The sequence below is a fragment of the Quercus robur genome, chromosome 2, assembly GCF_932294415.1.
Source record: "Quercus robur chromosome 2, dhQueRobu3.1, whole genome shotgun sequence".
NCBI classification, from domain to species: domain Eukaryota; kingdom Viridiplantae; phylum Streptophyta; class Magnoliopsida; order Fagales; family Fagaceae; genus Quercus; species Quercus robur.
Window position 1 is genome coordinate 71216302 of NC_065535.1, and position 71764 is coordinate 71288065.

At 40.0% G+C, this 71764-nt stretch overlaps 3 protein-coding genes, 1 long non-coding RNA gene and 1 pseudogene across 6 annotated transcripts; 4 read left to right on the forward strand and 1 right to left on the reverse strand.

The window, feature by feature from the left end:
- The first annotated feature begins 1522 nt into the window (after nt 1-1522).
- LOC126714839 (uncharacterized) lies at nt 1523-4966 on the forward strand. Its single transcript, XM_050415234.1, has 4 exons — nt 1523-1728; nt 3116-3608; nt 4180-4424; nt 4599-4966. The coding sequence occupies exons 2-4, from the start codon at nt 3160-3162 to the stop codon at nt 4838-4840; spliced, it is 936 nt and encodes a 311-aa protein (XP_050271191.1). The 5' UTR covers nt 1523-1728; nt 3116-3159; the 3' UTR covers nt 4841-4966.
- A 1423-nt stretch (nt 4967-6389) lies between these two features.
- Nucleotides 6390-12747, forward strand: LOC126714841 (phosphoenolpyruvate/phosphate translocator 2, chloroplastic-like). The gene is made up of 9 exons (XM_050415235.1): nt 6390-7378; nt 8144-8266; nt 8349-8501; nt 9708-9793; nt 9970-10054; nt 10265-10384; nt 10501-10578; nt 12319-12448; nt 12570-12747. The coding sequence occupies exons 1-9, from the start codon at nt 6998-7000 to the stop codon at nt 12644-12646; spliced, it is 1233 nt and encodes a 410-aa protein (XP_050271192.1). The 5' UTR covers nt 6390-6997; the 3' UTR covers nt 12647-12747.
- A 600-nt stretch (nt 12748-13347) lies between these two features.
- On the reverse strand, nt 13348-16141 carry LOC126714840 (G-type lectin S-receptor-like serine/threonine-protein kinase SD2-5; annotated as a pseudogene).
- An 18115-nt stretch (nt 16142-34256) lies between these two features.
- LOC126714842 (uncharacterized) lies at nt 34257-38254 on the forward strand. Of its 3 annotated transcripts, none has more exons than XR_007651686.1 (7): nt 34257-34546; nt 34667-34852; nt 35189-35261; nt 36166-36299; nt 36526-36619; nt 37651-37730; nt 37956-38254. It is a non-coding gene; the product is annotated as an uncharacterized LOC126714842 (long non-coding RNA). The 3 variants fall into 3 exon arrangements; XR_007651685.1 differs by having other exon boundaries at nt 35189-35256; nt 36526-36680; XR_007651684.1 differs by having other exon boundaries at nt 35189-35256.
- A 30304-nt stretch (nt 38255-68558) lies between these two features.
- On the forward strand, nt 68559-69500 carry LOC126702656 (uncharacterized). The gene has a single exon (XM_050401460.1). It carries the CDS (start codon nt 68559-68561, stop codon nt 69498-69500), a length of 942 nt encoding a protein of 313 aa, XP_050257417.1.
- The last annotated feature ends 2264 nt before the right edge of the window (nt 69501-71764 follow it).

Sequence of the window (71764 nt, forward strand, 5' to 3'; positions counted from 1 at the left end):
TATATAACACACAAATTAAGTCTCAAACCAAACTTGGACTTGCAACTTGACTTGTTTATTAAATGAATAATTTCATGAGAAAAGCACCTAAAACTATAAAAACTACCTGAACTATTTTACAATTCGATGATTTTTACAAAAGGGATTGTTGCCTCCCTTCTAAATGGAGGATGAGAAGAGAAAGATGACATAAAATTAGTTGGCTGACATTTCTAGCAACATGTTCATTTTCTCACCCAAATTTAGAGAAAAAATAATAATTTTTATATTTTATCTATTTACATTTTAATAACTTTTTATTATTTTTGAATCTCATTTAAATATTATTTTTTCATTCGTTAGTACTTGTTTGTTTAGCTAGAGATGGGTGTAAAGGGTAATGAAATATTTTATTGAGTGTTTTTTTTTTTTTTTTTTTTTTTTTAAGAACAAAATGTTTTATTGAGTTGACCCAATATTTTTATTGGGTTAATCTTTTGTTTTTTTTTTGTTTTTGTTTTGTTTTTTTTTTTTTTCCAAATAATTGAGTAAAGAATCTGTTGGAGTTGGATTTTACTATTTCAATTTCTAATTTTTTTTTTAGAAAATATAGTTTAAAGAATCCATTGGAATGCCCTAGCCAACTTTAATGAAGTAACTTTCGTTTTTATCATGAGTCCACTCTTTGTTTTTTCAAAAGTGTCCATTAAACTGCTTGCTTGCTTGCTTATCTCATATTCAACTAATAATCAACTAACTACACATTCAAATTCATCATAATCCTCTCTCTCTCTCTCTATATATATATATATATATATATTATAACAAGTTTCTCCAAAAAATAAACCACCCAAACAAAAGATTATAAATCCTTGTGTTAAGGTTTGTTTGAGAGGCATGATTCAACTTTTATATAGTGTCACCACTTTAAGAAATTCCTCCCAGAAGAACAATTTGCTACTCAGAAAGGTTTAGATAACCTAGGGCTTGTTTGGTTTAAGCAAAAGAAAGGTGTATTTTGTATTCATTTTCAATTTTTTGTTGGACCTACCACTAAAAAACTTGTTTGGCTTTGTATTTGTATTTAATTTTTATTTTTAATATAAAAAAATAGAATTTGAATATAAAAACAGAATATAATTTTTTGATATTTTCATTTTCTTGAAAATGAATACGGTGAAATTTTCATTAAAAATATCAAATTTGTGGGTTCCACTATTACTGACTTGTCATATCAAAAGACACTTTTTCTCTCTATTTGTTGGTGGTTGTCATAAAAAAAAAAAGTGAAGGGGAAGACAAAACAGAGAATGATGCCAAACAAAAAATATAGATGGAAACAAAAAATGAGTACAAGATTTGAATATGAAAAATGAGTACAAAATATGAAAATAGAAAATAAATACAACCTCAATACAAACCAAGCAGGCCCTTAGTTACTTATAAATAAATAATAATAAAAAAAAATCCCTCTTATACGGTGTCGTTTAGGCTTATTACTCATCTCACCTTAAAAAAAAAAAAAAAAAAAAAAAATCACAAAATCAGCTTATGTTTTTTTGCGAACTTTGGTCGATCCTCTCACACAAAACAGAGTGTCGGCGTCGACCTAAAGAAACCCAAGCCATCGCCGCCATTCGCGAGCAACCAGCGCCGCCGGAGCCCAAGGTCGGCGTAGTCATCAAAATAAATAACACTTTTGGCTTCTGTTCTGTCTCTTTCTTCGACCCAGAAACAACACTTTTACTCGTAAGTGTTTTTTTTTCTTGACTAGTAATGTTGGTTCCTTACATTATTTCCATCTTTGATTTTGTTTTGTTTTCTAATGTTTGTTAAAAAAAAAAAATTGTCTTGCTTTCATAATTTTGTGATGCTTGCACATATGGGTTAGTTTCTGTGCGTTTCATTGGTACTATATTATTGTTTCAGACTCGTTGAGTTTTCTATAAGCTTGAACTTGGAAGCGACTTCGCAGCTTTGTTTTTGGCAGCAGTTTTTTATTTGATTGCTTTTTTGCTAAAAATTTGGTTGAGGTGAAGTTTTAAAAAGCTGTATTTGTATCTGAATTATCTTTGGGTGATTGTGGTGGAAGCTTGCCAATGAAGTAGCTATGTGCTTATTGAGCATTTATAGTATAGAGTTGATAAGATTATGATTTGTATGAACTACATTATGGTAAAGAATATTTATTATTATTGTTTATATCTGAGAGTTTGATGTAATTCCCATCCAATCAATGATTCTATTGTGCTAGAAGTTAACCCTTCATCTATCAGAAAACAAGATACTTTGTAGCATGGCAAACCACTCATAAAACATTACAATGAGTGGAGTGGGAATGCTCCAAAAATCAACCAAAGACAATGTGGGAATGCTGCCCAAACCTGTATTTCAAAACGGGTTTTGCACACGCTAGTCAAAATTGACTACATTCTAGGTCAAATATGAGCGAATGATTGAGATTCATTTTTTTAATTGGCATTTGAATTTGAATATAATAAGTGATAACACGAAAGTTTCACAATAGAATCATTATGCTTATGGGTAGAATCTCGCCTTCGCCTTCCCCTTGGTTTCAATTTCACTTATAATGAAAAAGAAGATAAAGACATAACATTTGTCTCAAAATACATACAAAATTTGATTGAGATATGGGGAGTTGTGCCTGTGACTAGATGAAAGCATTCTCCACTTCGCCTTTTCCTATTGAATGCCATCTCATGACTTGGAGATTTATTGCTAGAAAGTGAGGACTTTATTATTTTTAGTAGAGATTTTTTAAATTCTTTTTAATCTTTTTATTTACTGAAGTTCATTCGATGCTCATTATAAATGTGATTTTGGGTGTCCCTGTTTACCAGCCTAGTTGCATGAATCTATTGTAGACTGGGATATAAGTTTCTTGGTTATATTACCTTTATGTTTACAAACCATGCTGTAGGGCAAAATTGACTATGGTTGTGTGAAACATGATAGCTTTTGTGTCTTTTTATTAATGGTCTCCTACAAACTTTGATGAGCAATATATAAATTATTACTCAGGATTTTTAAAGGTTGATAAGTTTCAATTTCTCTAGATTCTTATAAATGTCAATTTGTCTTCCTCTTACCCTTTTTTGAAATTTCATCATCACAGGTAGCTGTTATTGTAATTGATTTTACAAATTCAAGATTTTGAGGATGTTGCCAATTGATCCAACAAAAAAGATATCTTTTACTCGTCACATTTGTGATGGAGATTTGGTTATAGTCTATGAGAGGCATGATAACATGAAGGCTATTAAAGTATGTCAGGGCTCGGTACTCCAGAACCGATTTGGTGTATTTAAACATTCGGACTGGATTGGGAAGCCTTTTGGATCCAAGGTGTTTAGCAACAAGAATGGTTTTGTTTACTTGTTGGCTCCAACTCCTGAATTGTGGACTCTAGTTCTAAGTCACAGGACCCAAATTCTCTATATCGCTGATATCAGCTTTGTGATAATGTACTTGGAAATTGTCCCTGGTTGTATGGTTCTGGAATCTGGGACTGGAAGTGGATCTTTAACTACATCACTTGCAAGGGCTGTTGCTCCTACAGGACATGTCCACACGTTTGATTTTCATGAACAAAGGGCTGCCTCAGCCAGGTAAGAAAGGAATATTTCCACTTGATCCACTTTGACTGGTTAATGTTTGTTTTTCTTGAAAGTAGACACTATTTTGAACGAGAGTTGTAAAATAAGATATCAAATACTTAAGATCAAAGCTTAATTGGTAGTTGAATATCTGAACTGCATACGTGATCTATTTTGACACGATTTAAAATTAGGTTGTCTATTGTGTTGACTGTTGAGAAGGAATTTTAATTTCTTAGGTTCTCAAGAAACTCAGTTAACCAATCTCAATTTATTTATGGAAAGAAAATTTTTGGTTTCACTAATTATTTTTGGTATTATGCAAGGGTGTGCAATGGATTATGCCACTTGCATATGCCTTCATTTTGTTTTGTTTTTTTTTTTTTTTTAAATGAAGAATTTATGTTTTGAGAGATATGAAAATCTGCAGTAGCTGTAGCTTATAGTGATAGGGAGGCTTTATTTTTGTCTAGTAGTTGCCAGTGGCTTGAAGTGTAATTTCTCATTGAGCTCAAGTTTCATTTTGTTATGAAATATTTATAAGATATACTGAAATGTTGATTTGATCTTTTACTTTTTATAGAGAGGATTTTGAGAAGACAGGGCTAAGTAGTTTAGTCACTGTGGGAGTTAGAGACATTCAGGGTGAAGGATTTCCAGATGAATTTTCTGGGTTAGCAGATTCTGTCTTCCTGGACCTACCCCAACCTTGGTTGGCCATTCCTTCAGCTGGGAAAATGTTGAAGCCAGATGGGGTTTTGTGCTCCTTCTCCCCATGTATTGAGCAAGTACAACGAGCCTGCGATTCCCTTAGATCAAACTTTACAGGTATGCTTTTGTGTATCCATTTCCTCTATGTTTTCAGATTTAGGATTTTTTCCTGTTAAAAATATCTTTCTTATTTAAAGAATTTTCTCCTTTTGCTCTAGCTATATTTTTCTACTTGATTGTGATTCAGTCACTGATGGATGCTTGTATATGTATATTCTGCTTGTGTGCCAGATCTAAAGACATTTGAAATACTCCTTCGTACTTACGAAGTTCGAGAAGTGAAAATGGATTACAGCCAGGGTGATGAAACTAAGCCTGGGTCTATTCTTCCATGTAAGAGACCTCAGCGTGCTATTGAAGGAGGCAATGATCAAGACAAGTTGAGTTCTCAAACAGTCATGGCTAGGCCTTGCAGTGAGGCAAAAGGTCACACTGGCTATTTGACATTTGCGAGACTCAAATGCCTCTCATGATGTGGATAGTCTTCCATTTTGTAGGATAGTGAGGGTTCTTATTCTTGTATCTGGTTCAGGTTCAGTCCATTTCTCATGTAAGGAATTCTTTTGTCATTCAAAAGTTTTGAATATTTTGATGCGTGATTCATGGTTGCCTCCATTTTTTTGTTTTTGTTTTTTTTTTTTCAATTTCTTTCACATGGCATCTATTGGCCGCTAAGTACTTGTAGGAGCAAATGAATGTTTTATTTGCAGCGGTCAAGCCAATTCATGGCATTTGATATGCACTAATTATAGGGAAGACCTCTATTATTTATTTAAAAATCTCAACATTGTTGGGGTTTAAGATGACATTTAATGACCTCTCTTAGACCAAGGAGCTTTGTGCATTTGATACGACTTTTTTTTATCTCAACATTGTTCAATTCACCACTGGAACTTTCAACTCTAAAAGAAAATTCGACTTTCCCCTTATAACCCCACAAAATTGCTCTTGCCTTCCCAAACTGTTGGAACTTGGCAAGCTGTTCTTGATTAGATGCAACTGGTGGTACATGGTAAATAAATTTACTCACAGGCTTCCAGCTCTCATAATTCACTCAATGTTCTATACTTGCGAGAGAAAATCCTTCAATACTTTGAGAGTAATCTTTTTTTCTTTCACATAATAGTGGATCTCATTAAATAAGAGTGGGTTGCCTTTTCATCGTTATAGAATCTATAGATAGTAATTCCTTGTGAAATTCCTTATATTTGCATGATGCTGAATCTCTAAAATATTGGTCCCAAGTTGAAAGCCACATATGCCCCATTTTTGTCTCAGCAAATATCTTACACAAGAGACTAGATTCTGGCATGTCCTCCATTCATTCCATCACTAGCTAACAACCACCCAACACTAGCATCCAAGCCACTGACTATCAAGTCTCTGCTTGTGGGCACCAGATTTTCATGAGGACTTTACAATCATCCAAACATCGAAACATACCATTACATCTTCGCCAACACATCAACGTGACAGTAAAAGTACCCCACCGCGCATTGTTTGATCATTTATCCACAATTCGTTTCCTCAAATTACATCACATTGCAGTCTAGTTTTATATATGTCTACTTATAGGAAAAATCTTTGGTAGAACCTGTCTTTTAGTTCCAAAGTCGATGACTTCACGTGACAAGTCAGATAATCCATTTTCTAGTACTGTTTACTCTTTCTTATCCATAATGAGGTGATATAATCACTGTCATACTCATGTGTTTGTGCAATCCACATGTGATTTTTTTCTCAAACAAAATATTTATAGAAAAGAAAATCATATCATTTTCATATCCCTTATAAAGTAAAACAACATTTTAAGTGTATTAGTATATTTTTTTGAGAAACAAACACACACACACAAGGGAGAGGGAAAGGGGTTCTAACACAAAGGCACATCACAACTCCACTTAAAAGCCACGGTAACTTTTAAAGGAGGGTGGGGCAAGTTATACTACACACAACACACTCTCTTAAGCAATGTGGGACAATTACCCATTTTTTTTTTGAGAAACAAACACACACACACACAAAGGAGAGGGAAGTGTATTAGTATATTTTTAAATCTTCATTAAAAATTATGCTATTTAAAAATTATAATCCGATATAAATAAGGAGTAAGACAATCATCACTATATTTATATAAAAGGATATTTGAATCCGGTACATTTTTGTTTGAAATATTAAGAGATTTCTGAAAAACAAAAAAAAAAAAAAATCAAAGGAATATATCGAATTAGCCATTATCAATAATCAATAATTTCCATGCTTTCACTTCTATGAATCTTCTTTATTTTTGACTTAGTTTATTGGTGTATAATAAAAGTGATGTAAATAGTAAAATTATGTGAAAATAATATGGGTAAATTATAGAAACTATTCTTAAGGTTCGGAGAAATGACATTTTGTTCCAAACGTTAACCGAAAAACACTCTTATTCCTTGAGATTTTAGAAAATCAACACATTAGTACATTAATTATTCCGTTATAAAATAGGAAATTTTTTTTTTTTTTTTCCTTAGACCAAATCCTAATTAGTTTAAACTACCCTCCAAATCCAAACGCGGTCGTTTTTGTCCCCCCCCATGCAACGTTAAGACCTCTGTTTCTCTGTCCCATCTGTTCTTCAACTCCACAAGATGCAGAGCACTCTGTTTTCTCTGTCTCTCTCAACCCCATTTGTCAAACCTCCAAATCCAAATCCTAAAGGACCTAAAGCCAAGCTCTCACACCTCTCACACTCATCGTCTTCAACACAAATCAACCTTAATTCCACTCATGGACTCTCACAGCAAAGTCCTGTGTATGCATTTTCTTCATTATGCTTTAACATGCGAGTATGCGGTTCCTTTTTTGTTTCAAACCAAAGAAACAACAGTTTTAAGGTCAGAGCTGCTTCGGTGCCCGAGAACACAGGTGATACCGTGAAACCAAGTGGTGTGATTAAGACTTTGCAGCTAGGATTTATGTTTGGAATTTGGTACATTTTGAATATCTACTTCAACATCTACAACAAGCAGGTTCATCATCTCTATCTTTATCTCCAATTTGCTTTTTCAAGCAAGATAAAACTTAATGGAAGCAATAGTACCCATTGATTGAAGCGCTAAATTATTTTTCTGGTTGCCTCAGAAAACTTTAAAAAGAAAGAATTAAAATTTTGATTAGATACCTTCCTCTTTTATTATTATTATTTTTATAACAAAAAGTCTACTAATTATTTAGTATAGTTTGGAATCCAAACATGTGAGTAGAATTTTTTACTTATGTCTCTTTACATGTGTTTGGTTGCTGGGAATTTCAAATTTTGAGAGTTATAGATTTTTGAGAGTAAAATATTGGTCCGTTATATTTTTACAATATCTAATGGGGATATAATTTTGTAACATTGCTACAAGATTGTCATAGTTGGTAATGTTTTAGGGCCTGTTCGGTTGCTTAGAATTTCATATTTTGAGAGTTATAGATTCTTGAGAGTCAAAAATAGGTCACTTGTATTTTACGGTATCTAATGGAAATACAATTCTGTAACATTGCTCCTTATCAAAAAAAAAAAAAAAAAAAAAGTAACATTGCTGTAAAGATTGTCATATTTATTGACTTTTGAGGCTTGTTCAGTTGTTGAAAATTTCAATTTTTGAGTTATTCTTGAGAGTAAAAAATTGGTTAGTTATATTTTACAATATCTAATGTAGATACAATTGTGTAACATTACTAGAAGATTGTTATTTGTGGTTAATCTCAAGAATGCTAGAATTTGAATGCCACTGCTGATTTATATATAGGTTCTAAAAGTCTATCCATTTCCTGCAACGGTTACAGCATTTCAGTTTGGCTTTGGGAGTTTGATGGTTGCTTTGATGTGGGCATCTAACTCTTATATCAGACCAAAGATTACTCCTCAACAGGTACTTTGTTATTGTGATAAAATTGTTTTGTATATTTTTGCTTCTGTTTGATTATGGGTTTTATAAACATATTCACTTTCAGCTTGCAGCAATTTTTCCTTTGGCTGTGGCACACACGGTGGGGAACCTCTTGACCAACATTAGTCTTGGGAAAGTTGCTATTTCATTCACTCACACAATCAAAGCTATGGAGCCCTTTTTCACTGTTGTACTCTCTGCCTTGATTCTTGCTGAGGTGAGGGGTTCTGCCCCAAATTTTATTTTTTCTTGTTTTCATTTGGAGATATTATTGGCTGACTGTATGGCTCTATGATATAATTTTGAGAAGTGGAAAATGCGTTTTGACTCCTGTAATGGCTTACTACCAGTCCTAATGAGTTATTCAGGACTTAAACTGAGTAGATAATTAGTTGAGAGGCAATTCGCAGGGTTTGCATGGATTAATATATTCAAAACAGTAAATAACTGACACACACACACACACAAAAACAAGTATATGTTCATGGAGTGTAAAGAACTCTGGGCCCAAGCAGTCTTCAATCCTCATTACCACAATTCAGTAATTCACATTACAATTTTAAAACCCAAAAATACAAATAAATTTGTCATGGAATTAGCCAACACTAACAATCCTAACAAGAAACATATAGATATGGTTGTGTGCAATAATACTGGAGAGTATTTGATGTCATCTTCCCATTTCATGCCTAGTCTTGAGATGTTTGCTAACTCTCTTTTAAATTCTTCTACAGTGGACCATTCACTTTAGTCTATTCATTCTTGCTTTTGTGCAAATCGAAGTGCCAAAAGGTATAATCAATGAAAGACATTTCATATATATCAATAATTATCAGCTGCAAGAAAGGAAGAATTTGGACCTATCTCCAAGTCTTCTGCTTGAATCCTTTGGGAAATTCATTTATATACCAATGCAAGACCTTTGTAATTTCAAAAGTCAATTATCTGGGTGTTAAAAGTAAATTGTTCCTCTTAGTAATAACTTAAGTATAATGATAATGTTAAAAGTTATATGTTCCTCTTAGTATTAACTTTAGTAAAATTAGAAATGCTAATGGATACTTTCATCATTACAGGAAGAGTAATATGGGCATCTGGAGTCCTTAAATAGCAAGAAACTAATTTGAGCCACATTGGTGGTCCTTCATTTGTCCTTTTATAGTTCCTTTATATAAATTGATAATTTGAAATAAAAACATGTATTCTTGAGCAATTGTCACATAAGATGATTGATTGCAAGCCACCTTTTCCCCTAATTCTGTGATACATGTGCTTTCTGGAATTCATTATTCTTGTGACCGTGGAGATCTATTCTAGTGCAGGTAGTCTATGAAAGTGCTTGACTAAGGACTAACACATACCACTTTCCAGTTAATCTATATATAAGATAATTTGATTTTTTTTTACCATGCTGTGCACACAGAGGCCTACTCTTTGGGTAGTTTCTTCCCTTGTACCAATTGTAGGTGGAGTGGCATTGGCATCTTTCACTGAGGTCTCTTTTAATTGGTAAGAGAACACGCTGCAGTTGTCTCATTAAGGAGTATGCAAACACATTTTTCTTTTGCATAGAGGTTTCTTCTGATAGAACTCCATATAGATTCTGCTAATAGATAAAACAATTACATTTTTTGAAATATTTAGGCCTGGTACTGACGTGTCACTCACCCTCCCTTTTGAAACAGGACTGGCTTTTGTAGTGCAATGGCTTCCAATCTGACAAATCAATCCCGTAATGTATTCAGCAAAAAGTTAATGGTTAAAAAGGAGGTACAAAAGTAACAAAACCCAGATGCAAGTCATATGTATTTATGCCTTTGAGTTACTATAGGTTCACAAGTAACTGTATTAGTAGAAATGGAAGCATTAGTTCACTTATGCAGTTGTCGCACAATTATTTGGTTAAATCTGTAATGTCAAGGAGAGTTATTGTAGATCATATATTCTAATTTTTCTAACCACGTTTTATCCATAAAACAGGAGTCTTTGGACAATATCAATCTCTTCTCAGTATTAACCATTATTTCTTTCATCCTGTTGGCTCCTGTGGCTATTTTCTTGGAAGGTGCTAAGTTTACTCCTTCATACCTGCAATCTGCTGTAAGTAGTACATATAAATAGTGAGATTATACTAACTTAACTTTGCTATAATCAATCAATACAATAAAAGAAGAGAACATCCTGCGTCAAACAGTTTTCTTTTCTCCTTGTTCTAGGCAAATCAAGGTTTGAATGTTAGAGAACTATGTGTGAGATCGCTTTTGGCTGGGTTCTGCTTCCTTGGTTACCAGCAGGTGAGGTCTATGATTATTTGTGCCCAGTGTCTGTTTACCTAGCATACTGCATATGATAAATGTGCATAGTGCTCTCTCCTTTTTTTTTTTTTTCAATTGTGCTTTGCTTGATTGTTGATTTTCTGTTATGTTAATCATATTCTACTATGGTAGAATTCACTCGTGGTTCTGCTAGTGTGTGATTACAAATTCAAATGCCAAAGCTCAAGATTTTCTGAGCATGAATTCTACAAAACTATTCATTTTATAGAGATTTAGCATGATAGCAATTACTCAAAAAACTGTGAAAAACTCAAATCACACTTATTGAAAACTTGAGACTGCTCCAAAAGCCTGTCTCTGTATTCCAGTGAATTTTCAATAGAAACATCAGAAGTTAAGTATTTAGTAGTGGCAAAAAATTGATAAATACTGCTCATATCTAAAAAATTTTCTTTTATTGAACTAAATCCCTATCATTGGCGCCATGTTGCACATATAAATTGTCAAATGGTACTACAATTTTTTTCCCTCTCCCAATCATAATTCACTGTTCAATTGCTATAAGTTCTCCCTGAATACTATTTATCTTTCCGCATCATATAGTTATTTTTTCAATGAGCTCTCCAAATGGGGGCTTAAGCTTCCTTTGTTCTAAGAGCTTGTAAACCTTAATCTACTTTCGATGGTTGATCATTAAAAGAAATCATACGTATTCATTTGTGAAAGTGTATTTCTAGAAGTAACTCAACCATACATTTGTAATTTAGATTTTAGAATAATTTGCAATTTTTTTAGAATTACATTCTGAATCCAAATGATGCTACTTCCTTAGAGAACAAATTTGTGTCATGGCTACCATGCATGTATTTGGACCCTTTTCTCCAGACCTTTCCCATGAAATTTATGAGAATCTATTTAATTTATACTTAAAAAATTAACATCTTAGTTGTTTCTGCTCTTGATTAGAAAGCTCATATCAAGGTGAACATACACATTCCAACAATTTAGTTGTTGGAAGGGAAAGATAAATAGAGAGTCAAAGTTTCACACGTGTTAAAGTTATTCAAAGTTCAACAGAGATCTATTGCAAAGAGGACTTAGCCCTCAAGATTATTATTTCCTTATTTCATGGAGGTTGAGCATGTCACACTCTAGCATTAGATTTCATGCTGGCAAAAGACTGCTCAAAGTCTGCCATTCAAGTATCCAAGAGCCATCCTTGCTATGGTAACCACTGTTTTTCACATATTTGTTGATAGGAAAATTTCTTGGAAAAAGGATCTTCTCCATTTCAAATAGATCAATTTCATAGTTCATGTTAAATATTACAAAGTTAAAGGTTTATCTAGTGCCACTTTATTGAAAATTTTAAATGATGTGACACTGATCTAGCAAATAAAATCTTAGTCGTGAAATGAAGTCTTCAGCAATGGTCCATTAAGCATAATCATCTGAGCTAATCCTTATAATTTATAAATGGATCAGTTTAGCAGATAGACATTTGGAGCTCATTTTTTATTCTTAGGACCCAGCCTTCTCCTGCCAATGTTCTGTTATAGCATATGGAATATGTTCTGAATTAAATGAGTTCCAAGAACAAATTAAAAAAATAAAAAGAAAATAAATTTTGTTGAGAATTTTATCAGAATATATGTTCTTTAGCACCATATGAAAATATTGTTTCCACTTTATGAAGAACAATAGCCAACTTTGATACAATATTACTGTTTATCGATTCTACTAATTTTTGTCTGGCAGGTCTCCTTTATGATATTAGACATGGTATCACCGATCACCCATGCAGTGGGAAATTGTGTGAAGCGTGTGGTGGTCATAGTCTCCTCAATTATCTTCTTCCAAACCCCTGTCTCACCCATAAACTCCCTTGGTAAATTCTCATTACCAATTGGTAACAGATGAAAGTTGTTTTATAATGAGCTTATACATATATTTGAAGTTATGATCTATCCTACTTCTTTTACATGCAAGTTGACTTGCTTTTGCTGCAGGAACTGCCTTGGCTCTTGCTGGAGTCTTCTTGTATTCAAGAGCAAAACGGATAAAGCCAAAGCCAAAGGCTGCTTGAGTTTATACAGAAGATAGCAACTTTAACCATTTAAAAGAAAATTTCCATATGTTAATTATGAATATTATTTTTGGACCAATCATATTGCTTGCTTTCTAACACAGGGTCTTCCTTGAAAGAAAAGAGAAGAAGCTTCTCCACATCTCATGCATAAAGTGAATCAACATCATTCTCATTGTTAATTTTGAATGATGTTTGTCTGGAAAGCATACAACTCTATTTCAAGACTCTTGAACTCCAACTTAGAAGCTAGGATCAGCCCAGCACTCAGCAACGATGCTGGAAGAAGTCCCAATCGATCTAGAGAATCTGCAAATCCAGTTATCCAGAGAGTCTCTAAATATACCACCAGCTCCTGCTTTCTCAGGACTTCCCCAAAAAGCCCCATCAGTGTAAGCTTAACACAGCCCTTCACTAGGTCTCTGGCACCTACCTTCAAGGTTTGTTTAATTTTGAGCACAAATTCTGGGAACACCCATCCTATTCCAAAAGGATTTAGTAAATCTACAGTCCTTGAGAATGTGAATAATGGATTCATTACCTAGTTGAAAACAGAACAAGTACTTAATGCCACTCTTGGAAAGGACCTATCTGACTGGGACACTATCCAGCACACACCGCCACAGTAAAATCTAAGTTCTGCTACTTCAGTTCAAACTTACATAAACAATACTACTATATATTACGCATATGATCGACACATGACAATACAACAGCTGAACAAAGTCTACAACTCTTCCTCTCTTTTAAAAAGGTCTACAACTCAAACTTAAATTTTACAGTCAAATGACGGAATAAAAGTATGGAAATTACCTCATTTGTCAAGCAACAAAAGGTTGTATAGTGAAGTATCATCATGGTCTTGATAGAACTGAAGGCAATAATGGAGTGGCAGCAAAAATAGGCACTTCTTGGTTATCAACTCCAGCTCTTACGTTTAGTAAAGGTGGATTTGAGAAGAAATATTCTAGATCTGATTCAACATTCACAACACCCTCAAAGACCTTAACCACCATGGACATAGAAGGCCTCTTTGTGAAATCATTTTGCAAACACCATGCTGCAATCCTCATCATATTAACAACTTCTTCTCCATGCAATTGCATATCTTCACTGTACTTATAAACCAAATCCAATAATTGGTCCTCCTCAACATTTTTCTTGAATAGATCAAGAAAATGCATTGCTTCCTTTGGTTGAGAGTGATCAAGGTTTCTCCTTCCACACAATATCTCTAAAAGTACTATTCCAAAGCTATATACATCCACTTTTTCTGTGATTACTGAACTTAACCATTCTGGAGCCATATAGCTAGGAGTCCCTCTCATAGTTGTTACAACTTGGCTCTGGTCACAATCAACTAGTCTAGACAATCCAAAATCAGAGATTTTTGCATTAAAATTCTCATCTAAAAGGATGTTATGGGGTTTTATATCTAAGTGAGCTATCTTCTGCCTACATTCCTCATGTAAATAAGTTAGCCCCCGTGCTATGTCAATGATGATCTTCTTTCTATGTTTCCAATCAAGTAGCATCTCTAAATTCTTGTGAAATATTCATCTATCTAAAGACCCATTAGACATGTATTCATAAACAAGAAGCCTATGAAATTTCTCAGCACAAAATCCAATCAATCTTATCAAGTTGAAATGATAAGTGCTACCAATTGTCTCAACCTCAACTAAAAATGATTTTTTGATTTGACTGAAACCATCAATATGCTTCACTGCAACCTTAGTGCCCTCAATTAGAGTCCCTTCAAAAACTATGCTAAATCCTCCCCCACCGAGCTCCTTATTGAAATTTTCTGTTATGGTTTGCAAATCATCATAAGAATATCTTGTGGGCATTCATGGTACATGATCCAAATGATACTCCTCGTCTTCATCAGCATCTTCCTTGTTCCGAATTCGAAAAACAAAGATTCCAATTAGAAACAAAACAAGCAAAGATCCAAGGCTGGATCCCATTATTATTCCAAGAGGATGTTTATTCTTTTCATGGTTTGTCGGCTGTTGAGGAGGAACTGCACTTGGGACATTCTGCACCTTAATGTATACTTTATGGTTGGTATTTTCTATGGTAGTGGCATTAAGTGAAAAAATTTCAGCTTGTAAATAGCAATACCCACTGGAATAATATATAGCAGCTTTGCACGAACAATTTTCTAAGCATGCCTCTGTCCAAGTCCTTAAACTTATATTTTGGTAGTTAGGATTTATTTCTGGGATGGATGTATCTAAAAGGGGGAAGTATGTGATGTTCTGAATCTCTAAAAGAATTTGATTTTTGGAAGCTTCACAAGACAAGGGAATAACAAGGGAGCATCCAAGGTCAAGCTGCCTCTCTTCCATTGGTTGAAAGTAGCTTGTCCCATTTATGGGTCCAGGACAACTACATCCGCCATTTATACAAATACCATAACTGCCGCAAACCGTAGGGTAAGCACATAAATCAGTAAGTTGGAAAAGATCACCCACTTCTTGCCAATCCTGATCATGAACTCTCGTGTGTCCGTCAGGCTCTAATCTCATGTACTGCATTGATAAGAATGTTGAAGGAATGGATAATTTATCAAATGGGGAATTTGGCCCAGACTGAACACTAAAGAAACTTAAGCTTTGATTAACAAATTGAACATAACTGATAATGTTAAGATAATCTGACCGATTATACCAATAGCATAGGGGAGGATTAGAATTGACATAAGCAAACAACCCTCTAGTGGTAATAGAGAGCGAAAACAATCCTCCTTGACTTTTGAGTTGCTGTCCTGGCACCAACTTTTGCCCATAAAACAACGTGTCAGTTGGCCAAGATTGGTGATCAAAAGACTGCCAAATTGTAGCATTATTTTCATCCAATAGCATGAGGTTGCATTTGTCGGTTAAGCTTATGGCAGCCACAGATTTGTTGCTGATGTTTGTGGACCAAGCAACCGTTCCATCAGCATCTTGTAACACCAAACCTCTTTCTGAATTGAGCTTCAAAGTCGCATTAATGCTAACAGGATTCTTTGAGTTGGCCGACCATAGTACTTGTGGATCATCATTAAGAAGGAAAGTGGCAAAGCGAGAACTGTTGCACGTTTGATTACAGAAGAAGCCACAAAAACAAGCATGTCCATAGTCTGGATCACCGGAGGATCTACTGGCAAGTATATTTACTGCATCAGTTTTCAGTAAATCGCCAACAGGCTCTCTGTTGGTCCATGAAGCAGTACAGAAGAGTTCACAGTCAGATAACCGTTGGCCGGAACTGTGATGGAAAAAAGAACAAGATACAGAAGAACAGTACAGCCAGCCCAACCCATTGTATGTTACAACACGTATACAGTGCTAGAAGAAAGAAAGGCAAAGCCGACTCTGGACAAGGAAAATGGGATGGAAATATGACTAGCTAGAATAGTTTTGAATTCACAACTTGACAATAAATAATGTAATTTCATAGATCCTTCACTGGTTGACCTACAAAATCAACCTCAGTCCACAAACAGCAGCCAGCAGAAGCATATCCGGTTGAGCTACAAAATCAACTTTAGCCCACAAGCCATCGCCGTGTTTAGTTCAAAATTGCTGAATAAACGGAGTCCTGTTGCTGCATAAAACTACAGATTAATATGACAACAACTGCTATTGGGCACTTCAACCGTCTCGATCTAATTGCTTCTTTGTAATTGGTGACACATCAAAGCTCAATGTAGTAAATGCTATAGTACCCCTAGCATTACTCTTTCCTTTATGCAATACTAGCCGATATACCATGCATGGTGTATTTTGGAATATTTGTAAGAAATATTTTATGACCAAAATATAATACTTATTATAAGTTATAATATTTAGGGAAATAATTTCAATTATTTCCTCATTAGAAAGGAAAAAAAAGAAAAAGAAAATTGTTAAAATTAATATAATTAAGAATGTGAATTTATTGCCAACACGCATGAACTTAGCTCGAAGGAAGATTATTGAGGATGACTTATGTGAACTGTGTAAATGTGCTCTGGAGAATGGAATTCATGTGTTATGGGAATGTGGGGTTGTGCGAGGTATTTGGGCAGGAAGCTTGGTGAAATTACAAAAGTTCCCTCAAGGCCAAGGTGATGTTTTACAACTTTTCGCTGAATTGTTGCAAAGGTTGTCGACCGAGGAGTTTGAAGTATTCTTGGTTGTGTCTTGGCTTATTTGGAACCAGCGGAATTTGGTGATTCATGGAGGGCTAGTGAAGGATCCACGGCAGATTCTTAAAAGGGCTGAAGATTTCTTGACAGAGTATCATCAAGCGCAAGACCAGCTGGTGCTTCCGTAGAACGTCCAACAGCAGTCAAGTGGGTGGCAGCCTCCTCATTCTGACCATTACAAGTTGAATTTTGATGCGGCTATATATACAGATTTGGGATGTTTAGGGGTGGGAGCTATTATTCAAAATGAGAGGGGAGAGGTTATGGCAGCTCTGTCTGCTAAGGGACCGTTTGTTCAGGACAGTGAGGAAGCTGAGACTTTAGCTTGTCGAAAAGCACTTGAATTTGCTATAGATGTGGGATTTTCAGACTTGATAATTGAGGGTGACAATGTATCGGTAATGAGAGCCGTGGCATCAAACTGTATGGATGGGTCCAGACTAGGCAACGTCCTTGAAGACATTCATTGGCTTGTAAGGGGTCTGCGATGGAGTTCCGTTAGCTGCGTGAAGCGAAGTGCCAATACCGTCGCCCATTCTTTAGCCCGTTTTGCTGGAAATGTACCAGATGAGCTGATTTGGATTAAGGATAGTCCACAACCTGCTAGAGAAGCTTTGTATAATGACTCATTGATTTTCAGTTAGTTGAATGAAAGTCCACGTTTAAAAAAAAAAAAAAAAAAAGAATGTGAATTTATTGCTGGACTGAATTAACAATATTTAATTATTTTCATTACTTTAGCACCCAGTTTTTTATTTTCATATTTTTAATTGTGTTATTAAATTTGCTTTTTATTTTTTGTTGGACTTTGTTTCAATTGTTGTTGAAACAACTAAATTTGAGCTCCAATTTCATACTTCGAATGAATTTTTTCTTATGTAATTTTTTTAAATAAAAATAACTATAACAATTCCTTTTACATAATTGTGCATAGCATATAAATAGATTTTTTTATTAAAAAAAAAACCACATAGATAATGAATACATGAAAATAAAAGCATTCTCCCATATTAATACTCTTTTTAGTTACATAGCACAAGGTAAGTTATTACATGTCATTTGAAAGGAGTTATGAAATAAGTACCAGTTAGCTTAATTGGTTAAGGAGTTATGAAATAAGTACTAATTTGCTTACTAAAAAAAAATCTTATCGATGCTTTCGCCTAATTATAAGGAGCAATCATCATAAAAGGAAGACCATAGATTTCAATCATTATAATATCTATTAAAAAAAAAAATAAGTTAGAAAATGTAAATTGTTAAGATTAACATAATTAAAAATATTTAATTATTTGGACTAATTTGACCACTCATATATTTTGATATTCTTGATTTCATGTATTATTAAAATTGATTTTGTCTTGTAATGATTTTTATTTCAATTGTTTCTAAAACAACTATATACAAAAAAGAATTTTATATTCCAAATAAATTTTTTTATTAAACTATTTCTTATATAAATTTTATAAAATAACCACCTAAATTTATTCTTTTTTATAAATACTTAATGCATAATCTATAGATAATTAATACATGGAATAAATACATTTATCTCATTAACGCATGGTAATCAATTAATACTTTGACATAAATACAAAATTTTGGTGGGATGGAAGGCTAAATAATAAAAAATTTCTCTTTTGTTCAAAGAATGCACTACTTGTCCTAACCTTAGACCATGATACCAGAGGTTATATATATATATATATATATATATATATAAATATATATTATTCAACCAATGAAAAGTGTAGGGTCACAATTCGAGGCCCAAGCCCAAAAGGTATGGGGTCTTGGTCCAAGGAGCTCAGAAACAATGAATTTGTAGAGAATGAGCTGTAGAACTAGGTCTTAGCGAATTGGACAGTGGTTAATATTGGGCTATATAACAGTTGAACACAAGTAAAACTCGTTAGTATCCATAGATCCTCAGTCCGAGGAGATAAGATGAATATATGCCGGTCCCTGTTCGAAGGTTACAGTTGTTTGTACTGCTACTCTATTCTCTCTTCCTTTTTCTGTCCCCTTTCCTCATGGGGACTTCCTTTCTTATATAGTCTTTTTGAAGCCATCGTGGCCTTACACTTGTTGATCATTTGGATCCTTACTTGAGTGCTTGTCCCATCGGACACCCCCATTCAGCCTTCTGTGAGTTGTGCTGGCCAAGGCAGCACTGTTCACAGGTTTTCTCCACATTAATACGGCCAGAAAAGTAGCTGCAACGCATTTAATGCGGCAGCAGCAGCCTCTCCTTGGATATCTTACGTTTCCTTCTTTCCTATGGGTCTGTGGGACGCATCCCTACTGCTAAAGTCTGTTGGGGTGGGTCCTTTTGGTAGACAGAATGCATATTTGAGCTATACTCATCACGTCCGAGGAGGCATTCCTCCTCGGACTGTCCTTCAAACGCCCCCCTATCCACGAGAGCTGGGTTGGAAATCCTTTTGGCATTCACTTCCTCTCCTCGGACATTGCTAATCGTCCCGGATGGAGCCCAAGGCCCATTACATGATTTTGGGCCTTTGCCCCTACAATAGCCCCTCAAAATTCCGGTTTTTCTCTTTTATCCGAGGAGAAAAAAGGGAAATTTTGATATTTAATGGATAAGTCACCTCAATTCCTTGATTCACGCGTGTGGGAGTACTGTCTCACGTGCTTCATTATTGCTACTGATGTTTCGTAGTCCACGAGGCGCCATTAATTGCACCAAGCGGCTCTATGTCCCTTCGCATCCAACGATGGGGCACTTAATCAACGATAGATATTCCTCTAGACTTTGGGCGGGAGTAATCCCGTTCATCTTTCCTCACTATATAAGGCTCTTAAGAGAGATTACTTTCCCTTTTTTAGAAAAGACATTCAAGCGTTCCAGAGCACTTCAGCATTTTCTCTAGCGAAATACTCTAAGTCCCTGAGTTCCATAGCCGTTCCTGTAAGGATTCTCGGCGGATCCTTTGAAAGCTTGAGAGACTTAGAACTCGTATTTCCCGTAAGTTTTTATTTCCCCATATTCCCTTACTCCCCTTCTTTGTTGTTCTCCTCGGCCTTCTTTCATTTATAAACCTTTCTCCGTGCCCTTTAGGGTTAATAGGATGGGTAAGTTTAAGGGCCTAGTAGATTCTCCGGCCGGTATGGAAGGCTTTAGGGCCAATTACCATATCTCGCAAAGAGTGGGCCTAGAGTATTGCTCCTCGGACCAAATCCTAACCAAAAGAGAGACGGGGCAGGTCGTCATTCTTATGATCACTTTCATAGAAGGAGGGATGACGATTCCCATGGGTAGGATAACTAGGGATTACTTGCGTGGCTATAGGTTGGCCCCCCACTAGTGCGCCGCTAACATGTTCCGGATTCTAGGGTGCGTAGACGCTTTGAATAAACAGATGAACCTCGACCTCTCATGGCACGATGTTGTTCACTTGTACGAGTGCCACTGCCTTTCTGAGTCGTATTACTTGAAATCCAGGTCCGACGAGGTGAGACCAATATCTTGCCTTCCCAAGTCCAACAAAGGCTTGAAGGACGATTATTTGATTGTCTCCGAAGCATGGCACGACGGTCTTCGCTACCCAGTTAGGACGGGAGCACCAGGTGAGACATTCTAGGATCAGGTCCCTCGACGGGGATCTTAGTCTTTTGAGCTTTCCCTTTACTTGTTTTGGTCTTGGTTTTGGTTGCTTGTTTTCTCGGACTGACATAACCTTTCCTTTGGATGTTTTGCAGACAAAGTACACACTACCCCGAGGATCAGTCTAGTCAACGTCCAAGCTCTCAACTACCTTTTAAGGTCCGAGATCTTTGTGAGCGAGGACGGGCAGTTGCGGGCCGCTCACCTCATTTTGGACTACGAGCCTCTTTCTCGTGCCTTCGTGGACGTGGGCAAGGCGATAAGGGCTGGGAGTCCCCGATTAGCCCGTATTGACGTTTCTAAACCGGGCTTCTTAGCTCGGAGAGACTTACCACCAGTCCAGCCGTCCACTCATCGCGTTCCCCAAGAGGTAGCCGTTCCAGGGGAGGGAATTGATTCCACGCACTCGTCCCTCGAAGCAGAAATCGATCATTTCCACTTCAACGAAGAGGGTGAGGTATCAATAAGGCCCGTAGAGCTTTCAGATTCCGGCTCGGATCTTGATTGCTTCTCGGCGGCTCACTCTCTGGAACTAATAGTTGCTCGGATCGACACGAGCCAAGAAATTGAAGAGGAAGGCATGGACCTAAAGCCAAGATCTAGTCTGAGGGGCCTCATGTCCAATAGGAACAAAGGACAATCCTCCAAGGATGCCCCTAAGGAGCAAGTTCCTGCCAGCCTTCCTCCTCCTCCTCCTCCTTCCACTGACCCTGCACTATAACCCATTCCAAATTTGAAACGGAAAAGGCCAGTCAAAGAACTGGAGGAGGGCGAGGTCGGCCCTCAAAAGGCCAAACAGCAGAAAAAAGGCAAAGAGCCTAAAGACAAGAGGACGAAGTCCATTGACAGCCGAGATGAGGCTGCATATAGGAGGGGGCAGCGCACCTAGTCTCCCTGGCTAGAATTGGATGGCGCTCCCATCCCTTGGGACGCGACCCTTTTGGAATCCCAGTGGGGGCAAGCGTCGTATCTCATTGAGGCCCTACAGCAGCCCCTCCTCTTGCCTCGTGACATGGACGGGTTCCGAACTACGAGGCAACCGGACCTCTTCATGTCATTGAAGAGGGATCTCGCTATGGTAAAATGAAGATTCTCCCTTGTTCAGGTTCCTTATTCTATGCTCATCTATTTGTCGTTTACGTTTTAATGATTCTTCCATTACTTCTATGTAGGTCACCCAGCAAATCTTCGTGGCCGAGGTGTGGGTGAAGAATTCCTGGGAGGAGGTAAACGCTGAGGTTCAGTCTCGCCTCACTGCTGAGAAAGCTGTTGGTGTCCTCAGGCTGGAAAAAGAGAGCCTAAGTGAGAAGATTAAAGAGGCTATTAAGGTCCAAGATAGCGCTGAGGTCGGCCTTAAGACCACAAAGAGACAAGCCAAGGATATGCGCCAGTAGCTTCACCAAACAGAAATAAACTTGGCCACCGAGAAGCAAGCGGTCCTAGATCTCAAGGCGCAACTGCAACAGGCGAAGGAGGCGGCTCGGGTGGCTAGGGAGGCGGTTGAGGTTGTGATGGCAGCCTCTTACGAGCGTGGGGTGAAGGATACCGAGGTTAGGCTGACCAAAGAGGTGGCCGTGGTTTGTAGGGACTACTGCATCGAGTCTTAGGAAGTAGCAATGGACCGGGCAGGGGTTCCTACAAACTCCAAGCTTAGAAGGATCGAGAATATCTTCTTTCCTGAGGATATTCGAGAGATTTCTGATTCAGATCCTCCTAAGAAGCTCCTTTCTGCCCCGACCGCCATTCCTGATCCTGTCGTCCCTGAGGGGAAAGGGGCGGATGAGGAGGCACAGGCACCAGCCAAGGACAAGTCATCTGAGGACGCCCTCACAATCAAAGATGTTGTCTCGCGGGCCAAGGATGCTGAATCTAAATCCAAAGCCGAAGTTGATCATCCCGAGACTGATGGCGTCGCAAAAAGCCCAACCAAGGATAAAGCCTAGAATTTTAGCATAGGGTTTTCTTTTGTAATTGTTTTGTTCTGCCTTTCATTTCCTTGGCTTTTGCCAATTTTTGTAAGTTAACTTCTTTTGGGTTTTAATGAATGATATAATTTCTTCTTCTTTGGACTTTATTTTACTGCTTTAACTTTATTGTCGTCATGAATGAATTCGGACTGTGTTGCTAGATTTCTAATGGTAATTCATTATAGCTAAGTATGAGCAAGGGAAAAAGATTCTTCCCCAGTGCTTTATGCTTTTTTGAGTAATTAATTTCCCCCAAGCCTGTGGTTTGAGGAGCCATGCAGGGCTTGGGTTCTGTTTAATACTCGTATAAAAATGCGAAGTGATTAATTTCCCCAAGCCTGTGATCCGAGGAGCCAGGCGGGACTTGGGTTCTGTTTAATACTTGGATAAAAATGTGTAGTGATTAATTTCCCCCAAGCCTATGGTCTGAGGAGCCACGCGGGACTTGGGTTTTGTTTAATACTTGGATAAAAACGCGAAGTGATTAATTTCCCTCAAGCTTGTGGTCTGAGAAGCCACGACGGACCTTGGGTTCTGTTTAATACTTGGATAAAAATGCGAAGTGATTAATTTCCCCCAAGCCTGTGGTCTGAGGAGCCACGCGGGACTTGGGTTCTGTTTAATACTTGGATAAAAATGCGAAGTGATTAATTTCCCCCAAGCCTATGGTCCGAGGAGCCACGTGGGACTTGGGTTCTATTTAATACTTGGATAAAAATGCGAAGTGATTAATTTCCCCTAAACTTGTGGTCCGAGGAGCCACGAGGGACTTGGGTTCTGTTTAATACTTGGGTAAAAATGCGAAGTGATTAATTTCCCCCAAGCCTGTGGTCCGAGGAGCCACGCGAGACTTGGGTTCTATTTAATACTTGGATAAAAAGGCGAAGTAATTAATTTCTCCCAAGCCTGTGGTCCGAGGAGCCACGCGAGACTTGAGTTCTGTTTAACAATTGGATAAAAATGCAAAGTGATTAATTTCCCCCAAGCCTGTGGTCTGAGGAACCACGACGGACCTGGGTTCTATTTAATACTTAGGTAAAAATGCGAGATAAGTAACACAAAGGCTTTTCGCAATAGAAAGGTATATCAAGAGTGGGAACTTTCATTAATAATAGTACATTTCAGGTTGTTTACATTCTAGGGGCGTGGTACTACACGCTCATCTAAATCTTCTAAAAAGTATGCCCCTATACCGGCCACCGAAGTGATACGATATGGCCCTTCCCAATTTGGTCCAAGCTTTCCCCATGCGGGTTTTTTTGCAGTGCCCAAAACTTTTCTTGATACCAGGTCCCCAGGTGCTAATGGCCTTAGCTTTACCTTAGCGTCATAACCTTGCTTAAGTTTGTGTTGGTAGTAGGCGAGTTGGACCGTTACCCTTTCCCTTCTTTCCTCGATAAGGTCTAAACTCTTTTCCAGCAGCTCATTGTTGCCATTAGGACAGAATGAGCTAGTTTTCAGTGTTGGAAAGTTTGTTTCTAGCGGAATTACAGCCTCGGTCCCATAGGTCATCGAAAAGGGGGTTTCCCCCGTTGATCTGCGGGGTGTGGTTCGATATGTCCACAGGACATGTGGCAGCTCTTCCACCCAGCTTCCCTTCGCGTCATCTAACCTCTTCTTTAGCCCGTTTACTATGATCTTGTTAATGGCTTTGGCCTGGCCATTCCCCTGGGGGTAAGCCGGTGTGGAGTATCTATTTACAAATCCCAACTCGCTGCAGTACCTTCTAAAAGCCTTACTATCGAATTGAAGACCGTTGTCCGAGATTAGGGTATGAGGGACTCCGAACCTGGTGACAATGTTTCTCCAGACAAACTTCTTGGCATCCATGTCTCTGATATTTGCTAGTGGTTCGGCCTCAACCCATTTGGTGAAGTAATCAGTGCTGACGAGCAGATATCCCTTGCTCCTTGCTGCTTTAGGAAATGGCCCGACGATATCCAAGCCCCACTAAGCAAACGGCCAAGGGCTGGACAGTGGATTAAGAATCTCCCCCGGTTGATGTATATTTGGGGCGAACCTCTGGCATTGGTCGCACTTCTTCACGTATTCGTGTGCCTCTTTCTGCATGTTTGGCCATTAATATCCTTGGGTTATGGCTCTATGGGATAAGGACCTGCCCCCTGAATGGCTTCTGCAAATTCCTTCATGCAACTCTTTTAGGATAAATTTCGTGGTGTTAGGGTGCACGTAGAGCAAGTATGGTCCTGAAAATGAGCGTTTATACAGTTTCAAGTTCTCGGATAGCCAGAATCGAGAAGCCTTTCTTCTAATCTTGTCGGCTTCACTCTTCTCTTCGGGTAAGGCATCCTCTTTTAGAAATAGTATTAAAAGGTCCATCCAGCTAGGCCCCACTCTGACACTGTGGACATGGATCACCTCCGTCTTCACCACCGAGGGCCTGTGTAGATCTTCCATAAGTATAACCCGAGGTAAACATTAAACCGAGGAGGTGGCCAGCGTGGCCAGAGAATCGGCATAGGTGTTTCCGCTTATGGATATGTGCAGTAGGCTAAAAGGATCAAAACGCGACCGCAGATGTTTAGCTTGGTCTAGGTACTCTTACATTCTTTCATCCTTTGCCTCTAATTCACCATTTACTTGACCTACAATAAGTCTTGAGTCCGAGAATATGTTTACGGATTTCCGGCCCAATTTCTCGATCATGGCCATTCCTTCTAGCAGGGCTTCATATTCTGCCTCGTTATTCGTGGCCGAGAAGTCTAGTTTTAGCAATTTTTTGATGGTAATCCCCTTGGGGGAAATCAGGACTAGTCCCACCCCAGAGCCCTTTTGATTTGCTGTGCCATCAACGTATGCTTTCCAACAGGTGGGCCCTTGTAGAGAGATTGTGTCAACCAATTTTTCATCCATGCTTCGCATTCCTCCCTTTTCTTCTGGTAAGGGTTCAGCAAATTCAGCCCCCAGATCCGCGAGGATTTGGCATTTTACGGCGGTGCGAGGCATGTACTTGATGTCGAAGGCGCTCAAAATGGTCCTCCATTTAGCAATTCTCCCTGTGTAATAAATGCTTTGGAGTATAGACCTGAGCGGGAGTTAGGTTAAAACAACGACTGTGTGTGCCTGGAAATAATGGGGGAGCTTTCGTGTGGCTTGAACAACTGCTAGGATGGCTTTTTCTAAGGGAAGGTAGCAAATCTCAGCCTCATGCAACGACTGGCTCACGTAATAGACAGGCCGTTGTACGCCGTTGTCCATTCGTATCAACACCAAGCTTATTGCATGAGGGGCCACGGTGATGTAGGCGAACAAAACTTCATTGGCTTCAGGGCTAGACATGATTGGTGGCCGAGACAAACACTCTTTGAGCTGTTGGAAGGCCAAGGCGCATTCTTCAGTCCATTCGAACCCTTTCCACTTGTTTAACAAGAGAAAGAAAGGTCTACACCTATCCGTCGAACGAGAAATAAAACAGTTCAAAGCAGCAATCATGCCGGTCAGCTTTTGGACCTCCTTGGGATTCTGAGGAGGCTACATGCTGTGGATAGCTCTAATTTGGTCGGGGCTGACTTCGATACCTCTGTGGGTCACCATATAGCCCAAGAAATTTCCTGATCCCACCTCGAATGAACACTTAGACGCGTTGAGGCACAGCCTGTGTCTTCTCAGGATTTTAAAGATTTCGCCGAGGTCTCTCACATGTTCGGACACCAATTTACTCTTTACTACCATGTCATCTATGTAGACTTCAATGTTCTTACCCATTTGCAGCTCAAACATCTTGGTCATCATCCTCTGGTAGGTGGAACCGGAGTTTTTCAAACTGAAAGACATCACTTTATAGTGGTAGTTTCCGATGGGGGTGACAAAAGCTGTCTTTTCTTGGTCGTCTATAGCCAGGGGTATCTGATGGTATCCCTGAAAGGCGTCTAAGAAGCTCATTTGAGGATGTCCCACAATTGCGTCCACCAACTGGTCTATCCGAGGCATAGGGAAGGGGTCTTTTGGGCAGGCCTTATTCAAGTTCATGAAGTCTACACAGACTCGCCATTTTCCGCTCTTTTTCTTCACCACGACAGTATTGGCTAGCCACTCAGGGTAGAAAACTTCTTTGATAGCCCCTGCTTTCTTAAGTTTCATCACCTTCTCCTTAATCGCATCAGCATGCTCTTTCGACGGGCACCGAGGGGGTTGCTTCTTGGGTGTAACAGACGAATTAACATTAAGGTGGTGGCATATAAAGTCTGGATCGACCCCTGGAGCCTCGTAAGTGTCCCATGCAAACACGTCCACATTTTCCCTGAGAAAATCAATTAGCATTTCTTTCTCTTGGGGAGGTAGTTCCGAGTCGACTTGAAAGAATCTTTCCGGATCAATGCCCACAAGAACTTTTTCCAAATCCTCACAATTCGCCTCTTCGGATGATCCCCCACCAATCATGGCCAGGGTTGTTAATTGCTATAAGCCGTTCTCGGTAGAGGTTAAAGGCTCGGCACTCGGCCGTCGCGAGATAGCGGACACCATGCATTGTCGAGCCATGGCTTGATCTCCTATAACTTCCTTGACTCGACCCTCCGACGGGTACTTCACCTTTTGGTGCAAGGTAGAGGAAATAGTCCCTAGGGCATGAAGCCAAGGTCTAGCTACAATGGCTGTGTAAGGCGAATATGCGTCAACCACTATGAAGTCCACCTCCACTATGTCCGAGCTTGTTTATATGGGCAGTCTAATCTGGCCTTTCGGAGTAACGGTTTTCCCTTCGAAACTTACTAAAGGGGAGTCGTATGCCGTCAAGTTTTCGGGTTTCAGATTCAGCCCCTTGTATAGGCCGGGGTACATTACTTCCATAGCGCTGCCCTGATCGACTAACACTCTCTTCACATCATATCCCCCAATCCTGAGCGTGACGACTAGAGCATCATCGTGGGGTTGGATAGTTTCGACCTTATCCTCATTCGAGAATCCCAGCATGGGTGAGGCCATCCTTTTAGCCTTCTTAGACTCTCGGTCATCAACCTCAGTAGGAAGTCGGGCTACCGACATTACTCTGGAAGGATGAGAACCGGTCCTTCCTGAAGCCGCGAGAATGACATTTATCGTGCCTATAGGCGGTCTCAAGGTGTCCCGTCGTGTCTCAATGTTCGTCTGTTCTTATCGGCCACTGGAATGATGCAGGAGGTGACTTAATTTTCCCTCTCGGACTAGCTGGTCCAAGTGGTTTTTCAGGTTTCTGCAGTCTTCGGTGGTGTGCCCCGGTTCTTGGTGGTACTGATAGTATAGGTTCTGGTTGCGTTTCGTGGGGTTTCCTGCCATCCTATTTGTCCATTTGAAGAATGGTTCGTTCCTGATTTTCTCCAAAATCTGATGTAATGGATCTCGGAACATAGCGTGGACTGTCTGCGCACCGGCGGATCTAGGTTGCTTCATGTAGTCTCTTCTCGGTCGGTTGTTGTTGCTAAATCGGTTCAACCTAAAGTCCCTCATCTCCTGAGGGACAACCTTTGCTTTACCCTTACCCACCTGTTGGTCCTCTTCGACCCTCTTATACTTGTCGATTTGGTCCATGAGCTGGCGTAGGCTGGTGATCGGTTTTCCCGTCAGGGATTTCCTTAAACCGTGCTCGGTCGGCAGGCCTCTCTTAAAGGTGCTAATGGCAACGTTATCATAATTGCCCTCTATCTCATTATACATCTGCCAATATCTATCCAAGTAGGCCTTTAGGGTCTCCCCATCTCGCATGAATAAGGACAGAAGGGAATCCAAGGGTCGAGGAACCCTGCTGCTCGTGATGAAGCGAGAGCCGAAGGCCTGGGTTAGCTGCTTAAAGGAATTTATGGAGTTCGGCTTGAGGCCGTCAAACCATTTCATCGCCATGGGTCTCAAATTGGATAGAAATACTTTGCACATCAAAGTTTCGTCTTTGGAATGGATGACCATCCTCTGGTTGAACTGACTTACGTGCTCTACGGGGTCCGTCCGACCGTTATATATGGTGAAGGTAGGTTGATGGAACCGTCGAGGAAGTTCAACCCCCTCTATCTTGTGTGTGAAGGGTGACTGGGAGATTCGGTCCAGGGCTTTGCTCATGGCGTCGTTTACTAGGCCCTTGTAGGACGGACTTCTGTGACTGTGTTTGTGAGGTTGCTCTTCCTCATAGAAGAAGGTTTCACTTGGTAGAGTTCTCGACCTTCGCCTGTATTCGTTGTCCTCTTCATCGCTGGTGTTCGGGCTGAAGGAAGGACGCCTTCGTTGCGCTCGACGCAACTTCCTCTTCAGGTCATCAATTTCTTGCTGTAGAGCTCTGTTATCGTCCCACTTTTGGGATGCATGACCTTTCCCCTTTGAACAGCTTCTGCTCGTATGGGAGGTATGTACATTACCCTCTCGTCGCTTGTCTTGATCTCTTTCCCGTTCGAGGTTAAGAAAGTTGTCCTGCCGTTGGGAGTCTGCGAGCTCCGTTCGGCGCGAACCTGATCTTTCCATATTTAATCGTTGCACTTGCTGAGACACAAGTTCTTTCCCACGGTGGGCTTCAATTGTAGGGTCACAATTCGGGGTCCAAGCCCAAAAGGTATGGGGTCTTGGTCCAAGGAGGCCAGAAACAATGAATTTGTAGAGAATGGACTGTAGAACTAGGTCTTAGCGAATTAGACAATGGTTAATATTGGGCTATACAACAGTTGAACGCAAGTAAAACACGTTAGTATCCATAGATCCTCAGTCTGAGGAGATAAGATGAATATATGCATGTCCCTGTTCGAAGGTTGCGGTTGTTTGTACTGCTACTCTATTCTCTCTCCTTTTTCTGTCCCCTTTCCTCATGGGGACTCCCTTTCTTATATAGTCTTTTTGAAGCCATCGTGGCCTTACACTTGTTGATTATCTGGATCCTTACTTGAGTGCTTGTCCCATCGGACACCCCCTTTCGGCCTTCTGTGAGTTGTGGTGGCCAAGATAACATTATTCACGAGTCCTCTCCACATTAATGCGGCCAGAAAAGTAGCTGCAACGCATTTAATGCGGCAATAGTAGCGTCTCCTTGGATATCTTACGTTTCCTTCTTTCCTACGGGTCTGTGGGACGCATCCCTACTGCTAATGTCTGTTGGGGTGGGTCCTTCTGGTAGACATAGTGCATATTTGAGCCATACTCATCACGTCCGAGGAGGCATTCCTCCTCGGACCGTCCTTCAAACGCCCCCCTATCCACAAGAGCTGGGTTGGAAATCCTTTTGGCATCCACTTCCTCTCCTCGGACATTGCTAATCGTCTCGGATGGAGCCCAAGGCCCATTACATGATTTTGGGCCTTTGCCCCTACAAAAAGTATTTGCAAAGTAGTGATTCAATTTTTAGAAATAATTTTCTTTGGATAAACCATTAGTAGCAATGGTTATTTTTGCCTTAATTACTTTTTTTTTTTTTTAATACAATATAGAAATTCTATTCTAGTCTAATCTAAGTGTATATGTATGTGAAGCTCCCTCTTAATTTGAACCCCGACTCTTCCTCCCCACATTTTACATGAACTTATATTGTTCATACAAGCAAGGATGTCCAAATGGGTCTAGTGTAAGTACTGCTGAGTATGGGCAAGGATCAGGTGGGTTATTCCAATGGAGTGGGCTTTCTCTTTTTGGGCTCACCATGGCCAAACTATAGAGCCAGGTATTTGGGTCCAGTCTTTTTATAGGGATCACATTCAGCCTCAGGTTCAATAAAGTGGATCTGGATTAGAGTGTGGAAATTGTTTAAGGATTTAGTCTCACTAAAAATCTATATTACATCATTTAATTGGGATAAGTTTAATTTTGATCCTTACCGTATCAAAATTTGGATTTTTTTTTTTTTTGAGAAGATCAAAATTTGGATTTAGTCTTTAACATTTGATAGAGTTTTGAATTATTTTCTTCTGTCCATGCTTGTTAATAACGTGGTTATTAAATGGCAACTAAACTAACTTTGAAGTATTAATATGCAAAACTACTTACTTTTACGGACATTTAGAAAAAAAAAATATTTTTCCTATTTTTTTTTCACATTATATATAAAAACGTATTTCTTTCATGTGTTTTATCCTTTTAAAGCAATCCTCTCATACCTTGATCAAGGATCCTCCATTTCAATTTAAAAAAAATACTCTTCATTTCAAGTGACATGGAGAGGATCATTTTTTGCAAAAATATAACTCCACATCACAAATTAAGAATTGAGAGAGTTCATAACATAATAATGATGCTATAATGATGGTGATAAAGCTGAATCCAGTGTTATATTTTTTTAAATTTTAAATGATTCGACACTTTGTATACTATTAGATTCAAAAAATAAAATCTTAACTATGAAATATACAATCTCCATTTTAAGTTAAATGAAGAGTATCTTGTTCTTATTTCCGCACTTATTTATCCAATCCACTCAATGAGAAAGTTGCCATGAATGAGGCTTAGCTAGCTAAAGCCTAAAGCTATACATTGAGCTTTTGCATCGTAGCTGCCATCTTTGATTTTTCTCGGGACCAAGACAAAAAGACAAGTATGGTACCTTGACTGAGCATAGCCACTGAGTACAGACCGCCAGTCGTTAACGATGGTGCTGATATCTTTTCGCGTTGTCTTGGTAGTTGGTCAACCTCCTATTACAACGCCTTAAATCTCACAAGGCTCTCCGCTCTCTCTCTCTCTCTCTCTCTCTCTCTCATATTTTTCTTTTTCTAGACAGTAACTTTCTATAGCCTTTTTTTGGTTGCTCAGAAAATGAGGCAAGGGATATGAAATTTCAAGTTTTCTGCCTAAACCTTTGCTTTCTTGCGTTTTCTTAATAATTGGATAGAGTACTTTGAATTTGGAATTGAATTTGGAGAATTTTTTTTATATGACCTATGCTTTTCTGTCTTTTCATATGTATCAATAATTGTAATATTTGGTCACATGTTCTTTTTAAATAATGCTAACTTATAACTCTATGCATATACATATGATACATTTACAAATAAGTACAATTAAATGTGAATTAAAATTTTCCCAAGTTTATAAAAAAGATTTGTTAGCTGCTTCATGATACCAGAATGTATAAGAGGAATTCCAAATAGTAGATTTGAACCTCTTGATCTGATCCTTTCTCCAGGTAATACCAACTTCAATATGCATCCATTCTCATGTGATTTAAATCAACCAGGAAAATTTGAACTCGATTAAATACATATATAATTATAAACAACAATTTTTTTTTTTTTTTGGGTAGAACGAACAGCTAGCAAAGCTGTTGAACGAGATCACTCGGTTAAAAAATGAATCTATGGCATCCTGATTAAGGTACTAAATGATTTCACAAGGAACAACAGAATAAACTAAAAATTCTATGTCCTCTTCTTGGTTACATCCAAAATTAGCTAACACATCAGCACAGTGGTTGGCTTCATGTAGGACATGCTTCAGACTGTATTTCTCAAGCTCATCCAGCAACCACTTGCAATCAGATAAAAGAGAGGAGAGAGATCTATAAGAAGAAGAGTTGGAGTAGACTAAAAGTTCACAACAGATTTAGCATACAACTCTATTTCAAGACTCTTGAACCCCAACATAGAAGCCAGGATCAGCTTAAAACTCAGCAACCACACTGGAAGAAGTTCGAATGGATCTAGAGAATTAGCAAATCTTAACTGTACTTATCAACCTAACCTACAAGGTTTGTTTAATTTTGAGCACAAATCCTGGGAATGCCCTTTCTATTCCAAAAGGATTTAGCAAATCTAAAGTCTTTAAGAATGTGAATAATGTTCTATCGTTTATCTCAAAAAAAAAAGAAAAAAAAAAAAGAATGTGAATAATGGATTTATTACCTAAGTTGCAAACAGAACGGGTAGTGGTACAATTAATGCCTCTCTTGGCAAGGACCTCTCTGACTGGGACACTATCCAATATACACAGCTACAGCAAAATCTCAGTTCTGCTACGTACTTCGGTTCAAAGTTACATAAACAATACTACATGTATTATATATTACGCAGGGGATCGAAACACAACATTACAATAAAGTCTACAACTCTTCCTCTCTTAAAAAAAAAATCTGCAACTCAAACCTAAATTTTAGTTTCAGTGACAGAATAAACACTTATACATCACTGCAATAATGTCAAATAAATGTTACAAGAGAAGCCGTGTTATTTGCCAATAAATGACCACATGAAATAACGTATTGAAAGCTTTCCATCAAAATTTGAACTACTAATATTAGTCATTATGTGAGACTTTATAATTAGAAGTATGGAAATTACCTTCATTTGTCAAGCAACAAAAGATTGTATAGTGAACAATCATCTTGGTCTTGATAGAATTGAAGGCAATAATGGAATAGCAACAACAACATGCACTTCTTGGTTATCAACTCTAGCTCTTGTGTTTAGTAAAGGTGAATTTGAGAAGAAATAATCTAGGTCTGATTCAACATTCAAAACACCCTCGAAGACCTTAAACACCATGGACATAGAAGGCATCTTTGTGAAATCATTTTGCAAACACCATGCTACAATCCTCATCATATTCACAATTGCAAACACCAATAATTGGTCCTCAATATTTTTCACAAAAATATCAAGTAGATGCATTGCTTCCTTTGGATGAGAGCGATTACATGTTTCCTTCCACACAATATCTCCAAAAGCATTATACCGAAGCTATATACATCTATTTTTTCTGTAATCACTAAACTCAACTATTCTGGAGCCATATAGTCAAGAGCTCCCCTTAGATATTAAATCCCAATCATCTCTCTGCTCCACTACTAATATCTCCAAATTTGATCAAATTATGGATTTTTAGTGTAATTTTGGAAGCTTATTTGTCCCCTAGTACTAAACACTTTAGTAAGTCGAAAGAAAGCCAGAAGAAAGATCATTTGTACCTTAATTAACCAATCTCAGTTTGATCGTTTGTAACTCTTATAACTATTTGTAGTGGAAGATACAATTGACTCTTTCCTTTAACTAATAGTATTAACAGTGGTGAGCAGGATTGTAGAGATGGGAGTTTCTTGACAATTGGAATTCTACGTATCTAATCTAATCTAATCTAATCTAATCTAATACTATATATAATAGCAGAAGCTTTTAAGGAGGTGTTGCCACGTTAGCAAAAAAGACCATTTAAAAAATTGACACGTATATAACTTTAAGTCAAAAGAGCCGCACGTAACATCGTTTCAATAATCTTAAAATTTTAACTTTTATTTCTACTACACCGTTTGAATGCATCTCACTATAAATAACAAAAATAAGACTAAAAACCAAACGTTAGGCAAAAAAAGCATCCGTTGTTTCCAGAATTTTTTTTCTAAATAACAATAAATATTAAAAAATTTAGTTAATTGTCACGTTTCAAAACAATTTTGAAAACTAGCATCTCGAGTGTCTAAAACTCGAGTTCCAAGATAGAACTCGAGTTTTTAAGTCTCGATTTGCAAGTGGATTAGTTGGAAGTTGGAAAAAAATCAAGCTGAAAATCGAGTTTTAAAGACTCGAGTTCCATAAATTGAATAAAAACGCCGCTATAGGTCTATAAAACGTCACTATAGGGCTTAAAAACGCCACTATAGGACTCCTTAAACCTGTACTTATAAAAAATTTTTTTTGCAGGAAAACGTCGCTATAGGGTTTTAAAACGTCACTGTAAGTCTTAAAAACGCCACCATAGGTTAAATTTTTTTTGCATGAAACTCGAGTTTAAAAGACTCGAAATCTAAAGCGAGTCTTTCAGACTCGAGTTCTAATATGGATCTCGAGTTTCTAAAACTCGAGATGCTACTTTCCTATATTGTTTCAAACGTTGCCTAACTAACTATTTTGAATGGTTGAAGAAATCTGATATGCACAATACCTCGCTGTTTCCATTCGTTAAACACAAACGGCCAAAAGAAAAACCCTTCCTCACCGATCTGCTTTGCAGTTTGCCCCATGTTCTGTTTCTTCTCTGCAACAATGTGCAAACTTGCCCACTTAGATTTCTGCCCATATACGGAGAAATTATTGTTCAGAGAAAGCGACCGATTGGAATTTTTCTGGCAGAAGAGGAAGAATAAGCGTTAGACTGTTAACGCACCATGGATTGAGAGAGGGGTACCACCACAAGCCTCCACTCCACCCGCTATCAGACTACCGGAATCGCTACTGGTAAAGTTTTGTTTTAAATTTAAAAAAAAAATTAGGGATTTTGTTTTTTATTTGGAGAATCAATTGGGTGTTAATTATGATTTAGATTGGTATTATGGGTCTGATTTGGTTTTGATTAAGGGATACGGAGGTAGAAGAACCAAGCAGAGTTTGTAGGCGCCAAGAGAAAGAAGAAATATTTAAGGCCGGCTATTGTCCATTCCCTCGCCAGACTTGGGCCACCGGAACCGCAAGCAAGAAAAAACTATGGACCATCAACACTGTTAGGCCATATATCTGCCACCTAGATCGTCGGAACCGGAACCGGTACAATTTTTTCCCCATTTTTTAGATTTTGGCATTTGGGTATGAAACGTTACTATTGATTGAGTTTTTTTTTTTTTTTTTTTTTGATATGTTTACATTTTATTCGTTTCTGTTTCGGGTTTTTGGGTTCTCTATCAAAATGTTTGTTATCTCAATTTTAGATATTTGCTTTTGTTCTGTTTTTTAGATTACAAAATTCACTAAAAATATTGATTTCAATTTGGGTGCTTCTGTTTCTAATCTTTACGAAACCATTGAGATTAAATAAGTATAGGATTGAAATCATTGGGTATTTCCGTTTCTAATGTTTATTTTCCTTTTTCAATCTTATTTTAGGTCTTTCTGCCAGAACATCATACACCCAGATAGAGTCCATAAGGCACAGAGAGACAGGCCGTATACCTGTAAAGTTATTGTTTTTGGTTTTTTCCCTTTCGTTTTCAAATATGGGGATTGAATATGATTTAGGTTTGAATTTCTTGGTTTGGGTTGGTTTAGATTTAGCTATTTCAATTAGATTTGGTTTTGAGTTAGGCTTCCATTAGCATGCCGCTGATAGGCAATTTGGCCAGTTTTTAATTTTTAACATTTTAAATTATTGTTGTGTTAGTTCTGGCTTGAATTAGATTGGTTTGGTTTTGAGTGATCATTTACAAAATTCATTACGATTAGTATTTTTTCTCTTTTGAAAATTGAGACTGCTAAGTTTTTGAAATTGACAGCACTGATCAGCTTTGCAATGCCTAAGATAGTAATCAATATATACATTTTAGTAATATGCTCACATATTGTTTGATAAAATTCTGCTGTTGTTTTTTATTCTAAAATTTATTTTTATTGTTTATAATTTAAGTTTTATGATGTGCATAATTCTCCTAAATTTATTGTTAATATTTCTTTTCATCTACTTTTGGTTTTTGAGTTGCTATGGTTGGATCGTTGGCCTTTGGTTCAATGGCATTAAAAAGGGGTTTTTAGCAAATTTTGAATTGTGTAGTTTTGGTATTTGATGTCCTCTACTTTAAGAATTCTCAGTTTATGCTCCATTTGTATTAATATGAGACTTTTTTTTTTTTTTTTTTTTTTTTTTTTTTTTTTTTTTTTTTTTTTTTTTTCGTTTGTTTGTTTGTGTTTGGCTTGAATTAAAGTTTCTAGGTTATATCAAGCTTTGGTTTTATGTTTAGTCTATAGGTTATCTCAAGCTTGGTTTAATCAAAGAATCATGCTATTGTATTTTAATTCGACCATAAACTTCTTTAAGAGTAGCATCTAGATTTTTGAGGGGTTTTGTTTGATTCTTTGTTTGTTTACAGGCCCCAGCTTCTTTTCCAATGTCCTCCTTCAGTAACCCACAGATTATTTTCTACTTTCTGCCATGCATAGCAAAAGACCAAATCTATAGAGTTTAGAAGCTGTCTGCAAATTCCTGCAATAGCAAAGTGAAAAGGTAGAGCTGTGTTTTTCCTTCTTCTATATATATTTTTGAAGCATATTTCCTAAGACTTCACTGTCATCCAAGATGATATATTGATTGTTGGAACCATTTTTCACAATTAATTTAATAATGAATACTACTGTGAAATTTGACGGTGCTTAGACCATGGAAAGGACTAAGAAGATTACTTATTGATAAAAATAAATAAATAAAGGACTAACAGGGTTGAGTCTAATAGGTGGGTTCATGCTCTGCCCCTATCTCCTCTCTATAGCATCTGCTGTTTGTGTTTGTGCTCTTCCCCCATCTCCTCTCTGCAACATATACGGAAGGTCCACATCATCTTACTGTTTCTTCTCCTATTCGAATTAGCATCTTCAATCTTCAATATATGTATGTTTTAATTTAAAATATGATGCTTATACTACTCGAATTACAATCTGTCTTCTTCAATATATCTATATTAAATTTTTTTTTCCCTGCTTAATTGTCTAGGATTCTTTTACCCTTTTTAAAAAATATATTGGTTGATTCTCTTTCTTTGAATGCATTGGTTTGGTTTTTTCTTATGGTAACATTAGGGACTTATCTTTTGATTTATTGTAGTTAAAAGTAAAATTTCACCTTGGATTGTTTAAAATCTTTATGTATAAGATGAAAACAAACTTTCCAGTTCAAGTTTGTGCCAAAAAGTGTTACTGTTTGATGTTAATTTTGCTTTAAGTATTTATTTTATATGTCCTTGGCTAATGGAAGCCAAATCCTTAGCCATCATCATATGGGAAATAGCCAACAGATTGTTAAAAACTAACCAACAAAATGTAAATCCACTGCTTAAATATTAACTAACATCTCCTATCCATGTATAAGAACTGTGTTTTGAAGCATATTTGAATGCCAAATATTTGTTGAAATGTGTGATAGAAAATCTAATAGCCTATGTGCAAATAAAGATTAGCTACTACACATTGCTAGACCATTTAGACTAACTTTATAACAATTCATTATTATTGTCTCTTTTACTTTCCATAAACTTTTATGCTTAGAGCTTTAACATAATATGTAATTCATATCTATGAGAAATACCTGATTCGAGGCAACTAACCTCCAAGAATGAGAAATAAGATTTAGAGAGAATAAAGAAGATTAGGAGAGAAACTGTTGCTTTTTTCATTCAATGGTCCTTACAATCACCACTCTAGCAAACCACTAATATCCAGTTTTCTTGAGTATTCAAAACTATTCCAAGTAAAGCCATATATGTTGCATTCTAACAATTTGTCTAACTAACTAACTAACAGCAACTAACAGATGTTAACAGCTTTTATGGTAAAAGACTAACAATTCCCTAACTCTAATGCAGCTGCTTAGGACAGGTGTATGTTAGGCAACATCAACAATAACAGCTATGGCAGCAAGTCAACTTCAGCAGCAACATCACAGGTGTTGCTTGATGACTCTTAACATATTCTATATTGTTAAGTAATAAAATAGTTTACTTTATTTTAATATACAAGTTACAAGGAAAGTTTTGATGCACGGGTTAAATTTGATCTGTCATGATTTATTATTGCATAATATTCTCCTTGAGTTAGGCAATGATTTGATTTGATTTGATGCAATGATTTTCTATGTTTGGGTTTTTACCAGAAAGAGACTGATTTTCAGGATTTATGATGGCTGAACCAATGCTCATGATTGGTGGCAATAATGCTCAACTTAAGTTGCTGCATAACTCATGTTGGTGCTGCTGCTGGAGGCTTAAGTAGCTGCATAATTGCTGGTGGTGTTGTTGCTTAAAGTCAAATTCTTTTTTTAGACACTATATGCTTAAATATACTACATTATTTAAGTTTGAATGTAACCAGTGGAATTATGATAACTAAGTTTATGTAGGATGCAAAGTTCATAACTAATCAGACTATTCCAATGTTTATTGGGTATAAAAGGAATTGCATTTTCTTCAATGATCAAAATGAAACTCATGTTTTCAACTTGCAAGATAGAAGCTTTGGAGATTTACAGAATATCCATCCATCCTGGCTTCTCTCAAATTTGCTTTAGGCCTATGTAAGATAGTACACTTACATTAACTTTCTTTTTGGGGACTTGAATTTGAAGCAAAGAAATAGATAGAGAATATGTAATGCAACTGTTAGAGAGAAAAGGGTAAGAGATATATTGTTTTCTACCAGAGATGATTGCTAGAGATTAATAAGTGTTAGAGATATTGAAATTGAATGTTACAGTACTGAAGTGGATGTTGAGCAGAGATGGTGGCCAGATATTATGCAGGAACTGAGATACGGAGATAGAGAGAGAACTACCACCAGTAAATTTTTTTGTTCCTTTCTTTCTTATATCTAGGTATGAAATATGAATTAGTTTTGAGAAAATTGGTTGGATTGATTTTTATTTACGTATTTGGGTTTGATTTTAAAGATAAATACCGCACGTTGTAACGTTTAAGGGCTTTGTATTTTGCCCATTTACTGTACTAACCACACGGTTTAAAAAAAAAAAAAAAAAAAACACATTTGAGGCCTTAAAATTTGTCCACACGTTGTTTTTCTCTTCTTATATTGTTTGTTTGTTTTTTTTTTTTGAATATCTGCCATGCTTTTTTTTTCTTTGATTTGGTTATGAACTAAGAAATATGAGTTAGTTTTGGGTGTTTTGGTTAGTTGGGTTAGTTTTGTATCGTTCTTTCCTTGCGAGGATGGCTTTAGGCTTGGCATTTTGTATAGTAATGTAGATTGAATCAGATTTGAAACAACTGATTTTGTTACAATGAGAGAATACTATGCATTTCGATTGTTTCAACAATTTAATGTAGATGCACCTATGCAAAAAAAATTGCAGTGGTGTTGGTGGTGAATATGAGTTTAGCATGGCATAACTTAAGTTCATTATTATTGTGGGTGGTTGTCATATTTTGAGTTCTTAAAAGTTAAAACAAGGGGACCATAACTTACTTTATTTCATCAAAGGAAACTCCAAATGTCACTGTATGAAATGTTGATACTTTTTTGTAATAATGTTAAGATATGTTCATGTCTTACATGCTTTTGGTTATGGTGGTAAAAACTAAAAACTAAAAAGTTAGGCAATTAGATGTAGATATGAAGCCCAGCCCAGCCATAACACGTACTGCCCAAATTCAGACCCAACTTCCAAGTAAGCCCAAAAAAAGGATTCTTATTTCTCAAGAAGATAAAATTTTAAGTACAATTTTTTAAAAGTGGTAACCTTTCCAATTGATTTCAACTACTTGATTGTATTGACCAATATAATTTAATTTCCATGGAAAAAAATCACATTGTATTAACCATATGATTGATTTCAATTGGAAAATCGAAAGTACAACATATAAGAACATGTTTGATCTCACCAAACTGCTTAATGGGGTGCGACCTGGTGGAACCCAGACTAAGCAAAATATAAAATTATGTCATGGGTGCGGAAAAGACAAATCATAAACAAAAAGAGTTGATAGGCCTCACTTGCCATAAAATTTCAGTCTCATACATTCTAAATTAGTCTTACTCAGATGTTCACAATCATAGCCTCCATTTTGGATCTCAAGTATGCTATATGTATTTGTTTTAATTTATTCCAAATATCTTGGCAGGACAAAATTTTTCTCCCAAATGCTTAATTTTGATATGCACCTATGCATATCGTTTGCAGTGGTGTTGGTAGTGAATATGAGTTTAAAAATGACCCCGCGCATTGCGCGGGTTAAACACTAGTTATTATATTATAGAGGAACAACTACAGCTTTTTCTTGAAGATTTTCCGTATGTACGTGATTGGTGATCTTTAGGTTATATGTGGTTTAGGATTCCCTATTTGCATATATATATATATATATATATATATATATATATATATTTGTGTAGCTGGAGATTGACTTCTAAAGTTCTACACTTCCCTGAAAAAATCTCCCCGTAATGCTGTTTAGGGAAAAGTGACAAGCTTTAGGTAAGATGTCTAGTGCTTGTAATACTTTAGCAAGTCAGAGATATATTGAATTAAAGATTCTATGAGGGTAGGGTTTTAGAAAAATGATTCTAGTTAACTTAATCGGTAAAATATTTTGTTATTAAATAAAATATTTGGCTTCGATCCCTACCTATACCAAAAGCCAATCAATTTTATCTTTCTACTTATGTAAAAATATTTTTCCATCCCTTTTTTCAATATTCATGAGATTATTTTTTTGTATTTGTTTTTATTTTTGTAATTCGATAGTTACAATAGGAAATGGGGATCCTAAACATCTTGATTGAAAATATCAAAAACTAGTGTTAGTTAAATTACAAGACTCTTGACATATTCTTGAGATGCCACTTCGATTGTAAAAAAAAAAAAAAATGTTCCTTAGTGGCTCTTTGTTGAAAGACCTTTGTATCATATATCTTGTTAGATGCAATTTTATGAAGACCTTACTAGCTTTTCTCTTTTAGGTTCTTCAAATAATATTTCATTGGGATAGCATGTTTGTCGGAAAATAATTAAAAAATTCACGACCCTGAACTAAGAGCTCGTTATGAAATTAAAATATGACTTGATAGTCTTGATTTAATAATATGAAAGCTACAAAAAGGGTAAGGGGGCCAAATTATTATTATTATTTTTAAATAAGATATATTTAGAGATATATATATATATATGTGTATATTCATGATGATCTCAAAATTTTATTAATTAAGTATATATACTTAATTATGGCCTCCAAATCCTAAATAAAATTGTTATATATCTATATAAAAAATTATTTGAAATTTATAATTAAAATATATAATTTTATAAGATGTGTAAGGATCATTATATTTATTAGAATAGAGTCACAAATCCTATTAGTGATGAGCTATGTATACCAATTATTTAAATTAATTGAACATTAGGTAAAATTATAATGAACACATAAGTATATTAATAATTATCTTAAAAAAAAAAAAAAAAAAACTCCTAAGACCTCCTCATAAATGATAGTTAATAAAAGAAAAGTCAAAGGCATCAAATATTTTTATTAATTTTGGTTCAAGTTGCCAAGAACGCTCCATTTGTTTCAATGGAAAACTTTGTATAATGATAGTTGTGGGGCCCGGCCCAAAAATAATGGGCTATTCCAAATTCAGGCCCGTCCGAGGAGCGTCCTGTTCGAAGGGAAACCACATATGAAGCCCTACTCAATCCCAATAACGCCAGGGAAACCTGTCCGAGGAGTAACTCCTCCTCGGACATCACGAATCCCAGACGAGGAACTCTCTCCAGCTATTTCAGTTCATCCTCCCAACATATAAAATGAATAAAATCCAAAATATCTCATGGAAAGCTACCACCACATTAATTGCGCCCCAACCACCCCCTTGGCCGCATTAATAAGGAAAAGACACCTGAACAGTACCGCCTCGGCCTCTGCAACTCACAAAGGGACTGATGAGAGCGTCTGATGGGACAGGTGCTCAAGTAGATGCTTAGATGATCGACAGGTGTAAGGTTGAGATGAGAGGAAGAGAACTATATAATGTAGAGGAGTCCCTCAAAGAAAGGGGGGAAAAACTGTATTGGAAACTGAAGAAATAGAATCAGACAGGAGAGATTCATTCTGGTGTCTTTATTTTTTCTGCAAACAATACTATCCATGTATCAGACCGATTAGGCTCACTGAGGCTAAGTTCTTTTGACCCATCCTCTACAAATATTTATTGTGGGTTGTACTTTGGGCCAAGGCCTGATCAATATAAGTTGGGCCAGGAAAATCGTGCAACTACAATTGGTGCCGTCTGTGGGGAGAACTAAGGCATCAGCTAGTACAACGGTCGAGCATGGCAGAGCTAGGCCCGCACCAGGAGGATCCTCACCAAGCTGACTCCCAACGAACACAACCCGCCGAGTCCCAAAGGCAAAATAACCCAACCAACCCAGGCGGCAGGGGGAATCGTGAGGGAAGTGTGCATACTATCCGGACGAGCCAGAGTCACACTCAGACAGGAAGTCACGTGTCTCAGAGGCGAAATAGTCACCAGGCCATGCAGCGAGAGATAGATGACCTAAAAAGGAAGTTACGACGTGTATAGCGAAGACGATCTCCTTCTGACTCAGGCGAGTCTTCTAATGCGGAGGACGTGAGTTACAGACAAAGGTCAAGGACCCCCCCAAGTGAGACCTTTTCTTACGAAAAGGAACCACGCCCAGTACGGAAGTATAAGAGCCCATCTAGTAAAGGTTCGGGGAACGACGCCATGAAGAAGGCGCTGGATCAGGTCTCGAGGTCACCCTTCACGAATAGAATCGAAGGGGCTAAGCTTCCAAGACGCTTCAACCAACTGGTGTTCGCCATCTATACCGGCAGAGCAGACCCGGTAGAGCACGTGAGTCAGTTTAACCAAAAAATGGCGATCTATTCGCAAAACGAAGCCCTAATGTGCAAGATCTTCCCATCCAGCTTGGGATCGATGGCAATGAGGTGGTTCAACAGCCTGAAGACAAACTCCGTAGGCTCCTACAAGCAGCTCACTCAAGCTTTTTGCTCCCGTTTTATTACAAACACCAGAGTCCCTCGACCTCTCAGTTCGCTACTATCTTTATCCATGCACGAAGGAGAAACCCTGAAAGCATACTCGGATAGGTATTGGGAGGTGTATAATGATTTAGATGACAACCATGATAATGTTGCTATCAGTACGTTCAAAAGCGGTCTCCCCACCGAGCATGGCTTAAGAAAATCCCTCACCGGAAAACCAGTTACTGACGTCCAACAGTTAATGGATAGGATCGACAAGTACAAAAGAGTAGAGGAAGATCAGCTGCAAGGGAGGGGAAAGGAGAAGGTTATCCACCCCAAAGCAAATGATGTCAGGTCGGAACGTCACAATCATGGTCAGTCGAGGAGAGACTTTCCGCGACAGGCTGGGCAGAGCAACCCGCAAACAGTGAACGCCGTGTTCAGAGAGCCAGTACAATAGGTACTGGAGAAAGTAAGGGATGAACCCTATTTCAGGTGGCCGGGAAAGATGGCTGGAGATCCTTCCAAACGTAACCAGAACCTGTACTGCCACTATCATCGGGACCATGGGCATACTACTGAGGACTGCAGGAATCTGTGGAATCACCTAGACCAATTGGTCCGAGAAGGAAAGTTACGTCACCTGCTGCACCCATCGAGCGACCATCCCGGCCAAGCAGCACAAGAACCTCGAAGGGACGTGTCTTTAAGACCCCCCACCAGGACGATACATGTCATCCTCGCTGCACCAGGAAGAACAGGGCCACCCATCCCCAGGGTATTAGCTGTTGATCGGCTCCCCTCCGAGGGCAGGCAAAGGGAGCCCAAAAGGCCAAAAAAGGGAAGCTCCTTGATACTGGGATTCTCAGATGAGGATAAGAGAGGAACTATTCAACCTCACGATGATGCCTTGGTGGTCACATTGCGGATTGGGGGCTTCGATGTGAAAAGGGTGTTAGTAGACTCGGGAAGTGCGGTGGAGATAATGTACCCTGACCTATACAAGGGGCTGAACTTGAAGCCGGAAGATTTGGTAGCTTATGACTCCCCCCTTCTCAGCTTCGAGGGAAGGATTGTTACGCCAAAGGGGCAAATCCGACTGCCCGTACAGACTGGGGCGGAAGTGGTGGAGGTGAATTTTATCGTGGTCGACGCTTATTCACCCTACACCGCGATAGTTGCAAGGCCATGGATCCACTCCCTAGGGGCCGTGACCTCCACACTTCATCAAAAAGTAAAATACCCATCCAGAGGACAAGTGGAAGAGATCCGAGGAGATCAGGCCGTGGCCAGGAAGTGTATGGTGGCCGCCATCTTACATCGGCCCTTAGTCGAGTCCTCGGCCCCAGAGAGCTTATAGCAACCAGCCTCCTCGACAAGACAAGACGATGGGCTGGCCGAGGAGATAAGGTGTGAAGGTTTAGATAAGATTGCTGTCAAAGATGACCCGGAGAAGTTCTTTCAGGTCGGCTCTGAATTGCCCTCTCAAGAAAAGGAGGAACTGGTCAGATTTCTCAGAGAAAATGTCGACGTATTCGCATGGGACGCCTACGATGCCCCGGGAGTTGATCCTAGCCTCATCTGTCACCACTTGAACGTCAACCCCTCTTCCATTCCGAGGAAGCAGCCACCCCGACGCCCTTCAAAGGAACACGCTAGTGCCGTAAGAGACGAAGTGGCAAAATTGAAAAGAGCAGGGGCTATCAAAGAAGTCTTTTATCCCGAATGGTTGGCAAACACAGTGGTGGTAAGGAAGAAGACGGGGAAGTGGAGGGTCTGTGTGGACTTCACGGACCTGAACAAGGCGTGCCCCAAGGACCCATTCCCCCTACCCAAAATCGACCGATTGGTGGATGCAACCGTGGGGCACCCTCGAATGAGTTTCCTGGACGCCTTCCAAGGCTGTCATCAGATACCCCTTGCGCTAGAGGACCAAGAGAAAACGGCTTTCATGACGCTCATCGAAAATTATCATTATAAGGTGATGCCGTTCGGGCTAAAGAACGCGGGCTCAACCTACCAAAGGATGATGACTCGGATGTTCGAGCCACAGCTGGGCAAGATCATTGAGATTTATATAGACGATATGGTAGTGAAGAGTAAAAGGGTGTCCGAGCACGTGAAAGACCTCGGAATAGTCTTCGCTATCTTAAGAGAGCACCGATTGCGGCTGAATGCCTCCAAATGTTCATTCGGGGTCGGGTCTGGGAAATTCCTAGGGTACATGGTCACCCACAGGGGAATAGAAGTAAGTCCCGACCAAATCAAAGCCATTAACAGCCTACAGACTCCTAGGAACCCGAAGGAGGTGCAGAAGCTCACTGGCATGATTGCGGCATTAAACCGGTTCATATCGCGATCGGCGGATCGATGTCGGCCTTTTTACCTCCTGATAAACAAGTGGAAAGAGTTCGAATGGTCGGAGGATTGCGTTCAGGCTTTCCAGCAGCTTAAGGACTACCTGTCCCGACCACCCATCATGTCCAGTCCTGAGGCAGATGAGGTACTATTTGCCTACATCGCCGTAGCTCCCCACGCTGTAAGCCTGGTACTTATACGGGATGATAATGGGGTGCAGCGACCGGTGTACTATGTGAGCAAATCACTACATGAGGCCGAGGTGCGATACCTACCTTTAGAAAAGGCAATTCTGGCGATAGTGCATGCAACCCGTAAGCTTCCTCATTACTTTCAGGCGCATACGGTCATCGTTCTGACTCAGCTTCCCCTTCGAGCCGTTCTTCGAAGCGCTGACTACACAGGAAGGATCGCCATGTGGAGTGCTCTTTTGGGGGCCTTCGATATTAAATATATGCCCCGACCCTCCGTCAAAGGACAGGTCCTCGCAGACTTGGTAGCGGAGTTTGCTGAGCCCTCTATAGAAACGATGACCGAGAAGAAAGACCTGGGTGGAAAATTGGTTGGAGCAATTTCAGCAGGGGGGACCATGCATTGGAAGGTCTACGTGGATGGTGCGGCCAACCAGAGTGGATCAGGAGTTGGGATAGTATTAATATCGCCGGATGGCGCTGCCATTGAAAAATTGTTAAGACTCGGATTCTCGGCTACGAACAATGAAGCCGAGTACGAAGCCTTACTTCAAGGGATGGCGATGGTTCAAAAATTGGGTGGAAGAATAATAGAAGCATTCTCGGACTCCAGATTAGTGGTCGGACAAGTGATGGGCGAGCTTGAAGCTCGAGACACTAGGATGCAAGAGTATCTGGGACAAGTCAAACGGCTACAGACGAGTTTTGAATCCTTCAGTTTGACGCACATTTCCAGGAGCATAAACACCCATGCAGACTCGCTGGCCACTCTCGCCACGTCCTCGGCGCATAATCTGCCGCGAATGATCCTTGTTGAAGATCTATCGCAGGCAAGTTCCATCTGCAGAAACCCGACTCAAGTCCATCAGATCAGAAAAAGTCCTAGCTGGATGGACCCCATAAAGAGTTTCCTCCAAAACGACATCTTACCGGAGGAAAAACTGGAAGCCGAAAAGATACGCAGGAATGCTCCTCGTTTCTGGCTATCAGAAGACCACAAACTATATCGACGCTCTTACTCTAGGCCGTACCTACTCTGCATACATCCAGAAGAGTCTGAGTCTTTACTTGAGGAGTTACACGAGGGGATTTGCGGAAGCCACACCGGAGGAAGATCGCTGGCGCACAGGGCCCTCACCCAAGGGTACTGGTGGCCGAACATGCAAAGAGAGGCCCAAGAATACGCTAAGAAGTGCGACCAGTGCCAAAGATTCGCCCCGAATATCCACCAACCCGGAGGGGTTCTCAACCCCCTCCTAGCCCATGGCCGTTCGCACAATGGGGCCTTGATATAGTCGGACCTTTCCCCAAAGCTGCGGGGAACAAGCGATACATAATAGTCGGAACTGATTACTTCACTAAATGGGTGGAAGCTGAACCCTTGGCCAACATTAGGGACGTGGACGCCCAAAAATTCATCTGGAAGAACATCATCACCCGCTTCGGGACTCCGCGTACACTCATTTCCGACAATGGTCTGCAGTTCGACAGTAAGAACTTTAGGGAGTATTGCCGCGAGTTTGGAATCATTAACCGATATTCCACCCCCGCCTACCCTCAAGGAAATGGGCAAGTCGAGGCCGTGAACAAGGTCATAGTGAACGGACTGAAGAAGAGACTGGACGAGGCAAAGGGGAGATGGGTAGAAGAACTCCCCCACGTCTTATGGACTTATCGGACGATGCCACGACGATCGACCGGTGAGACCCCCTTCTCGATGACTTATGGAGCTGAGGCCGTGCTCCCGATCGAGAATAACTTTCCCACGCTAAGGTCTAAATTGTTTACCCCAAACGATAACGACGAGTTATTGGAACGGAGTCTGGACCTAGTTGAAGAAAGAAGGAAAAAAGCGATGATTCATATGGCCTATTATCACCAGAAGCTGAGACAGGGGTATGATGCTAATGTCAAACTGCGGCCTCTGGGTCCAGGTGATCTCGTGATGAGAAAGATTCTTGGCAGCGCAAAGAACCCCTCTTGGGGCAAGTTAGGGCCCAATTGGGAGGGACCATACCGTGTCACATCCGTGGCCGGAATAGGCGCCTACTACCTAGAAGATTTGGATGAAAAAGCTGTACCTCGACCATGGAATGTAAATAATCTCAGAAGATATTGTTATTAATGAGAATGGCTTAGCATACGTTTTCTTTCATGATTGTCCGCTGCTTGCTGTTCCACTGACAACTATTTATAAGTTCTTGCATGGCTCCTCGGACCACAGACTTAGGGGAAATTAATACTTAAGGCAACTAATCACAAGTTTTGGACAGAACCAAGGCCTTGCATGGTCCTCGGACTCAAGCCTATGGGGAAACCAAATGCACGAAAGAACAACCACAAGTTTTGGACAGAACCAAGGCCTTGCATGGTCCTCGGACTCAAGCCTATGGGGAAACCAAATGCACGAAAGAAAAACCATAAAGTTTTGGACAGAACCAAGGCCTTGCACGGTCCTCAGACTCAAGCCTATGGGGAAACCAAATGCACGAAAGAAAAACCACAAGTTTTGGACAGAACCAAGGCCTTGCATGGTCCTCGGACTCAAGCCTATGGGGAAACCAAATGCACGAAAGAAAAACCATAAGTTTTGGACAGAACCAAGGCCTTGCATGGTCCTCGGACTCAAGCCTATGGGGAAACCAAATGCACGAAAGAAAAACCATAAGTTTTGGACAGAACCAAGGCCTTGCATGGTCCTCGGACTCAAGCCTATGGGGAAACCAAGTACACAAGAAAAACCATAAGTTTTAAACAGAACCTAAGTCCTGCATGGCTCCTCGGACCACAGACTTAGGGGAAATTAATACTTAAGGCAACTGTTCATAAGTTTTAAACAGAACCTAAGTCCTGCATGGCTCCTCGGACCACAGACTTAGGGGAAATTAATACTTAAGGCAACTATTCATAAGTTTTAAACAGAACCTAAGTCCTGCATGGTCCCTCGGACCACAGACTTAGGGGAAATTATTACTTATGATGGATTGGGAGATTATTACTTAAAGGAAATCATTTTAATGCATGCGCACAGTCTAGCACCATCGCAACCCTCAAATGCGCAGCCTAAAAACCCATTTTTATTTTGACCGTTTACCTGTATCTACATCGTTGCAAATGTTTAAAAAAAAAAAAAAAAAAAAGAGCGCTACTGACGTACATCCATAGTAAGCAAAACGAACATTTTATATTAATATTCCGAGTACATTAGAAAGAGAGGTCCTTACAAAAGAATGGAAAAATAGGACGACTCTCATTAAAAAGAAAAAAAAAAAAGAGTACAAAGATCAAAAGCCTAAAAGGCTAAGCCTTAGCGGGAGGATCTTCTTTCTGCTCGGGCTGAGGAGGAGGAACCTCAATGGTAGAGTCTGCGGCAGGATCCTTCGCCATATCAGGCACGAGGACGGCATCGGGCACCGCCAGGTCTTGCTCCGAAGCGACTTGGGCTTCATCAGGGTTAGCTCGGATCTCCTGAGGATAGAAGATGCTCTCGGGCAGTCTTAGTGCCGAATCCGCAGGAACTCCTGCAGCATCGAGAGCATGAGCCCATGAAATACTGCAGTAATCCCTGCACACCTCGGGGATCTCCTCGGATAGCCTGGCTTCCGTCTCTTCAGCCCCGAGCTGGCGAGCAGCATTCTTCTCAGCCTCAGTAGCCTCTCGGATCAGCTGGGCCTCCTCTTTGGCCTGTCTCAGCTCATCCTCAACTTTTTGCAGGGCAGTCTTGAGATCCTGCACTGCCTGCCTCTTAGTGGCGAGGTTAATCTGTGTCGAGTACAGCACTTTGCGCTGGTCCTCCGCCTGGGTCTCGGCACTCTTTAAACCAGCCTTTGCACTTTTGCGCCGGTTCTCCGACACCTTGAACTCGTCCGTGAGTTTAAGGTGCTCGTGCTTGAGGGACCCCAAGGCTTTCTCCATCTCCGCCCGAGCCAGGGTCTCAGCCTCAACCCGACTACGGCTATCACGGCAAAACTCATCGGCCACGAACACCTGTTGAGTAATCTACGAACGAAACAAGATTGTTTTGAAAAAGAAATCTAACAGGGGTAAATAAATTAATAAAACAGTAAAAGGATTACTTACCAACGCGAGATCCCTTTTTAGGGATAGGAAGAGCTCGGGCTGAGAGAATCGCCTATAGGCCTCCATGTCCCGAGGAAGGAGTAAGGGTTGCTCTAAGGCATCCGCCACGTACCCTGCCCGGCCTCGGTTATACTCTCGGACCGAAGCATTGAAAGGGATGGCAACCCCATCCAGTTCCAACTTGGGGTTCCATGCACGAGGGGAAGCGCGCACGTCAGCAAGGTTCTCCTCATCCCGGCTCTCCGAGGAGTTACCCCTTCTGCTCCTTGGCGCCCGCGTAGTCTTTTGCTGCTTGGTCGGCTGGGCAATCACCTCACCTTCCTCAGGAGTGTCAACCGGCCTCTTCTTCTTCAGGTCCGGATTAACCTTAAGGCCAGGGTCCGGACGCCCTGAGGGACCACAGGGGGAAGGGTTTTGACCTGTGATGGAGTTGGTCCCTTCGATGACTGACCCTTCGATGACTGACCTTTCCCTCGGGAGGACATCAGCTCCTTTAGAGACTTTCCCTTTCCTGCCATGGGCTCTACCTCTTCGTCTGAAGTATCGTCCGAGCAGATAACGATTGAGGGAATACCAACTGCGGAATGTTGGTCCTGCTCTGCTTCGGGATTAGAAAGCTCCACCAAGGGGTTTTGCTGAATTTCCTCCTCGAAGTAAAACTTATCTATCTCTTCCTCAAGGGAAAGACGAGATGATTCAGCCCCTTCTTCAACCAAAACGGCAGCGCCAGGCTCGTTTACCGGGGGTAGCTGCTCTGCTAAGTAGGGATTTATGACACCAGACAACACAACTGGTGGCAGATCGTGGTCAGCTAGGAACCCGTCCTTGGACATGTCAATTCTAGCCAGCCTCGGACTGCCAGCCCTTATAGCGTGACCGACTGCCTGAAAAGCGCTGCTCAGAGGTTGATAGCCCAGAACCAGATGGGCCGCACGCAACTGTCCGTCCTCGGCGACGTAAATCTCCGACCTAAGGAGATAGTTCAACGCTGGCACGTTCACAAAGTTTATCCGAGGAGCAACGTGAATTTTGTCTGCAAACAAACCAAGAAAAGTGAGGTTAGACCATGAAATTTTCCAATTACAAAGAAAGCAAGAAAAATAACCCCTCAACACTAAATCCTTTCCCAAAAAGGACCAATCCTAAAAGCGCCGCACCTGGGTTTCCTACCCGAGTTGGACAATGAATACCGTCGAACCACTCCCCAGAAGCAATAAGGAAGTCATTCTTCACGGTCTTATTGGATACTGGAAGACAAGAGATCAACCTAACGTCCTCGTTCCGGGATTTAAGATAATACCCATCATCCCCGAGGCGGTGACATTCGTACAGATAAGCCACATCGTGCCAAGTAAGGCCTAGATTCATCCGCTCGTCTAAGACATCTACACAGCCTAGTATCTTGAACATATTCGGGGCACACTGATACGGCGTCAACCTATGGTTGAACAGGTATTCCCTTGTGATCCTACGCATGGGAAGTGTCATCCCTCCCTCTATGAAAGCAATCATGGGGATAACGACTTCTCCCTTAACTCTATCTGTCAATACTCCTTCCAGAGGACAGTACCGCAGCCCAACCCCAGGGGGAATGTGGTATTTAGCCCTAAAGGCCTCCATAGCGGCTGGAGTTTTTACTAATTTTTCGAATCTACCAATCTGAACTGAAATGGGGAAATGAAAGTAGAGACCAAGAAGAAAAGTAAAGTTCGAGGAGGGAATTGAAACGGCGAAAAGAACGAAATGTACTGGTACCTGCACAGAACGCTCAATGGGACGCTTGGAAATCTCTCTTGGACGAAACGCTTCACAAAGAACGGCTACGGTGGCGCAACGGACGCAAGTGTTCGTATATCTCTGGGATTCGATGAAGTTCTCTGGAGTCCTTTGAGGTTTATGAAATACAGATAAGAAGAAGGAACTGAACCCCTCTGACTTCTTATATAGCCAGGAGGAGAGAGAAAAGATCGCTCCTGCCTAAAAATACGAGAAAAAACGATGGCCGTTCGATCCCCGCCACGCCGTTGGATGAAGGGAACATAACGTCTCCAGAAGTTAATGGCCGCGCCTCGTAAATTGTAGCGCGTCAAAAGTAACCGTCCGCACGCACGCCACACGATCTCCTTATTTCCATCCTCTCATAAACACCAAAACCCCGCTTTTCTCCTCGGAAGGAGATAAAAACCGGAGTTTTGAGGGGCTATTGTGGGGCCCGGCCCAAAAATAATGGGCTATTCCAAATTCAGGCCCGTCCGAGGAGCGTTCTGTTCGAAGGGAAACCACATATGAAGCCCTACTCAATCCCAATAACGCCAGGGAAACCTGTCCGAGGAGTAACTCCTCCTTGGACATCACGAATCCCAGACGAGGAACTCTCTCCAGCTATTTCAGTTCATCCTCCCAACATATAAAATGAATAAAATCCAAAATATCTCATAGAAAGCTACCACCACATTAATTGCGCCCCAACCACCCCCTTGGCCGCATTAATGAGGAAAAGACACCTGAACAGTATCGCCTCGGCCTCTGCAACTCACAAAGGGACTGATGAGGGCGTCTGATGGGACAGGTGCTCAAGTAGATGCTTAGATGATCGACAGGTGTAAGGTTGAGATGAGAGGAAGAGAACTATATAATGTAGAGGAGTCCCTCAAAGAAAGGGGGGAAAAACTGTATTGGAAACTGAAGAAATAGAATCAGACGGGAGAGATTCATTCTGGTGTCTTTATTTTTTCTGCAAACAATACTATCCATGTATCAGACCGATTAGGCTCACTGAGGCTAAGTTCTTTTGACCCATCCTCTACAAATATTTATTGTGGGTTGTACTTTGGGCCAATGCCTGATCAATATAAGTTGGGCCAGGAAAATCGTGCAACTACAATAGTTTTTGGTACTTTCTAGTATTTAGTAGCATCATAAGAAAATAGTAAATGAAAAACTATCTTTAGTCAACAGAAATATTATGGTTTATTTTTAGAGATTTTTTTCATCAAATTTTTTTGGAAAACAACTTTATCTCATAACGAATTAAATAAGAAAAGTTAGAAAATTGTTTTTCAACTCATTTAAGGTTATTACCAGATATAGAAAAATGAGATAGTTTTATAGAAAATACTTTTTAAAAAATAACTCATTTTCTAGAAAATATAATCATAAAAAAAAATAGAGTGTTGAAGTTTAAGAGGTTGGCAGCTCGTGGGTTCCCTCCCCATCTTTGTTCAAGTTAGTTGAATTTGAATGGATATATTTTTTATAGTAAAAATTTGCTTATGAAGTACTTAATTTATATCTTGAGTTGTGTTTATGTTTTATAGTACTATTTTATACTACTATATATATATATATGTGGTAGGAATATAGTATATACAAAGAAAGGACATTACTTAATTATTAAATTTTTATTCTTGACCCTAATGACAAATTTTTTACTTCACCATTGACTATATTCTATTATATAATTATGCAATATCAATAAGTCACTCCAAAGATCTTTTTGTATCGGCTACTACTTATCCTAGTCTAAAATTATGAATTATGAATGTTTCATGATTTGTGATACTCATAATCTTGTAGGAAGAGTCAAATATATATATATTTGGACTTTGAAATGTGTGACAATTCGGTTTTTGGACTTTCAATTTGAACATTTAGCTGTGCACTAGGTTTGTGCCATATCAAAAATTTTATATTAGTATTTTATTTTAAAATTTAATGGATTCGCATATTTGAGTATGATAATAATGGACTTTAAATTACTGAGAAACATGAAATATATTAGTTTTTAACATAAAACACTAACAAAATGTTTGATTTATTATATATAAACATAATTTGTAGGGGTTAATAGTTCAAATCAAAAGTTTATAGACCAAATTAACACTCAAGTGAAATCCAAAGGCAAAACCCCTAAAAAAATAAGAGAAAAATAATAATAATAATTTGGATAAAATACTATTTTGGACCCTAAACTTTATCAAAAGTTTTTTTTCTCCATCCCTAAACTTTAAAAGTTCTTTTTTCATCCTTAAACACTTTGTAAAGAATTTTTTCAATAGTTTAGGATTGAAAGAAAAAAAAAAAAGATCTTTTTTAGAGTTTAATTAATAACATAAAGCAAAACGTTTTTGATAGTTTAGGAACGAAAAACAAACTTTTTAATAGTTTAAGGACGAAAGATAAACTTTTTAATAGTTTAGGGATGAATTTTTTTTTTTTTTTTTTAATTTAGGAATGAAAAAAAAATTTAGGAAATGAAATAGTATTTTACACTAATAATTTTATACTCCATCATCTATTACCTGAATATATAGCATGTAATTTGCTTGAATTTTCTACTTACAGGAGATATACAAGCCCTAAATCAAACACATATCACATATCAAAAAGTTCTTAAAAAAAATATTTGGACTTTGAAATGTGAGTCAATTCGATTTTTGGACTTTCAATTTTAAAAATTAACACGTTGTAAGGTTGAATTTATTCAACCATCTAATTGGCTTTATTCCGTGCCAAATTTGCTTGTAATTCAGCATTTAGTAACCCTGTATTTAGGTGGGTTTGTTGTAAGGGTAGTGAGTGAGATAGAGTGAAGTTTGCTCAAGAGTGTGCAAGAAAACAGAATGTCGCGGCTGGGACTCGCGGGTGGACTTGCGGCTGCAAGCCGCCAGAAGCTGCACACGTGCCAAGCATGCTGGAAGATGAACAGTCATGCTAGCTGGAGCACTACAGGACAAAACAGGACAACTGGCCATACGGTTAACTCGCGACTGGATCTCGCGACTTGGTCAAGCCGCGAGGTCAAGCCGCGAGCCACCCCTGTTTTGGAAAAACCTGACGTTTCACATTCCTCTTCACTCAAGTATAAATACCCCTTTAACCCACGATTGAAAGAGAGCTTCCAGAGAGAATTTTGAGAGAGAAACCCTAAAGAAAAACAAGATTGTTTCACACACAATCCCTACCTTAGAGTCTCATCAAAATCCCTCACTCTCTTCCTCTCCATTGTCAAAACCTTGAGAGGCATTATACCAAACCTGGTTCTCACCATTATCATCTCTATGAGACAGTCGTTTGGAGTTCTGGGAAGCAGTTAGGAAGGAGCCAATCTTCATTGGTTGATGCTACGGTGTAGTAGCGGAATCCGGAAAGCTAGAAAAGAAAAAGGTTCGGCGCAACCTCGTTGGAGCAAGAAGTTTGGAGGGCTTAGGTGCACTGGGTAGATTAGGCTTGGAGGGTCTATTGCTGTCCTTGTATCCCAACTGTATTTTCTAGTGGATTGATTACCGCTTGGAGGGCGGCGGAGAGGTTTTTCGCCGAGGTCTTCGGTTTCCTCTTCGATAACACATCGGGTGTTATCTTTGTGTTTGCATCTTCCTTCCTCTCTATCTCTGCCTTTATATTATCTGCTGTGATTTTATTATGTTATGGCTTAGATAGTTTTTTATCCTATTTCACATTATAGCATATGTTAAGTTTCCGCACACTTGTTGTTTAACATATTGCTTGTGTTGGTTAAGTTAATTTTTGGGGGTCTAAACGTTCAAAAGTGTATTGGTACACGTTTTTGAACTTTCAATTGGTATCAGAGCGGGTACACTGCTGTTGGTTTTATTACCTCAGTGTGATCCTAGACCCCTGAGTTGTGGTTGTTGTTTTCGTTTATACCATGCTGAATTGTAGCTTAAGTGTTTGTGAAAATGCCTCTATGCATATGTCTGAAAGGTGTCTTACTGATGATCTTGTAGAGTTATTAATAACTAAGAAACATGCTAGAGTTTTTGTTCACATGCTGAAATATCTTGAGAATCAGAATCTTGTCTTACACAGTAGCATATCTGAATCAAAATCATTGATTAAGAAATATAAAAGAAAGAATAGAATGTTGTGTGAGATGATTGAGAATCTGAAAATGAAAAATCAATCTAAAAGTAGCATGAAACCTGATGATGAGTTTGTGTTTGAAGGTCAAGATTGTCTGTCACATGTGAACCTATTTGTGCATACCTCATTAAAGGTGTTTAATGCATGTTTGTGGTATCTTGATAGTGGGTGTTCTCGCCATATGACAGGGTATAAGTCACTGTTTAAGTCACTCAAAGAAAAGGTGGGTGACTATGTGACCTTTGGGGATGGAAGCCATGCTCAAGTCCTAGGCAAAGGAACCATTGAGATACCCGGTTTGCCTCTGTTGAAAGATGTGCTGTTCATAAAAGGGCTGAAGGCGAATTTGCTGAGCATCACTCAAATTTGTGATGACGACTTCCTGGTACAATTCTCCAAGAAAGGATGTTTGATCATCAATAAAGAGGGGATTCAGGTTTTGGAAGGAAATCGGACTACGGATAATTGTTATGGAATAGTTCCCATGGCACCAATATCGTGTAGAAGTGCTCGGGTGGATATGTTGGAGCTGTGGCATCACAGATTTGGGCATGCCAACTTCAAACAAGTAGCAAAAGTCTCCAAACTTGAAGCAGTCGAGGGACTTCCTAAGTTTGGAAAAGTAAAGAAGACCATTTGTGGTGCATGTCAAATGGGGAAGCAAACTAAGGCAAGTCATCACAAGGTAAATGTGATAGCCACCTCTCGTTGTTTGGAGTTACTTCATGTTGATCTGATGGGGCCCACCAGAACTGAAAGCCTAGGGGGAAAAAGATATATTATGGTCATTGTGGACGACTACTTAAGATACACTTGGGTTGAATTCCTTAGAGAAAAATCAGAAGCTTGTGAGAGGCTGGAGATTCTGTGCAAGAAATTACAAAATGAAAAGGGGATTCCAATAGCCAAAGTTAGAAGTGATCATGGGAGAGAATTTGAGAATGTAAGATTCGAGTCCTTCTGTGAGAAGAATGGTATTAAAAGAGAGTTTTCAGCTCCCAAAACTCCACAACAAAATGGAGTGGTAGAGAGAAAAAATCGTGTGATTCAGGAGATGGCAAGAGTCATGTTGCTTAACAAGCAAATACCTCAAAAATTTTGGGGAGAAGCTGTCAACACCTCGTGTCACATTGGCAATAGGATTTTCTTTCGAGTTGGTACAAAGAAGACTGCATATGAGATATGGAATGAGAAGAAGCCTAAAGTGAAGTATTTCCGGGTATTTGGAAGTAAATGTTATATCTTAAATGATCGAGAGAATCTTGGGAAGTTTGATGCAAGAAGTGATGAGGGTATTTTTCTTGGCTACTCTACTACAAGTCGAGCATATAGAGTGTTTAACAAGAGAACAAAGACTGTGATGGAATCCATAAATGTCAAGATTGATGATGCCTTACCTAAGGTGGAAATGATTGATGATGTAGAAGGGCCGAGCACCGAAGAGCCTGATGTTGAGGTAGAAGCTTTGGATATAGAAGGTGAAGAACCTATACCAGAAGTAGAATCGACTCCCATCAACCCAAGAAGGGAAACGAGATCGATGTCTAGAACTTCAAGTCCTCTTACTCCTCCAGAAGTTCATCCTCCTATCTCTCGTAGTGATGAAGTTTCCACTTCAAAAAGGCCATCCTCAAGAATTATCAAGAATCATCCGGAAAGTAATATCATAGGATCACTTGATGACGGTATTCGCCTCAGGAAAGGAAATATTCTGCTAGCCAATCATGTAACATATCACTGTTATCTTGCACAGTTTGAACCAAAAAGGGTTGAAGAGGCTCTTCAAGATGAGAATTGGGTTGAGTCAATGCATGAAGAGCTGAATCAGTTTGTGAGGAATGACGTGTGGGAACTTGCTCCACGGCCTGAGAAAGTTCATGTTATAGGCACAAAGTGGATTTTTAAAAACAAAACTGATGAAGATGGAGAGATAATCCGAAACAAGTCTCGGTTGGTGGCTCAAGGATACACACAAGTAGAAGGGGTGGATTTTGATGAATCATTTGCTCCGGTGGCAAGACTCGAATCCATTCGAATCCTCATGTCCATTGCGTGCACTTTGAAGTTCAAACTTTATCAAATGGATGTTAAGTGTGCTTTTCTGAATGGATATCTAAATGAAGAGGTTTTTGTTGAGCAACCAAAAGGATTTGAGGATCCTCATTTTCCAGATCATGTATTAAGATTGAAGAAAGCACTATATGGTTTAAAACAAGCGCCTAGAGCCTGGTACGATCGTCTTACACATTATCTTCTAGATAGAGGTTTCAAGAGAGGGTACGCCGATCGAACTCTATTTGTCAAAAATGATGAAGATTATCTCCTTGTGGCACAAGTCTATGTTGATGACATAGTGTTTGGAGCAACTATCGAAGATCGTGCTACTGAATTTTCTGAGGAGATGAAGAAGGAGTTTGAGATGAGCATGGTGGGGGAGCTCACATTCTTTTTGGGTCTTCAAGTCAAACAACAGAAGGAGGGTATATTTGTATCTCAAGAGAAGTATGCCAGAAATATTGTCAAGAAGTTTGGCCTAGACTCCAAAAAACATGCCTCCACTCCCATGAGCTCTTCCACTAAACTGAATGTGGATTCATCAGGAGTTGAAGTAAGTCCTACATTGTATAGGAGCATCATAGGAAGTTTGCTCTACCTTACAGCAAGTAGACCGGACATTGCTTTCAGTGTGGGCGTTTGTGCCAGGTACCAAGCTAATCCGAAGGAATCTCATCTGACTGCTGCTAAGCGAATCATTCGATATGTGAATGGTACTGCAAACTATGGTCTGTGGTATTCAAAAGACTCAAATGCGTGTCTTGCTGGGTATTCGGATGCTGACTGGGCTGGCAGTGTAGACGATCGGAAAAGCACTTCAGGCGGCTGTTTTTATCTTGGTAACAATCTTGTTTCGTGGATGAGCAAGAAGCAGAATTCAGTGTCTCTATCTACTGCAGAAGCAGAATACATCGCTGTTGGAAGTTGCTGCACTCAGCTTCTTTGGATGAAGAAATTACTTCATGACTATGGAATTCCTCAAGAAACGATGTGTGTCTTCTGTGACAACACCAGTGCCATCAATCTTTCCAAAAATCCTGTTCAGCATTCAAAATCCAAACACATAGAGATACGTTACCATTTCATTCGGGATTTGGTAGAGGAAAGAGTTGTGTGTCTTGAGTTCATACACACCGACAATCAAAAGGCGGATATCTTCACCAAGCCTCTCGATGGTCCACGGTTTGAATCACTCCGTAAGACCATTGGTGTCGGTACAATTCCTTGACTCTCTTGTGTGTTGTGTGCTTCACATTTTTATAATTTGATAAATCTGTCTGTGTTGGGGCACACATTTTTTTTGCAACATGTTTCGTGTTTGTTTGTTCTTTTGTGTATACTGCTGGTTATTTTTGTGTTTGTTCAATCATTTTTGTTTCTTGTGTCAAAAATCCAAAAATCACATAAAAATTAGAAAATCAAAAAGCTTGATTGACTTTGTTGAGTTTTGTCTCAAAACTTGTTTTGCCTTGTACCTTTGTGCTAATGGCTTTGTGCATTTTCGAGCATTGCTTGTTTTCATGCACTCATATCACTGTAGGAAAAATCTTGAAATCTATGTGATTGTTGTAAATAGATCTTCAACCTTGTCATGAATGATTAGTGAATGGTTATGTTGATCTTGAGACATGCATAGACTTGTGTCTATATATCTTCCCATTTTTTATTTTTGTTTTGCTAAAAAGAGCTCACCAAATGTAAATCTCCAAATGAAAAGAGATATTGAGCTGCAAAAGCTTGTCGCACATTCTAGTATTTGACTAGGAAAAAGGGTAAGCGACCTTATATTAAAAGTGAAATTTCATTCAAAAAGGGCCAAAGGCCTGTTCTTCAAAGAGAAATGTTATACATCCCTCTCATAATGAGAGATGATTGCCTCAAATAGATCAAAAAGATCAAATGTTATGTCTGAAAATGGAGTCAAATGAAAAGCTCCAAGTTATGTTATCAAGTTATGTGGGAGGTCATATATTCATATTTCTATAATTGAGATTGGTCACATGATCTAGTGCTAATTGTGTATGCCTTGGTTGAATTGATCATTGAAGCTTCACATTAGACAAAGGACTATCTCATTGTTGATATCCACACACAACACACAAGTTTATGTTCAATAAATGCCATATTCATTTGTGTGATTGTACTTGATAAAATGCGTTTTTCACATGCTCAATCTTTGTTAATTCAAGCACAAAAAGATTTTTGAGTGTTTTAGGTGTTTTTGGAAAGTATTTTGTTTGAAAAATCTGAAAATTTCAAAAATACAGCTTTGCCCTGTTTTGGCGGCTCTGTCACGGGTATGTCAAGTCGCGAGCCTCAGTCGCATCTTCGCTGGTCATTTTTGGCGACTTGTTCGCGAGTGGAAGGTCCAGTCGCGAGGATCACTCAGAGATTTTCGCGGCTCAGCTCGCGACTCACTCGCGGGTAGACCTTCCAGTCGTGAAAAACACTTAGAAAAATTTTTCAAAATTTTGTTTTTAAGTGCTTTGGCGGCTTGAGCTGGCGACTGTGTGGCGACTTAATCCAGTCGCGAAAATCGCGTGTTTTGCAGAAACAGGGGCAGTTTTTAAACTTTTCATTTTTCCCTCGATCTTTTTGTGACTGTTCATTGTCTTTCTCATTTGCTCTTACACTGTATCACCGTGCCTCCATTTTCGATCTCCCATACTTGTCTCTTTTCAGCTCAAAATCGTCACCTAACAGGTATGGTTTTCTGACCTGCACTCTTTTTTACTTGTTCTTTTGGTTTTTCCTCTGGCTTTTTCACATTTGTTTGTGATTTTGTGATGGGTTTTTAGCTCAACTATTATTCTTTGTTCTAGCTTCGCTTGGGTGCTTATGTTTCTGTGTTTGAGCTTGTTCATGTTGGTGGTTGTGTTCTTCATCCTGTGCTTAGCTAGGGTTAGCAATTTTTGTCTGATCTGCTGTTGCTATCATGTTTCACTTTGATCCTGTGTGGTATCTTGCTGATGTGGTGTTGATTTTGGTCCTTTTTCAGCTGATTATGTGGTTATATTTGATCTCTCTATACTGTGTAGTTCTAATTTGGGCCTTTGGTGTCCCTCATTGCTACTTTCTGACCATACTCATCCAGCTGTTAAGGTTTCTTCATTGTTCCTAAATTTTCACTAACCCATTGCTGATATAGTCTGTTGGATTGTGTTCTGTCATTTCCCTTGTTTATAATACAGACTAGTCATGTCTCCATTCAAAAAGGCTGCTGTGAAAGGAGGTTCTTCCAAAGGGAAGGAACCCGTAATTGATGTTGATGAAGACACACCTCTCCCGAAAGTGACTCGCTCTTCATCACAGCGATTCGATCCCAATAAGTTCAGATCATATGCAGCCTATCAGTCATATGAGAATTGTTTTCTTCATGCCACACCATTACTAGAGAGAGCTGTGGATCTGCCCTCACTTCATAACACTGACATTCCGATTTGGTTTGCCCACAAGGATTGGAATTACCTTCTCTCTGATCCGGATATCGTGTATGAAGAGTTGGTTAAAGAATTTTATGCTAACGCAATTGTGGAAGGAGATGAACTTAAGTGCTGGGTTCGGCAAAGGAGCTTTTCTGTCTCTCCTACATACCTGGCAGAAATTCTTCACATCAACAGACCCATTTTTCGACATTCACCGGTCTATGATGATCTATGTCCTGATGAGGAGCTTCTCAAACAAAGTCTTGGTCAAGACTTGGAGTTCTCACCCAATGGCAAATCCATCAGTGTTTCCTCCCTTTCTTCGAAACTGAGAGTGCTTACAATTGTGATGTTTCACAATTTGTACCCTTTATCAAGTACTGGGTATATGAACCTTGGACGTGCTTTGTTTCTTCATGATCTAATCTCTGATGAAGAAATCGACATTTGTGCTCATATCTTTCATGTTCTGCGCAAAACGGTTCTTCGAAGTGAGTCTCGGATATGCATTCCTTTCTGCAGTCTCATTTCACGGATCTTGAAGCTCAAGGGAATTTATCCAACGGCTGATGAGTCTCCTATCCCAAAACCGAGTCCAATCAACATGCGTACATACAATGCAAGTGTTGGACATAGTCGGAAGAGAGCCAAACCAGAAACTTCTGCATCTCACAGTGAATCTCAGTTCAGCAATCTCTCCCTCGATGAGAAACTTGATCGCATTGTCTCCTCTGTCCACGAGTTGAATACAAAGATGTCTGGACTCACTGCTTCTCTACACCATCAAAGCAACCGATGGGATATGAAGTTTACTTCTCTTCAAACTCAGTTGGATCAGATTCAGAGAAAGCTAGAAGAGGATGACTAGCCTATTCCTTGACAAAAAGGGGGAGTGATAGGCATATTCAGAGGGGGAGGATATTACCCTAAGGGGGAGCGTCATTATCTAAGGGGGAGTGTCTTTATTTTTTTTTCAGTTTCATTTTTCTCTTTAAGTTGATATATTGTGTTTTGTAAAACTGTTATTTAGGATATTCTGTGGTTTGTACCCATGTGCTTTTGTAAGCTTTTAGGGTTATTGTTTTATGCATAGTTTGTAGGCTTTATGGTATGTACCTTGCTTAAGTGCAGCCTTTATGCTATGTTGAAATCAGTACTTTAATCTGAATGTTCTGCATTTTGGTTTATGTACTGTCACTCTTGTGCCCTTGTAGGATTGTTCCTAGATGCATATGCCTTGTGTGCTATGCATTGGTTGAGTGTTGTGCATACAAGTGTCTTGCCTTGTGCTTGTTAACTTGTATGTCCTTGTGTTCATTCCAAGTGTGAATGAGCACCGTGATCACTACCTTGTGGTGTTCACTTGTGTAAGGTTGAATTTATTCAACCATCTAATTGGCTTTATTCCGTGCCAAATTTGCTTGTAATTCAGCATTTAGTAACCCTGTATTTAGGTGGGATTGTTGTAAGGGTAGTGAGTGAGATAGTGTGAAGATTGCTCAAGAGTGTGCAAGAAAACAGAGTGTCGCGGCTGGGACTCGCGGGTGGACTCGCGGCTTCAACCCGCCAGAAGATGCACACGTGCCAAGCATGCTGGAAGATGAACAGTCATGCTAGCTGGAGCACTACAGGACAAAACAGGACAACTGGCCATACGGTTAACTCGCGACTGGATCTCGCGACTTAGTCAAGCCGCGAGGTCAAGCCGCGAGCCACCCCTGTTTTGGAAAAACCTGACGTTTCGCATTCCTCTTCACTCCAGTATAAATACCCTTTTAACCAACGATTGAAAGAGAGCTTCCAGAGAGAATTTTGAGAGAGAAACCCTAAAGAAAAACCAGATTGTTTCACCCACAATCTCTACCTTAGAGTCTCATCAAATTCCCTCACTCTCTTCCTCTCCATTGTCAAATCCTTGAGAGGCATTATACCAAACCTGGTTTTCACCATTATCATCCTTGTGAGACAGACGTTTGGAGTCCTGGGAAGCAGTTAGGAAGGAGCCAATATTCATTGGTTGATGCTACGGTGTAGTAGCGGAATCCGGAAAGCTAGAAAAGAAAAAGGTTCGGTGCAACCTCGTTGGAGCAAGAAGCTTGGAGGGCTTAGGTGCATTGGGTAGATTAGGCTTGGAGGGTCTATTGCTGTCCTTGTATCCCAACTGTATTTTCTAGTGGATTGATTACCTCTTGGAGGGCGGCGGAGAGGTTTTTCGCCGAGGTCTTCGGTTTCCTCTTCGATAACACATCCGGGTGTTATCTCTGTGTTTGCATCTTCCTTCCTCTCTATCTCTGCCTTTACATTATCTGCTGTGGTTTATTTTGTTGTGGCTTAGATAGTTGTTTAATCAATTCCATATTATAGCATATGTTAAGTTTCCGCACACTAGTTGTTTAACATATTGCGTGTGTTGATTAAATTAGTTTTTGGGGGTCTAAACGTTCAAAAGTGTTTTTGTACACGTTTTTGAACTTTCAACTTGGTTGATCAAGCTATGGTTTGTTTATTAACTCCATCTTTGCTTGATCACATTCTGCCTGTTTCATATGCATTTATATTTTTCTGCTTACAATGATCATGGTGTATTGTTGTGTTTTAGGAGTTTATGTTCATATGATTCAAGTGCTTCACAGCTTCTAGAGTTAGGTGTGAGTGAGTTTTGTTCAACTGTTCCCAACTCACATGTTAAGTCTAGAGTCTGTTTTAGGGTTTTGTCACGGAATAGCCAAAGGGGGAGATTGTAAGGTTGAATTTATTCAACCATCTAATTGGCTTTATTCCGTGCCAAATTTGCTTGTAATTCAGCATTTAGTAACCCTGTATTTAGGTGGGTTTGTTGTAAGGGTAGTGAGTGAGATAGAGTGAAGTTTGCTCAAGAGTGTGCAAGAAAACAGAGTGTCGCGGCTGGGACTCGCGGGTGGACTCGCGGCTGCAAGCCGCCAGAAGCTGCACACGTGCCAAGCATGCTGGAAGATGAACAGTCATGCTAGCTGGAGCACTACAGGACAAAACAGGACAACTGGCCATACGGTTAACTCGCGACTGGATCTCTCGACTTGGTCAAGCCGCGAGGTCAAGCCGCGAGCCACCCCTGTTTTGGAAAAACCTGACGTTTCACATTCCTCTTCACTCAAGTATAAATACCCCTTTAACCCACGATTGAAAGAGAGCTTCCAGAGAGAATTTTGAGAGAGAAACCCTAAAGAAAAACAAGATTGTTTCACACACAATCCCTACCTTAGAGTCTCATCAAAATCCCTCACTCTCTTCCTCTCCATTGTCAAAACCTTGAGAGGCATTATACCAAACCTGGTTCTCACCATTATCATCTCTGTGAGACAGTCGTTTGGAGTTCTGGGAAGCAGTTAGGAAGGAGCCAATCTTCATTGGTTGATGCTACGGTGTAGTAGCGGAATCCGGAAAGCTAGAAAAGAAAAAGGTTCGGCGCAACCTCGTTGGAGCAAGAAGCTTGGAGGGCTTAGGTGCACTGGGTAGATTAGGCTTGGAGGGTCTATTGCTGTCCTTGTATCCCAACTGTATTTTCTAGTGGATTGATTACTGCTTGGAGGGCGGCGGAGAGGTTTTTCGCCGAGGTCTTCGGTTTCCTCTTCGATAACACATCGGGTGTTATCTTTGTGTTTGCATCTTCCTTCCTCTCTATCTCTGCCTTTATATTATCTGCTGTGATTTTATTATGTTATGGCTTAGATAGTTTTTTATCCTATTTCACATTATAGCATATGTTAAGTTTCCGCACACTTGTTGTTTAACATATTGCTTGTGTTGGTTAAGTTAATTTTTGGGGGTCTAAACGTTCAAAAGTGTATTGGTACACGTTTTTGAACTTTCACACGTGCGCTAGATTGGTCTCATATCAAAAATTTTATATTAGTATCTTATTTTAAAATCTAATGGATTCACATATGTGAGCATGATAATAATGGACTTCAAATTACTGGAAAACATTTGCATATCACATAATCAAATATATTAGATTTTAACATAAAATACTAACGAAATGTTTGATTTTTTATAAACCTAATTTGCAGGGGGTTAATAGTTCAAATCAAAATTTTATAGACCAAATTAACACTCAAGTGAAATCCAAAGGCAAAACCCCTAACTAAAAAAGAAAAAGAAAAAGAAAATCATAATAATAATAATAATAATTTGGATAAAATATAATTTTGGTTTCTAAACTTTATCAAAATTTTTTTTTTTCCATTCCTAAACTTTAAAAGTTCTTTTTTCATCCTTAAACTTTGTACAAAAAATTTTCAATAATTTAGAAACAAAAATATGAATGAAAAAGAACGTTTTCAATATTTAGGAATAAAAAAGATCTTCTTTTAATGTTTAATGACAGAAAGTAAAATATTTTAATAGCTTAAGAACAAAAGACAAACTTTTCAATAGTTTAGGGACGAAAAACAAATTTTTTAAAATTTAGGAATGAAAAACAAATGTTAACAAATATCAGGAACTAAAATAGTATTTTATACTAACAATTTTATACTCCATCATCTATGACCTGAATATGTAGCTTGTAATTTGCTTGAATTTTCTACTTACAAGAGATACGCAAGGCCTAAATCAAACACATATCGCATAACAAAAAGTTTTTGAAAAAGTATTTGGACATTGAAATGTGTGTCAATTCGGTTTTGGACTATCAATTTTAAAAATTAACTTGTGCACTAGGTTTGTGCCATATCAAACATTTTATATTAGTATTTTTATTTTAAAATCTAATGGATTCACATATGTCAGTGTAAGGACTCAATTTATAACGACCCCAAAATGATATTGGGTTCGCGCGTTGAGGGCCCAAACAATACAATTTGTAGAGCGTAGGTTTGAAAGGCTAGGCCTTGGTCACTGAACGGTGGTTAGTCGTAGTGTTCATACAGAATTAAATCATGTTCGCTCGAGGAGTCTTTCTTCTCAAGACGATCTGGGAGGCTCTAGTTCTTGGTCTTTTTTCCCAGCCCCCCTTTTTTGACTCATCAGTCTTCACATTATATAGCCCCTCTTGGCTGATCCTAGCCCTCCACCTATTGATCAGGCAGGTGCCTATTCAAGTACCTGTCCCATCAGCTGCTTCCTCTTGCTTTTTGTTAGTTGCAATAACCGAAACCACACTGTTCAGGCGTCTTTTCTCATTAATATGGTTGGGACGTTTGTGGACGTATTAAATGCGGAGGGGATGTATTTACCTTGAACCACCTCCACACCATACCCCCACATGGGTCCCATTCTACTCGCCTCTTCTTCCGGGGGCCTTTTGGAGGCTGCCCTTGATGACATGTCACTCTTCACTTCGGAGTCTTGGGATGCTGAGGACAAGGTCATCCTCGGCTGCGTCTCTAGGCTATTTGGTTTTTCCCTACTCGTCCTCGGCAACTACCCTCCTCGGCACGGGCCTTAGGCCCTAGTGGAAAGTGGGCCGGGTCGTAAGTTCTTTGGCCCCACAATAGCCCCTCAAAATCCTGCTGTCTGGATCCTCGGCCGGATAGGAGGGTTTTGATGACATCAGGCCTCTGCCAAAGCTTGTCAATCTTTGTCACCTATCGGTTCCCGAGACTCTTCATCTGCCCGAGACACGTTCCTGGAACCTTTGGAAGGCGAAACGTGTCCTCATTAAATGCGGGCGGCTCTATGCTTCCCACGTTCAACGGCGTGATGGAGATCTAACGGTGGAGATTTCCTTGCCTTTATGGGCGGGAAAATTCGTGTAGTTACTTTCGATGGGAGGCATAAATGATTTTTGGAACTGATTTGTCTCTTCAGTTTTGCACTTAAGAGTTCTAGCGCATATACCCTGGGTTCATCTGAACTTTCGTCCAAACTCAAGTCTATCTCCAGCACAAAAAGCCTGTCCAAGGCACCTTTACTCTTTTCTGTAAGTTCTCTGCCTCCATTAACTCGTGCTTTTTCTTTTCTGGGTTTATTTTTCTCTTGTTCCTCTCCTCCTCCCGTAGTTGGTTAAGTCTGTTTAGTAGTTCTTAGAGATGGTTAAAATGAGACTGAGGAAATTCGTTGAGACCGAAGAGGAGATGGAAAAGTTCATCGCCGATTATAGAATTCCCCCCAACGTGAGTTTGAGGCACTGTAAGATGGGGGAATGGCATATTCTGAGAAATACAGGTGAGGTGGTAATCCCTGTTCTCGCCTTCATAAAGGGGGGTATGAGAATCCCCATGGGGCCAGTAATGAAGAATTACCTTAGGCATTTCCGGTTAGCTCCCACCCAGTGCGCCGCCAATATTTTTAGGATTCTAAGTTGTGTGGATACCCTAAATGAGAAAATGGGGCTAAGACTAACCCATCATGACGTGAATTGGTGCTACAATCTCCAAAAATTAAAGGGCAAAATCTATTACATGAAGACCAGAGACGAAAGGGTTCGGCTAATTCAGTGCCTCCCCGACTCTAACAAGGGGTTGAACAAAGACTTTCTTATTGTATCTGGGGAATGGCATGACGACGTTCCATGCCCAATGGTGGAGGGAGAACCAGGTGGGGTATAGAGAATGGAAGGGCGCTGATCCTTTGCGCCATTTTAATTTGATGTGGCTCGGTTACTAACCATGTGCATGCCTTTTTCTTGCAGATCCCAACGCCTTTCATCGGCACTTTCACCTAGTTAACCGGGTGGACTTGGAGATTGTTCTTCAAGCGGCAGTTTTTGTAAATGACAATGATGGTCAAGTCAGAGCCGCTCACAAAATCTTAGGGTACGCTCCTCTTCAGAAGTCGTTCGCCGACCCAAAGCATGTGATTAGCGCTAACCGTCCTCGGCTTCCAAAAATTACTGTAGTTGAACAAGGGTTTTTGATCTCCGAAGGATCTCTTGTCCTAGAGGGCATCCCATTGGTGGGCTTTTCGTCGCTTCATCGCGTAGCGGAGGACGAAGATAATTTGGATCCATCCGAGGAGGGTTTTGGGGCATTTGATCAAGCTGACCCATCCGAGGATCCTTCTGGCGATCTAGGGGACCTAGACTTGTCCGAAGCGGAGCTATTGTTAGTGGGTACATCCTCCCAAGCCGAGATGGGACTTAAGAGAAAGCCCCCGACCAGCTTACTTGACCTCCTTGAGGGTCAACTGGGGAAGGGTGCGCAGGGAACACCACAGTCCAGTGTTCCATCTCCACCACTTCAGCCCCAGACCATCCAGACTAGGTCATCCTCCACTAAGTCGCAGCCACAATCTCCCCGCCCCAAACTTCCTGCTCCTCCTCAATCAGCTCTGCCTCCTCGGCCGGAGCCCACTAACTCAAAGAGAAAAAGGAGTCCCAAGGGGAAGGAACCCATGGACAGGGGAAAATCCCAATCCTCTCAGGAGAGGGATGAACCCTCGCGAGTTCAGAAACAATTAAAGATTGAGCACCAGAGCAAAGGGAAAGGGGCCGAGGCCCAATCCGCCTAAGGCAAGGGGAAAGGGATCAAAGCCCAATCCGCGTCGAGTGCTTGGCTTCCCGCCCCCATGCTTCACGGGGGGCCATTGCTGGAAACCGCATCCATGAGGGACCTTAGAGATGGCGAGGGCGGTTATGTAGCCGATGCGCTAAGGAGAACCATGCTGCTTCCCACCGATGTGGATGAATTGAAGAACATGAGGATGTAGGAGGTTTTTCTCAGTACGAAGAGGTACTTGGGTATGGTAAGACTCTTGAAACCTAAAACTTTATTAACTCTTGCTCCCAGTCTTTCACTCACGATGTATTTATCTCACTTGACAGGCTCTCTAGACCACCTAAAGGATGGAGGAGGAAGTTGACAAACAGAGTAAGGTCGCCGAGAATGAACGCGCCAAACGCATAGACGCCACGCGGACTCTCAAAGCTTCCGAGGACGACCTTGCAAAGGCTAAGGAGGCCTTAAAGGAGGCTATCCGAGAGAGGGATAATGCCTCGGCAGGTTTAAATGGCGCCCAAAGACAAGCTGAGAAACAGACAAATCGTCTACTCGAAGCCGAGGATCAGTTGCAGATAGCCAAGGAACAGATCAGTGATTTGAAGAAAAAACTAATCCTGGCAAAAAATGCAAAGGGTGTGGTGGAGTTTGTCCAGGACGAAGCCGTGAGGGCCAAGCAAGAGGCTGAGTTTGCCAGAAATGAGGCCGAAGCTGCTAGGGATAAGGCCGAGGATGAGGGTTACAATACGGGGGTAGCTGAAACCCAAGCCTCCCTTAAAGCCCAAATTCCCGGAGTGTGCAGGCTATACTGCTCCCAGGTTTGGGAAGAGGCCTTAAAACGGGCTGGGGTGGGTGCGTCGTCTGATTTGTGGAAGGCAGAGAGCATATTTTACCCTCCTGCCATCCGTGAGGCCGCCTCCGCCAGCTCCGAGGCTGTGAGTGATCAACACGAGGCAGAGGTTACTCAGTCAGAGGCTGCACAGATCAGCATCCCTTCTGGTGAGTCGCTTGAAGGGGAAGAGCCTCATAATGCGATAGAAGCACCTGGAGGTATTAATCCCGAGATGCCCAAGGAGGTTGCCGAGCCTGTGGTTGGAGCTCAGACTCCTGTTGCCGATGAGCCAGCCATTCTTGCTCAGCCCCTACAGGCAATTCCCCTCACTGAGGTCCCCAAGAGCATTGAAACCGATCCTGCTCAGCCTTCCCCAGAAGGGACTTTCCTCCAGGGCGTCGAAGCTAGCCCTGTTCTGCCTTCCCAGGATGTGGCCGACACAGAATTGAAGAAGTAGAAACCCCAGCCAGCCTCCGCATTTGTTTTTAGTTTACTAATTAACTAGTTTCTTTTTTATTTTGAAAACTTTATAGTTCGCTTGTAGTTGAACTCATTAACCATATATATGGAATTCTTTTCTTTCTTTAAATTACATGATAGCTGTCCTTGCCGATGCTTACTGTTGTTGCGAATCTTCTGATTTTTGAACTAGTTATCTTTAACACATATGAATGGTTGTGCATATGATATGTTTGGAATTATATCCTGGAACCCTAACTTACCCACACCCATAGGACGTTGAATTCGTGTCTGAACCTACTTCAGTGAAGGCATAGGCACCATCCGAGATGTCCTGTATGTTGTTAGGACCAACTTGGTATCCAGATTTCTTTTAAATAGTTGGTTTCCCCATAGGTTTGAGTCTGAGGACCATACAATACCTTGGTTCTGTCCAAAACTTAGTTTTTAAGTAGTTGGTTTTCCCATAGGTTTGAGTCCGAGGACCATGCAATACCTTGGTTCTGTCCAAAACTTGATTTTTAAGTAGTTGGTTTCCCCATAGGTTTGAGTCCGAGGACCATGCAATACCTTGGTTCTGTCCAAAACTTAGTTTTTAAGTAGTTGGTTTCCCCATAGGTTTGAGTTCGAGGACCATACAATACCTTGGTTCTGTCCAAAACTTGATTTTTAAGTAGTTGGTTTCCCCATAGGTTTGAGTCCGAGGACCATACAATACCTTGGTTCTGTCCAAAACTTCGTTTTTAAGTAGTTGGTTTTCCCATAGGTTTGAGTCTGAGGACCATATAATACCTTGGTTCTGTCCAAAACTTGATTTTTAAGTAGTTGGTTTCCCCATAGGTTTGAGTCTGAGGACCATATAATACCTTGGTTCTGTCCAAAACTTGATTTTTAAGTAGTTGGTTTCCCCATAGGTTTGAGTCTGAGGACCATACAATACCTTGGTTCTGTCCAAAACTTAGTTTTTAAGTAGTTGGTTTCCCCATAGGTTTGAGTCCGAGGACCATGCAATACCTTGGTTCTGTCCAAAACTTGATTTTTAAGTAGTTGGTTTCCCCATAGGTTTGAGTCTGAGGACCATGCAATACCTTGGTTCTGTCCAAAACTTGATTTTTAAGTAGTTGGTTTCCCCATAGGTTTGAGTCCGAGGACCATGCAATACCTTGGTTCTGTCCAAAACTTGATTTTTTAAGTTTGGGGAGATTAGCCCCTCGGCCAAGGTGTGGGAAATTGGTTTGGGGGGATTAGCTCCTCGGCCAAGCCCCTAGAACCATCTGCGCTATCGACGCTTCGAAGCGTAGCCCCTATTGAAGAAACGTAGCCCCTAGTGGAACTTTATGTTAGGACACTACAACAGGCTGTTGGAAATGATGGGGGGACTTTCTCGATCCACCGCCTGTGCCAACACACAAGCCTTTCCCATAGACGGCGCCAATTGTAAGGACTCAATTTGTAACGACCCCAAAATGATATTGGGTTCGCGCGTTGAGGGCCCAAACAATACAATTTGTAGAGCGTGGGTTTGAAAGGCTAGGCCTTGGTCACTGAACGGTGGTTAGTCGTGGTGTTCATACAGAATTAAACCATGTTCGCTCGAGGAGTCTTTCTCCTCGAGACGGTCTGGGAGGCTCTGGTTCTTGGCCTTTTTTCTCAGCCCATTTTTTTTGACTTATCAGTCTTCACATTATGTAGCCCCTCTTGGCTGATCCTAGCCCTCCACCTGTTGATCAGGCAGGTGCCTATTCAAGTACCTGTCCCATCAGCTGCTTCCCCTTGCTTTTTGTTAGTTACAATAACCAAAACCACACTGTTCATGTGTCTTTTCTCATTAATATGGTTGGGACGTTTGTGGATGCATTAAATGCGGAGGGAACGTATTTACCTTGAACTACCTCCACACCGTACCCCCACGTGGGTCCCATTCTACTCGCCTCTTCTTCCGGGGGCCATTTGGAGGCTGCCCTTGATGACATGTCACTCTTCCCTTCGGAGTCTTGGGATGCCGAGGACAGGGTCATCCTCGGCTGCGTCTCTAGGCTATTTGGTCTTTCCCTACTCGTCCTCGGTAACTACCCTCCTCGGCATGGGCCCTAGGCCCTAGTGGAAAGTGGGCCGGGTCGTAAGTTCTTTGGCCCCACATCAATAATTTAAGGGAAAAAAAAACTTTTCAAAATTAAAAAATGAAAAAACAAATTTTAATAAAATTTAGAGACTAAAATAGTATTTTAGGGTTTAGGGTTTAGGGTTTACACTAATAATTCT

Bases quoted from the DNA above. Each gene is read 5' to 3' on its own strand.
- LOC126714839 (XM_050415234.1), top strand. From the start codon at position 3,160: ATGTTGCCAATTGATCCAACAAAAAAGATATCTTTTACTCGTCACATT. The intron at 3,609-4,179 runs GTAAGAAAGGAA...TACTTTTTATAG, and splicing joins CAAAGGGCTGCCTCAGCCAG to AGAGGATTTTGAGAAGACAG. The intron at 4,425-4,598 runs GTATGCTTTTGT...CTTGTGTGCCAG, and splicing joins CCTTAGATCAAACTTTACAG to ATCTAAAGACATTTGAAATA.
- LOC126714841 (XM_050415235.1), top strand. From the start codon at position 6,998: ATGCAGAGCACTCTGTTTTCTCTGTCTCTCTCAACCCCATTTGTCAAA. The intron at 7,379-8,143 runs GTTCATCATCTC...ATTTATATATAG, and splicing joins TCAACATCTACAACAAGCAG to GTTCTAAAAGTCTATCCATT. The intron at 9,794-9,969 runs GTAAGAGAACAC...CTTTTGAAACAG, and splicing joins ACTGAGGTCTCTTTTAATTG to GACTGGCTTTTGTAGTGCAA.
- LOC126702656 (XM_050401460.1), top strand. From the start codon at position 68,559: ATGGAGGAGGAAGTTGACAAACAGAGTAAGGTCGCCGAGAATGAACGC.